The following is a 72,089-nucleotide window of genomic DNA, read 5'->3' on the forward strand; positions in this document are numbered from 1 at the left end:
TTATTAATTTTCCTTAGGCGACCACTTTTAGGTTCAAATTTCATCTAATTCCAAACATCCCAATTTTTAAACCTTGTTGTTGAAGGTACTTATCGAGCTTAGCATACCTAGCTCTTGGGTTTGTTTTAACCCATAAAGGTATTTTCTCAACCTGCAACCATAATCTTCATTTTATGAGAGAGAGAAGAGTTTTAGTTGTTCAACATATACTTCCTCTTCCAATTCATCATTGAGAAATGCATATTTGTCATCCATTTGATAAAATTTAAATCTCTTTAAGCTTGCAAGTGGAAAAAAAATCTAATGGCTTCTAATATTACTATTGGCGCAAATTTTTCCTCAAAATAAATACCTTCAACTTGATCATATAATTTGCAGACCATCCTTTCATTGTTTCTTACCATGTTCCCCTCATTTAATTTTCTTTGGAACACCCATTTTATTCCTATAATATCCTACTCCTTTCGGGTACCAGTAAGCTCCCAAGTGTTATTCTTTTCAATTTGGTCCAACTCATCATCAATTTCCTTCATCTAGTATTTGTATTCACTTTCTTGATCGAACTTATTGGGCCCGATTTAGCATAGCAAGATAATATTTTCATCTCTAGGGCTACTAAAGAATTTTTTTTCATGTACTTAGATGGTATCTTGTGCCTTTGAGTTATTTGTTTTTCTTCTTCTTATTCAGCTTCTCCTTCCTCTTTTTCTTCATATTTGAAGGTAAGGTCTTCTTTTTCATTTGATTTCTCATCTTCGTTATGCTTTACATAATGGTGAGCTCTATCCTCTTCTTGTTGTTGTAACATTTGTAGAATTTTCTGGTAAGCAAATATCCAGGATAAATGCTACCATTTACTGTAGAGTAGTTTTTACAGTGCCATGGATATTCAATATGAGAGTTCATGATAACATAATTGATAAAATTATACTTTAAAATTCCAAAATATATAGTATTATAGTTTTATATCTCTTTAGATTTATAGATATGTAGATTAATGTCAACAATATATGCATGTGAATTAAAAATTATGCAAAAAATAGAGATAGATAATATAAAATCCCATAAACACATTTAACACATGATAGCACCTTGGAAACCATTTTGAAATAAAATCCTGGTTGGAAGGCGAGGTTTCTCTGCTCTCTTTCTCTAAATGGAAACACAGTTGCGTGTAGAAAGATGTCTTGTGGCCGATGGGCTACTATAGTGCATAATTCTACTCTATTTTCTCTATCTCTTATCCATCTTGACTAGTTTTTCTCAGGTATGGAACAAATATACTCAAAACGATACAGCCCCTTTTCCTCCTAGTGGCTCGGTTAAAAGACAACTTGATAGCCAACTAGAGGTTAGGTTTGACTACAACTCTTAACTAAAGTTATAATATATACTATTATAGACTCTTCTCCATAATAATCACATAGATAGCCATTTTTCCATGAATTATGGTGGCCAACATTGCATCATCTCCAATTATGGTGGTGAAAATAAGAAGGTTAAATTCTGAGTTGCATAACTTTTGCATACTGACTCTCATGGACATGATTTTTGCACCATTGGAAAGGTTTGTATATGTAGAATACAAACAAAAGTGGGTAGAAAAAAATAAGGCAATTTTTACCCCTACAAAACACCATTTTATGACTAAAAACACTCATAGAAGGATTCAAACCCTACTTTTCCAAACTAGGTCACACCAGTAAAAATAGTCATGTTAGCTGATTCATCCATTCTTTGCAATATAAAGCCATTGAGATGGATGAAACAAAACTATAATGATCCATTATATATCACACCTCCCCATTTTGGAATAATTTTGTTCCCCATTGAATTCCACTAAATTAGGTGAGAAAACGTTTCCTGCAACCTCCCTCAGGTGTACCTTTTAGATTTTTCTAGAAGTTGTCCTTTCAAACCAATTCACTAAAGGTCATGCAACCCTTTCTTATAGTTTTGTACCTCTTTTATAATGTTGTGGTTTCTATCAACTCTTGCTCATTATATGGTGACAAATACTCAAAAGAAGGTAGGACTTCCTCCTCTTCCTAATCTAGCATGGAAGTCTCATAGAGTTTTAGATTCTCTATGTTTACAACTGATTAAATGTCCGTATAGTGTGGTAAAATAAGTTGATACATGTTATCACACACCTTTTCTACAATCTTGAAGGGACCATACCTTAGAGGCTTGATTTTTTTACTCTGAACTTGTAGCTTCTCCTTGTTCAACTTTAGCCCACCTTGAACGAGTTCTCTCTTCTATGTTGATCTTGTCTAGCATTATATGTGAAATTTTGAAGAATTTGTTGAAGGGAAAATTGGAATAAAATCTATGGATGAATAAATTGATGCTATAGAAAAAAGTAATAGTAAGGTTCATGTATATCTCCGTGAAGGTAAAAATAGTATAGGTTTTCAATAGATTTACACCTATAGATTTATTATACATTAACTAAATTGAACGTTAAATGTGAAATTGAGAAACATAAAGAAAGACTTGTAGCTTAAGGGATTACTCAACAATATGGTATTGATTATAATGAAGCTTTTTCACCTCTAGATAGATTTGACACAATATGGATGGTATTAACTATTGTAGCACAAAATAAATGGAAAATTTATCTAGTGGACTTTAAGTCTTTAGTTTTTTTTTTGAAGAATAAGTTTATGTGAAACAACCTCTAGGATATGAAACTGATGGACAAGATTATGAAGTTTACAATTTAAATAAAGCATTTTGGTATAACAAAAAAATAAAATTGGTGAAATAAATAAGTTGAAGAATGTTGACGAAACTAATTTTTTCACTGCATAAAGAACATCATCTAACTTTAGTCCAGCTCAAATCAAAAAACAAGTGCTTCCTCAACTCATTGAAATCCTAAGTGACTTCCATATCCACAACTTGTGGAAATATCAAGGGGGGGAATTAATTACTAATCCAAGTAGCCTACTTAAATTTTTATATAAATATGGATGATATAAAATATGCATAGAGATAGTATCTTCATGGAGTTTTATTTAGTTCTAGTTGTTAGTTTACGTAATTTTGTTGAAACTAAGTTGTAGAAACTTTGATGTTTCCTGTTATAGTGGTGGAAACTCTCCTACAAGCTGTGGCAGCACACAAGGAGCTTGTTGAATGTTAATTTTTCTTAGGGCTATATTGTGCTTTTCTTGGATAATTACAATTCATTATTTACACGTTAAATTCACCCATAAAATCATATCATTATACAAATTTACAACATTATTCAGCAACATGTGAAATTATATAGAAATAACGCCATTATCATCAACAAAATGTAACGTAAAGGAAAAATAGAAAAAAACCATTCACACATAGAGACACTAGAATTTGTCAAAGACTAGGGAAAATTCCAACTATGGGGAAAACCATTTCAAATTCTTCTTCTTATTAGATTAGCATTGAATGATTTAGAAAAAGAGAATATAGTGATCCATATCTTCAATCATAAATCTATCCACCAAAATCAACTAAACAACATCCACAAGATGAACCCAACAATGCTAATACTCAAAACCCTGATTCAAAATGATGTGATCAGCTGTTAGTGTCTGTGGTCAACTACTAAACACTATAGTCAACTGATGAAAACTTTGGTCGATTAAAAAAAAACCCTAGGTGCAAACCACGTGGATGGTGTGATGTGTGTGCATTTGAAACACTTCAGCCATGTAGATGAGTGATCCCATGTGCCTATCGTTTAGACCAAAAGACTTAGAAAAAAATGTGATGTTTGGACCTTGGAATTCCACTTTCATTTGAACCCATTCCTTGGCAAACCTTCCTTAGACCTATGCAATCCAAAAAAAAAAGGAAAATAGAAAAATGATCCAAGATGACTGTTCAAATGAGGTTGAGGTTACTCGTATCTATAGCCTTCTAAGGGTGTCCAATTTCTTTTAGGTCCAACCCAATCGAATATGAACATGTGGCATTTCAATTAAAAATTACACTTTCCCTTGTCCAATTTGAGCACTTAAATATTCAAAATTGGTCCTCTTGAAAATAGTAATCTTGTCCCATGCTTGGAATTATTCACAAGTTTTTCAAATTAACACTCCCTTTCAGCTAGGGAAAAGTTCCAATTACATCATATATTCATTGTAAGAATACTATCATTGAATCATATCCAATCTCCAGTATCTCTTTATCAAATGCCATCACTACTCATTTATGATCATCTCTTGATTTCTTATTGATGCTTATCTCTTAATTGTCCTTGCTCATATGTTGAACATTCTGGAATCTAAAATAAGAATGATTTGACATTGGAGGGGAGCATAACCTACCACCCTATATCGCATCAGAGAGCACATCTCAATCCAAAAAAATATTAAGCAACACATGTCAACCTTAAACTACATCAAGAATCACATCTCAAAAAAATCATTGCTAGCAGGAAGCCCCATGCTACCACCTGGGAAACATCAAAGAGATTATCATCAGCTCACACTTCTCAACTTGGAACCACATCGGAGATCACATCTCAACCCATATTATTTTGTACTGATCTTCCCAACAATGAATCTCAATATTCATCTGGTATAATACCTACATCATAATCGCAGGGGTTGTACACCACCAAGTACACTCTCAACTCATTGGTCATACAAGGAGGGTTATCCCAACAAGTCTTGCTTGTGGGTATGATTCCAACAAGGGTATACTCTTTAAAGACTAAGATAGGGGAGAATCATCTCCAACCAGATGGTTAAATGATTGGGGAGCATATCTATGACCCTATTGTCTAGAGATCCCTCAACCGAGTATCCCTCCATCTCAATTCCTCACAATAGGAGCTAAGATGGGGCGGACGAGTTGGCTTAGTGTTCTTGATCATTCCTTCTCTCCATAGATCATAAGCATATCATCGTGATCATATATGGCATCATCTTAATTATCATGTTAGAATAGTAGCAGTCTCATATTTATGCAAGACATAAAATCATATATTATGTCAGAACAAAAATATAAATCTCAAAAAAAGGATACCTTATTCATCCTTCCTCTCATGAACGCAGCAACCACAATCCTAATCTTGTTTCATACTGCAACACTTACTGATGACATCTTGGTAAAAACTATATATGATATTTTCTACCAATCGAATCCCATTAATTATTATCACAATGTATCCCTATCATATCCAGAGCATGCTCAAATAACTCTTCGAAGAGCTTCTTCAACCTTCCCCACAATTCGTCAACATCGTACATAACCTCATCTATGCTTGAAGATATAGAATTATCTTCCTAAAACATCATGAAAGATCTCATACTAAGGAAACACACAAATGTGCTCATCTTGTCAATAAAAATAAAAACACCAATCCATCCATGCAATCACATATCATAGGAAGACTATCCCAGACCACAAATTGATGGTCCCATGCAAAATATATCGAAGGGTGCTCAATGATAATCCAATGTGTATGAATTGGCTCAAGCATGAATTGACATAGAATGTATGGATGGGTGTTCATAGAGAACATCAATGCTTCAATAAACTATCAGTTCCCAAGTCACGTTCAACAATATCTCTTCATAACTTCTTGAAATACAATTGGAGTGTCCAAGGTTTCAAAATTCTACTTTCTTTAATAGTTTTAGCTTCATAACATAATCCATCATGCCATGATTCTTTATTTTGAACTTTAGAGGCCATGTCCCTCTTACTTTGATCATCATAGACGGATTACTTGTCAAGAATAGGCCATCAATATATAAAACCAAAATCAAAACCATACCTTGGACCACTTTTTAAGGTAGAGGTTTGGATGGGCAGATCTTCTTGGCTCCACCAAATTTCTATTAATGTTGATATACGAGTCTTAGGAAGCTTCCTTCATATAATATTTGTTCAAACATATGACTTGACCAAATCAATATGTCGAGCCTCACACAAATTAGCATTCTGTAATAATAAAAGACTAAGTCAGATTATCAGGTCTTAGATGGTAGTATCAAAATCATAAAAAAATAAGCTAATACATATGTGATAAGCTCTTTGAACCAATTATTATGTAGATCTCACATGTAAATACCAATTACAACAACATTTTATTTATAAAACACTATTAATAAAACTTTATCAAGCCATCCTTATGATCATACCATGAATACTTTCTATAACTAAATATCAATGCATACATCAAGGATAAGTGATATAAGTTCCATGCATTTATTGTGATATTATGTCATAGTAAATCAAAAAAATTTATACTTCAACCAATGTGCCAAAGCTAATGATTCCAATACAAAATTAATTTCAACATTAATCAGTAAAATTCACTATGCCCATATAGCATTGTCATAAAGGAAAATCATTAGTTGTCAAATAAAATCATTGATCCTCAAGTCAAAACCCAAATTTGCTATCACAATGACTTCAATCAGTCCATAACCCAAAACATATGTTAGCATCAAGTCCAATTTCTAAAGAATCTCTATGAATTATTAAGCATCATGTAAAAACTCCAAATAATTCTTATTTATACCAATCATCCAAATCTTATCAAACCCTTACAATTGTTATCAATTACTAGCTTCAATGATCAAATCAAAATTTCATATTGATATGCATATTCTAATCACCTACAAACACAATTTTAGTTAAAAAATTCACATTCTCTTTAGTAAGTCAAACATTCAAACTTCCCTCCTCATGGAACTTATGTTGTGTACTCCAAGTTTGAAGGACTATCATACTCTTGGTGCATTCCTGAGTTTATGCACAAATCTTTAGTTTTTGTGACCTACAGACATAACCGCATCCATAGATTTTCCTCAGTGTGTTTGGAGGCCTATAACCAAACTGATAAGATTGCTTACATTTAGTTGGGGCTTAGACTAAGGGAAACCTTTGCTTCTCAGACCAGAACCTGTTGTAGACCCACAAAATCATATATTTGTCTATTTATGTCAAAAAAATTAAACAATAAATAATATTCTATACATCTAATGCAAATGATAATAGGTCAAGGGATCTCGTGAACAGTTTCTCCCTCTTACTGATCAACCACTTCATTCATCATCATTCAAGTCATCAACTTGTCTATCATAATACTGTCAAGCATGATCATAATTATTACATCATAAAATCCAACTATATCACATTTTGAAACATATACCCATCATGGTCATAACATTCTAGATACTTCATCATCACATCACATGAAATTTTATTCAAGAGTTAGAATCGTATGATTGGTGTAGCTGACAGGTCTGTCATAGATATCATATTTACTACATCACTTCTTTATTATATTATTCAATCATCTGGATAGGGCATCTATATTTATCCAATTCACTAAGCTTATAAAAATCTAATAAACGTCAATGAGAAGATCCTGGATATCAATCTTATTGTTATAGTTCTATCATCATGGCTACCATTCTTGTTACAAACACTATTAAGAGGATCAAGCTACCTTATATAAGGATCAATGTGTTATCCTTCTTTATAATATTAGGAAATCCATCATCCAAGTCGATATTGTTGGGCACCCACGTATTCCAATTAGATCCCCACCAATATTTCTTTTAGTTTTTCAATATCCCTAATTGTAACACAATTTACTATTTTTGGTAGTTTCTTGGGTGATGAACTTCTGGAGCTGTTTTGAGGCCCTAAATGATGGTTTCTTGGATAATGGGAAAACATGAGTCTTTATTAAATGTTTTCTATAAAAATTTGTAGTCCTCAGATAAATCTTTATAACAAGGTATTGTGTGCGTCAAATGAAGAATGTATGCCAAAGTTATGACCCTTGGGAAGTTGATGTACCAATTTATCCAGAAGGGGCCCATTGTTTTGGCACTTCATCTCCTTGGGTTAGTTTTTTGGATGTTTAGGGTTTTCCATTGTTTCTCAATAATAAATAGGCCTTTGAGCCTCATTGTAACATTGTTCAAAGGCATGTAACCACCACATGTCTTCTTAGAGATAAGCTACCATTGCCCAAGCTAGTTTATTTCCATTATGTTTGTAAGTATATTTGAATTCTTTTATACTAATGAAATGAAGTGTTATTTTTGTTGCATCTCTGTATTTGTGGTTCTATCAGAGTGGTGTTCTCTTTCTCTATTTTTATCTGCATGTCCCTAATGAGGTCATTGTATAACGAGTTAGTGCGTCAGCTCGCTGAACCCTTACAAGACGAGCCTCGCAAACCCTGATGACGTCCCATTGTGAAAGAAAAGTAAGGTGAGGGAGCAAGATATCCTTTCAAAATATTTCTCGACGAAGCCCTCAAGTGACAAAGGAATGTGATAATTGACAAATTTGTTGAGATCCTTTGGGGACTACCCACATGCAACACATCTTCTTCTAGAAACCATTCTTGGAGTGCCACTCCCTTTAAGGTACAAGATAACTTTGACATCCCCATATTTAAAGGTCATATAGATGTTGATGTTGTAGATAAATGGATAAATTTTCTAGAAGGATATTTATTGGTTCATGACTTTTCCAATGGAAAAAATATTATTTTTTCACTCATCAAAGTCACCCCCCACATCAAGGACTCGTGGGAAACCTATTGCAAGAAGAGGGATGAGAGTGAACCCTAACTATATTTAGTTGCACCCAGCTTGAATTACTTCTAAGACACCACCAAGGAGAATTATTACCATGTAGGGAGCTATGTTGTAGTGGCTACAACCACACTCCAAATGTTTTCCTTCATTTCATTTTTGAGCCTCCATAATAAAATGTCAACATCTTTTCTTGCACTACCCAAGTACTTGTGCATTCATTTGAGTTTATATTTTACTTTACAACTTGTGTTTTCTTAATTTTCTTCCATATTAACCATAACCTAGCCTCCTTTGAATTGGTTGCAATCCGTTTCTTGCATTGACTTGGAAATATGCACAGTGTTAGAGGGTAGCCCACCTTGCTCTCAGGAGTTGCGAAAAACATCCCAACAGTTAGCCTTGCTCTCAAGAATTGTGTAGATCATCCCAGTAATGAGATTCAGCTCCAGAAATGCGTAGACCTAGCTAATAGCTTGTCTCCAACATGGAAAGTGAACAGAGCATGAAAGGCATCCAGAGCCACTCAACCCATGAATTGTACAGAAGCATTCCCTTGATTGTTGCCTGATGCATGTGTTGGTAGGTTGCTCGGTTCCCTCTACAATTATGAAATTTCTCCATGCTTGCATGACATCCCTTCCCAAAAAATAAAAAAGAAAAAAGCATCCCTAAAAAATAGGGATCTATTTTAAGCAATGGGAGTTACCCTTACATTAATTTTAGAAATTGCTGCCACTTGTCAGCTTTTTCCTAGAATTTTAGCCTTCACAGCATAAACCCTAAATCAAAAAAAATTGTTTAATGGATATCGCTAGAACTAATTTCCACATTTGATATTAGAGAACTGGCATTCTTGAGGCATCTAGGAACCTTCAACAAAGTCAACACAACTTTTCTGGCTAAGTTTTGCTTTTCTTGTCTTTTGTAGCTTTTTCTGTCACTTTTTCTTCCTTAGCTTGTGTGTTTGTTATTTTTCCTAATTTATTGAGTGACCACAAGAACTTAATTTTTTTTATCTTGTAGAAGTGATGTTTTATGTTTTGCATTTCCTTTAATTAGCATCGCATGCATAACCCAGTTTTTGCACTAACGGTGGTCGTTGCGGTGACTCTCCCCACAACCTTCGTTTCTCTTTATTAACTAATTCCTACATGTTTTCTTATTTCATGCATCACCATTCACTTAGATCTGCACCATCCTTCGCTCATGCATTTAGATATACTCATTTTCAAGTTTCACTTGGGAAAATCTAGGCTACCTTGGCTTGGATCTAGCTCTTGTTGGTATGGACTACACATTTCTAAATGTCAAGGCTCTGCCTTGGCTCCAGGATTTGCTGAGAGGCTAAGAGTGAATGACTACAGTTGCACACTATGCAGTTTCAAGAGACAGTCCCAAAGTCTTGCCACTGGGATTACGAAATGTGCAGTGCTAGCCAACATCAAAGTAAGACTAAACTATGCATTGCAATTCCACTCATCATCAATCCCATTGGATTGCACATTGCACAGTTCTAGTCATCACCACCTATCACTGGTAGTTGGGACTATGAAATGCGTAGATCCAACTGACAGTCCCTCATCTCTGAAAGTTAGAAATGCATAATATTACCCAACAGTTGCCCAATTTTCTTCATTATCACTTCTTGAAGTTATTTTTTATTTTAAGCTAACATTTGCATGCCATGAGTGTCTGCTTCATCTCTAGGTACAATAGTTGTTGAGAAGCTTCTCAGTAGTACAGATAACATGGCTTCCAAGAGATCTAGATCAAAGGATACTGTAGAGAGAAGAACTGGAGATGTAGTTTAACATGTGTCAATGAACTTGCCAGTCTATGCAAGGACATAGTTGTTCATAGAGAAGCACATGAAGATTAAATGGTAGGAAATTAAGGACATATTTGCAGGTATCTTGAAGGAAGATCTAGAAGATCGACAAGTCTATATCAACATCCATAAGTCAGTATTGTATGAGTTTGCATGGAAGTACCTCTCCTTCCCATCTGTTGACATCATTCACTGCATGGTCTCACATACCAATCTTGAGACAATGAGTGTCAATGGAGCACAACTTCCTACCTTCAGGATGGAAAATTGTCATCAGATGTATCACTTACCACAATTGGTGAACTGCATAGATGCATTATTATTTACTCCCAACAAGAGTGTGAACACTAGAGACATCATGAAGTGTTGGGTAAAAGAGCCATCGAAGTTCAGGTCGACACCCAACCATCTCTACGAGACTAAGTCACTCACGAAGGCCTACCAACTCTTGATCATCTTTTCATGCCGCTTATACGGTCAAGAGAGTATGGAGACCTTTTTGCAAAGTTGGGTGGTTGTGTTGGATTAGTTGGGAAATTAAGGAAGGCCATTCAACTAGTTGGACATGTTGGCTCTTTAGATGAAAGTGTATATGTCTAATGCCCAAAATCTGCCTAAGGACAAGCAAGAAAGATTATATATCTACATGTACCTACTTGATGCAATCTGTGTCGAACATCGGTTCCCTGGCATGGGTTTGACATGGACACCACTAAATGATGATGCAAAGATCTATTGCAATTTTCTCTTTGAATGGAGCTATTGAGGATTCATGGTGAGGCTATATAACCACTTCATCACCCCGGCGTACAAGATGGTATTCGAACATGATCCACCTTGCATGTCCCAAGAAAATATGCAGACATTGCTTAAGATTGCAGATTGGTATGCCTCACTTGGTGGCACCTTCCTTAGGATGTTTAGCGGAGAGAAGCCTCCACATGTTTTACCAAGTTTCACCATGGATAAGTTGGTAATGCGAGAGTTTGAATATCACATATTCGTAGGGTTATTAACAAGACTACATAGGAGGAATAAGGCACCATGGTCTACTCTTCCTTTACATATTAGATTGTACAAGATTTGGAGCTTGAAGGATGTGGATGCAGAGGCCAAGAAATTGAAGAAGTTTTAGTTTCACACCAAGCGTTTCAATCTGTGTGCTCCCTACTGCATATGAAAGAACAACTGGTCAAAGGTGTATTATCCATGGATCCACGGGACATGTCATTGGCCAAGAAGACCCTTGGAGGTATTATTACAACTCCTCTAGGATTAATGAACCGGTCAGCATGGCTATAGAATGGAAAGCAACCCTACAGGAAACAACACCACGGGAAGCAACAACAACAACAACAACAGTGAGCAACAAATTAGCATAGGACAAATGCGAGAGGAAGATTTTTGAGAGTGCAGAGGTTGAGCAAAGCTACAAGTTCAAAAAAGATGCTATTATCGAGAAATTAGCTTTCGATATAGGGATGTAGAGGCAACATTATGAAAGGAGAGTAGAATGAGAAAAGGTTTGAAAATGTAGAGAGGAAGTTGCAGGAAACATAAAAGAAGCCAAAAGAAGAGAAGCATAAATAGAAAAAGGAGGAAAGGAAACGCGCAATGACAAAGGAATCTATGCCTATATAAGTTGAGGAATCACAACAATCATTAGATGAAGAATAGGGTGAGAAGGCACAGATTAGGGAACTTGCTTAGCAGATTTAGAAGATGGTTGAAATAATGGATATGGAGTTGGAACAAGAGCCACAGGACAAAGACACTGGCCTTATTCGGAGAGCATCCAAGGTCGCCCCACATTCTGACATCTCTAGAATCAGAACCATTCACGAGAGATAAAGGAGAAGTTTTCCTCCTTGATGATGATCCAGAGATGGATGCGTACAATCTATCATTTGATGAGTCAAAACAAAGGATTGTAAAGTCACAAAAGAAGTAGCTCCCAAATAATCACGCGTCACCTACACACATCGAGGAAAGGGTATCTGTTGTATATGTTACAAGACATCCAGCTGTCATGGTCGATGCTTCTAAGGATGATGTAGAAGCCATGAGTTCAACAGTAAAGTTATTTATAGCAAAGAATGATTAGATGGCGAAGGACTTGCAAGAGTCCAGGAAGAGAACATAAAATTCCGTAGGGGCCACTATGGAAGAGATGAAAAAAGTGATTCTTGCTGAAGTATCAACTCTTGTGACCACCATGTGGAAAATATGTGGCAGATTTGTCACCGTGCAGAAGGTGGTTTTCAATCTATATGGTTCTCAGTAGTAGTGTGCGAAGATAGCCCAAACTCTCAAAGACATCCACGTTGATATCACACATCTAAAGGAATGGAAAATAAGGTACAAGGGAGCCCCCTTTACTTGCAGAAGATAATGAGGCCACAGGAAGAGCTAGACAAAGCACAGATTTAGATGCCAATATGGAATTATGAGCCGCTCCCTCCACTCATCACCAGCATTAAGGATTCCTATGCATGGGTGTTCAAGAGTTTGGATTTCATTGTCACGACACACATGATCCCTTTAATCATAACCCTTAATCAATCGATGATGAAGAACCAAGTCATGTTGGAGGTTGACAGGTGCATACAGTAGCTGATGCGAGTGGTCACCAACGATGACTACTAGTTGAGCACAAAAGACATGCAAAAGTACATTGGTGGTCTAGCCACACACATAATAATGTTCCACATATTTCAATATGATTTGGATAGAGGTTCCAAAACCATATACCTGGAAGCCATGGAGGAAAGAGTATCTATCAAGAAAGACATCACCAAATAGTATGGGGACACAACAGTGTAGTACCTAGCTTAGTATCAATTCATCACCCAAGACCCTAAAGAGGATGTTGTTGAGATGGTATATACCCAATACCTTCAGTGATGATATTTGTCTTGTTAGGCTCACTCAATCCTATTTTTTCCCACATGGTTATATGTGAAAATTGTATTATTACTTGTAAATATATTGTAAGTGAAATTCCAAGTGTCATTAGTGGAACATGAATAGTCACTATGCAATGCAAAGGATTATTTGTAAAGGAGTTAAAGCTTCATGAGGCTTTTCAAAAAGTCAAAGGGGAATGTCAAGGGTCACCCCACCCTTTGTTAATATAGAACCTCATAACTCATAGTTGGGGCTTTTTGGGAACCAAGTCTTGGCTACACATTGCTTAGAGAAGGCTTGGAGAGTATTTTGATGAGCCTTGGCTTCTCGATAGGGTAGAGCAAGTACATCTATTTGGAGGAATAGATGGTGTTGATTATAGTGTTGACTATTGGGGTTAATGGTTCTCAATTGTGTATGTATGTATGGAACTTTCACTTAATATATATAACTGAGCCAACATGTTTTCATGCATATGTTGTTATTGTAGTTCGACTATTCTAGTTACTTTAGAAATGTATTTCATTTAACTTCTGCATTTGTGTATGCACTATTTTGTATACGATTGTACTAATCTTGTTGAATATGTGTTGTTGTATTAATTCGTCACTTTGGATTGTGGACTATTCAACTTCTAGACTATGATGTCATTCAAATCATGTGTTCCTTTCAGGCTGCGTACTATTACATGCATCTAAGGGACACACTTCCTTTTCCCCTATATGTGTTAAAATCCCCATCCATCTCACTTGATTTGATGCAAGGTGACACACTTTCTTCTGACAAAGTTTTCATACTGACCTCTATGCATTACAAGAGTAAACACACTACTATACTACCCACTACTAGGAGTCCTACTCCTAACAGTCTAGTGACTAGGTGGGACTTCTTACCGAGGAGATCCTATGAGATGTTGGTGGGTCGAAAACCATCAATATTTCTAGCACTGGAAAGAGGGCCAAATGACAAGTAGAGCCCTCAAAGTCTATTTTGAATCTATGCACATCATTCATGACCTGCATTACAATATCAACTCTAACATGTTTTTCTCATGCACATGATTTTGAAGCACCAAAGGATGTCATTGATGCCTCGTCACAAATCAAGTACAACTGTGAAGGTCAAGTAGCTCTGTTGAGACACAAAGTTTCCTTCTTAGGCTTCTGTGAGAGGAATGAAGTCCCATCAGATGTTGTTTCTTGTGGGCTATTCTCTTACACGTTCAAAGGGAATGTTGAGAAATCATGTTGCACATTTCCTGCAGCCTCCATTCACTCATATGATCACATTATTGGAGAGTTAATCTGTTATTTCTATCGTTATGCCTATAAATCACTAAATAAAATAATTCTGAAATTACAGAAAGAAATCGATGAATCTATTGTGCAATTTTGGGATCGGTTTTGTAATCTTGCTTTTGAAATCCCTCAAGATGAAATTGGTTAGAATTTTCTTAAAGAAAGGTTTCAGTATCTTTTTCACGTATCTAAAAATCTACATGGGTTAGAATCATTCAAACCCCTTTCATCATATCTGAGTGTTAGATCTTTCAAATAATACGGAAAAGGTTACTATTACAAGTGACCCTCCTTGCGAACTCATCTGTTACAAGTAATCCTCCTTTCTCCACAGGAGGAGTTGGGAGAAGTTGCAAACCCATCTATTGAACTGTCACATCGTCCCACCCCACTCACTCTGAACATATACATAGATTTGTACTACAACCCTGATGGTTGTCACGAGGTCTTGTCTTCTCAGCCTCCATCCTCTCGTTCCTTTGATCCTCTGATTGTACTATGTTGTGTTCATCCAATCTAGACTCCACATGTGTTGTTCATGAGGATCAATTTGTTGATAGATTTGATGTTGAGCAGCCAACCTACAGTGTCATTTTTGATGAGTATGTGTTGGAATATAAAGAAGAAGTCCTAGTGAAGGATGAACTCATTCCACCGACACCTCATCTACTCTTTCTTGACAACTCAACCATTCCTGATTTTTCTTGTGAAAATTCATTCCCAAATTTTTCTAATTTTGATCATTGACAGGACACACAAGATGTTAGTCAATCATCTAATTTCAATGAGGACAAATATTTCTTTCTGAATCCACCCAATCTTCCATCTTTTATTTCTTGAAATTTAGAGGGTGAACAATTTTGTATCTCATCAACCCCTTTGTATGATTCGTCATATCATGAGCATTCGATGTACATCTTCAATTTTCTAATCATGGCTATCATGATCTCTTCACTCCTTCATTCAATCATGTTTCTGGTTCACTCACTATTGTTCTTTCCAAGCCACCGATCTTTTATGATCTACATTTTGATGAAGTGGAAACCCCTCAACCTATTTAGCAACTTCAGCTCGAGTTGATGGTTATGTCAGGTTCTCGCTGTCTTGAGGTCAGTTCCACTTCTGATCTGAAATATGTTGAAAGTTGCTAAGCTTCTCATCACTTTATTTCTTGCATTAAAAATCAATCTAATCTAACAATCTCACATCCTCCACTAGAATCTCACAATCCTATTGCTCATGTATTGGAGGAATCATACATAAAAGGTCATGTTGCCAAGAAAATATTTTCTTCTTTCTGCTTGTTTTCTCATATGTCAAGGTAAAAAGAGTGTGCATGTGTGTTGTTTGTGCATAGTGTGGTGCAACACCATGGTACGTCCACAGAGTGTCCGTTATTTTCTTTTACTCTTTTCTTTTATGTGGAAGCATTTAAACTTCGAGTGTATTGGTTTTCACTATTTTATCTTTCTTGCTTTCTCGCTTTCCTAGCTAGCTTTCTTATTAACTGTGCCTTCACCTACATGGGCCAACCAATGCACAAGTGGCTGAATTAGAAATATCACGTTTACAAAAGATTTTTCGGCGAAAATCACATGAAATATCATATGATATTTCATGTGATTTTCGCCGAAAAATCTTTTGTAAACTTGATATGGATCACAGAAGCCTAAACTCTATAATAGAAATATCACTTCAGATGAGAAGGCCCATGCTTTGTTTAGCTTAGGAGTAGGAGTAGTTTCTTTCTTGTTTTCTTTGCTTTATTGTTCTCTTTTCTTTCACGTTTTTCTTTTCTTTCATGATTTTATTCCGTTTTAATTTTGTCCTTTTCTTTCGTGTTTGTTTGCTTGTTTACATCCTCATAGGATTAGTTTCCCATGAAACCACGTTGGCTTCTCGAGACAAGAAGGGTGAAATACAAGAGGGCTTGTACAACTATCAACATTTGGATATTCTTTTTTTTCTCAAGAAAGAAATGGACCTTCATATCAAATTAATCAACAAGGGGATACATAGTGTACAAGAAGTCAACTGATGATAGACGCTCTAAGTGTGAGGACTAAGCAACATGCTCAAGAACACAACTTAGGGCCCACAAAACAAAAAAAAAACAAACCAATATAGTCCATGGGTGACCACAAAAGTGAAGTTAAGACCCTCTAGTCAACCTGATGGCGGAAAACATGCTTGACACACAAGAGCCATTGATCTGCCCCAACAAAATCTAGCGGCTAAGAGGAATATCAGGTGAAAGAAAAGCCCCAGGCTTACCTGTCTGATGAGGGCAGTAAACAAAACAAACTGGAGACACGTGTTACATGGTCAGTGGAATCGGAGGCATTTTTGAAAATCAACTTGTGGTAAAGCGACGCCCAAAAACCAGGGACACTGTAGCAAAACCGTCACAGTCCCACCAGCAAATCCTACACCAACTACCAAGCGCCATGTGCACCACCTTCTATGGTATCAGAGACATTACGAAAAAACCACTTTTGGTATAGCCAACACTTCGAAAACCCTGGTAACTGCTGTAAAACCACCCGATTCTGAAGAGAAGCTTCGAACTACTTTTAGGTTTGGGACTATTTCTCCTTTGCCTTCCTTTCCTCTGCAAGATCCTAATCTCGGGCTACCTATTACATGAGTCCTCGGCTTCCATCAACTTAGATATCGGCTAGATGTTTCCTCTTGGAGTGATGATAAAGAATCCTATCTTTGTGCGCCAGAGTGCTGCAGTCCTTTTTCCAGTTGTTCATCCTAAGTAGACTCCCACCTACATCACTTGTTTTCTCTGGCGCAAATCACCCCTTAATTGGCTAACCTGTCCACCACTTTGTTGGCATCTCTACACACGTGAACAAAGCTCAGATTCTTGAGAGTTCTGAGATGAGAATGAACTCATTGAAACACTTGCAAGAGTCTCCAGTGGTTTGAAAATTTGTCTGGTGCTGTGCCAGTGCTTATCCTTTTGACCGAGTCAATCATTAATTCTGAGTCTGCCTCTATGATAGTATTTTGTAAATTGTAGTCTTTCAAGATTTCTAGGCCTTACTGCATTTCCATGAGTTCAGCCATATTATTGGTAGCCCTCCCTAGATGGTTGTGAAAAATGATTTTGATATTGCCCTTTGCATCTCTAATGACTCCCCTGAAACCCGCGCCCCCTGGGTTCCCTTTTGAGGCTCCATCTATGTTGAGTTTTAGGAAGCCATGGGGAGGGGGATGCCAGAAACCTTTGCCATCTGATATGTGCCTTATTTTCTTAATGGTGTCCAAAGGGCAGTGATACTTAAGTCCCAACTTTTCAAGGATGTAGGTGTCTCTTTGACTCGGTCGTTTCTTTGGAGGATGCTTTAGAAAGACATTAACTGTTTCTTTAAGTTGTTTTAGGATCTGGGCCATGATGCCTTAAGTTGAACTAGATTTATTTTTGAAGATCCTGTTGTTGCATTCTTTCCAAACATCCCATATCAAAAATCCTAGAATCGGTGTCCAGGATACATTGACTATCTCATAGTCCAAAAAGTCTTTTCTCCAATTCTTTAAAGTGGTTATAATATCTTCATCCTTCCTGATTGTTTGGTTGAAGATAGAGGCTACCCAATTCCAAATACAGGAGGTGAACACACAAAGGTTGAGAATGTGATCCATGGTCTCCTCCTGCAGGTCACATAAATGAAATTTTGAAGGCCCTGCAAAACCTCCTTTCCTAATATTTTCCCATGTCAGAATCTTTTTATGTTGAACTAGCCATATGAACATTTTTATCTTCATCCAGTGAGGGTTGCTCCAAAGGTCTCACCAAGTCTTGTCAGGATTTGGTTGATCAAATCCAGTGATTATTATTTTGGCTTCCTTGAGGTTGAAGTTGCCCTCCTTTTTTCTACCCCACCTTAGCATGTCATCTGAGTTAGAAGTTAAAATCTGCCTTTTTTTCCAGGATCTCTTCGAGAACTTTAGCCTGGGCCTTCAAAGGGGTCTTTGCACTATAATCTGGTACCTTCTAGATTCTCCTTTTCCTTTCCTCTCTTGAATGATCCCGAAAGTCACAAACCCTTTTTATTCCTTTATTGACGGTGTCATTTTTTACGATATCTAGGTCTTCTCTGCTAAGATTTTGTTCCTGCTGCCAATTGTCCTCCCAGAACCAGGCAATATTCCCATTTCTTATCTACCAGAAACTATGATTTTGAACTAAGGCTCTATTTTCCCAAGCCTTGTTCCAAATATGAGAACCCCTGATGTGCCCTGACATCCTAATGTGGTCCTTTTCCTACCAGTCCCTCACATACTTTTGTTTCCATAGCTTGGTCCATGGATTGTTGATTTCCTTTAGCCATCTCCACCAAAGTTTTGCTCCCATGACTTTGCTTAGGGTGACCGGATCGTGGAGACCTAAACAACCATGGGTTTTGGGTTTGAAAAGCTTCTCCCACACTACCAAGGCCCATTTCTTTTTCTCTTTTCCCTTACCCTAAAGGAAGTTTATTTGAATATTTTTTATTTTCTGTAGTACTCCTTTTGGGGTAGGAAGGGATGAAAGCATATAAACTGGAATGTTTTGAAGAACAACCTTTGTTAGAATTAATCTTCCCACTAAATTCAAAGATCTGCTGGTCCAGTTATCGACTTTGTCCTTCAGTTTATTTGTAATTGACTCCCAAACTTCCTTCTTCATAGGTTTGTCAGTGAGAGGCATTCCCAAATATTTAGATGGAAGATTCTATCTTTCAAAACCCAGAATTTTGGAGACATGTCTTTGGATAAAAATATTCATATTGAAAAAGAAAACTTTAGATTTCATTAGGCTTACCTCCATGCCAACAGCCATTGCAAAGTCATTCAGGATTTGCTTGAAGGCTTTGGCTTCCTTGACTGTGGGTGTGCCCTGCAGCATAGTGTGATCCACAAACTGTTGATGTGTCAATGTGTCCTCATTCGGAGTGAGTTTTAGCCCCTTGATTCGTCCTTCTTCCTTGGCGGATTTTATCATTCTACCCAATCCTTCCATCATGAGAATGAAGAGGAATGGAGAAAGAGGATCCCCCTGCCTAAGGCCCCTTGAAGGTCTGAAGGTTCTTGATGGAGAGACATTGAGAAGGATAGAGCAACTTGCCATGGTGACGAGGGCCATGACCCACTTTATCCATTTGTAGTCAAATCCGTAGGTTTTAAGAATTTCCTTTATGTAAGAGAAACTTAGCTTATCATAAGCCTTTGCTATGTCCAGCTGCATTATCATCCCTAGCTACTTTTTGGTCTTGAGGGAGTGCACCACTTCATGAGCTTGGATGATGTTATTGAGAATTTTTCTTCCTTACACATATCCAGTTTTCTCCTCTAACACAAGCGATGGAAGTAGAGGTTTGAGTCTGTTGGCAATAACTTTGGAAATGATTTTGTACACCACATTGCATAAAGCTATGTGTCTGAATCTCTCACATGTCATGGATTTTTCTTTTTTAGGGATTAACGCTATGAAATATTCATTAATCGCTCTAAGAACAGTTCTAGATTTTCTTGAGTCCTCCACCACATCTAAAATGTCAAATTTGACAATTTCCCAACATGTTTTGAAGAAATCTACATTGAATCCATCCAGGCCTGGAGCTTTCCCATTGTGCATCTCTTTGATTACCACATTAACCTCTTCTTCCATTGCTGGCCTATTGAGATTATGGTTGTCTTCCCTGGTCACCAATTTTGTAATGTTCTTTGTGAAGCTCTTAATGAATTGAGATCTGTCTATAATGGTTTCCTCAGCTATGCTTTGAAAATGCTGCACCAAAACCCATTCCATATCCTTGTGAGTTTTTATCTCTTTCCCTCGTGGATCCAAGAGTTTAGTGATCCTGTTATGAGCCCTGTGTTTCATGGTGGAGCTGTGAAAGAATATAGTATTTCTCTCCCCTTCCTTTATCCATTTTATTCTAGATTTCTGTCTCCAAAAGATTTCTTCCTGTTCACATCTATGGTCCCATTATTGCTGCAGAGAATCCACATGTTCCTTCCTTTCCTCTGAGAATCCTTCTGTGATGATAATTTGATTAGCTTCTTGTAATTTCCTTTCTACCTCTCTTTTAGATTCAAAAATGTTGCCAAACTCCTTTCTGTTCCATACTTTAAGTCTTTGTTTGATGTGTTTGAGTCTTTGATGCAAGAGGAACATTTTTGAACCCTTGGTGGGCTTGTCTTCCTCCCACCAATTTCTAATATTAGTAATGAAGTTGGGGTGAGTGAGCCATGCATTTTCAAACCTCAACGGTCTATTTTTTGGGGTTCCAATAAAAGAAGCTTCCAACTGGACTAACCAGTTGTCCGAGCTTCCAAAAGGAAGGATCCATGATGTCATAGTGTGGCCAGAAAGAAGGATGTCCTCTGAGATCATGAATCTATCTAATATCGAGGCTACTTGAGCAATTCCCCCTCTCATGTTGTTCCAAGTGAAGGTGCCATTTGTTGCTTCCATACTCACCAATTGCATGTTGTCTTTGAAGTTCTGGAATGTAAGTGAGTCATGTCCTAACTTTCTGCTTCCCCATTTTTTCTCAAAGAGGGATTTGATCATGCTGAAGTCCCCTCTCTAAATCTAGGGGATCATAGAGTGTCTCCCTCTTAGCTCCTCCAGGGAGGTGAGGAGCTTTAGTTTCTCTTCTAGCATTTTGGGACCATATACATTTGTTATCAAGTAGCTCTCTTTGTCTCCCAAAGGTTGTATTACCATTCAAAGGTGATTTTTAGTAGCTTCTGCATCTATAATATCAAATTTTTGTGGATTCCATAAGGTAAGAATGCCCCCCACTGTATTTATTTCCCTGACTTCTAGGAACTCGTAGTTGGAGAGCTATTTACTGTGTAGATCTCTAATCTTTTCTACAGAGCATTTTGTTTCCTGTATAAACACCATGTCTAGTTTTTCTTCATTTATTCTATTACTGAGATTTCTTTGTTTTCTCCTACTACATAGCCCCCTAATGTTCTAGGTTGTGAGCTTCATAATGTTGTGTTTGTAAAAGAGTAGCTGGTAAGATCTTTCATCTTACCTGAATTAATCATGACTTTCCCACATTCTGATAGGAGTTTATTCTGTCTCCTTCTTCCTCTTTTCTTGCCTGGGTTTTTGGTGGAGTATCCTGATGTAATCTCCATTTGTCTAACCCCTTTATTCTCTTGGCTATCATAGTTCCTTTTGACTCCTGCAGCCTTTGTTTAAGACCTTTGAAGGAATAGTTGTTGTACTCTGTCAAACTCCTCTTGTGGTAGAGAGTCTATCCCTTTGTTGACTCCTTTTTCTAGGAAGTGTTCGAGTTCAAGGTTCTCTCTATCCAAAATATCCTGTAGGTCTTGGTCCTCTTTTCCTCCTTCACCTTAGGTCATCTTCTGACCCCTTCCAAGTCCTGTGGTGCTTAGTGGAATCTCCTTTAATTCATTTTTTCGCTGAGTGATATCCATGTTGTCCACTTTATCTTTTCTTGATGGAGCTTCCTTCGGCTCCTTGCTCTGTCCCTTTTATTCCCCCTCTTCCTCTAAAATCTCAAAACTATTATGACTTGGTATCTTGTTCTCACTCAATTTCTTTTGGTGCTTTTTCCCCCTCCTTTCCCCCAACCTGCCACTTTGGTGTATCCTTCAGGATCTCTTCCTATGTTGACCTTCAATTTGTCCTCTCTTTTGTTGAGAGGGCAATCTCTAAGGAGGGTCCCATGTTCATGACATTTGCGGCATCTGAATGGGTTGTGTTCATAGTCAACCACCTAAACCCATTCCTCATCATACACTTCCAGGATGACTTCATTCGGGAGTGCCCGAGATAAGTCCATTTCTACACAAATTCAGGCAAAGGAGGTATATTTTCCTCGTAGAGTCACCTCTGAGATCTTTATAAAGTGTCCTAACTTATTACCTATAGCTTTTAAGGATTCTAGAAGCCAATAATCTAAAGGTAAGGAATATAATATAATCCATAACAGGACCAATGCGAACATCTCTTGCTCTGGCACAAAGTTCATCATCCAAGGTTGCATATAGAGTCCTTCAGCTGCATAGAAGTATGGTCCTCCTTCGAAAATTCTATCTTTATCCTCCAGGTTCATGAATACCACTGTAAAAAAACCCTTAGACCCAAGATGTATGTTTAGTTCACCTTTTGGTTTCCATGTATTTTTTATCCAGGTGTATAGTGCTTTTTTTGTGGACCAAAAACCCATAAACTTGCATATAACCGTATAGGTAGCCATGTGATCCCTGTGTGCCTGCATAGCCGGATCATTCAGGACCACTCGTGGTTTGATATTGGACTTAGGTTTGCAGGGTCCTATTGTGTCTCTACCCTTCATCCTCTCAACATTGTCACTCTCTTTCGTATCCTGTCGATCCTCCTCGTGGGTCCCTTCATTGTCTTGGGGTTCTTTTCCCTCTGTCATGTGGGTTCCAGTAGTTTTTATATCATTCTCCGAAGGACTTTGGAGTTTGTTCTGACTCGTCCTTTTGCCTTTGTTTGAAACTAATTTTCTGTAGGAGGGAGTGGAGCTCCCTCCTCCTTGCCCCTTCATAGTTACCAGCTTACTTTTGTCGCCTCTATTTCAAACCCTAGTTTTTCCTCTCGCTCCTCCAACATTTGGATATTCATATATCCCCTATGTTTATAAATATATTTCATTATTTCAATCAATGATACCATGATGGAAAATACATTATTTTTAGAGTGAGTCCTAGTGAAAACACAACGCTTGCACTCTTAACTAGTACCTCTTACTCTAATCAGTTTTTTGTTTTTGGTTAACCATTGTCAACTCAGACACGTAGAGTAAGGTGGATGGGGAACCTTAAAAAGCATGTTAGAGTTTTATATAACATCCTTATCTTAAGGGACAACCTCTTCGGCTCTTAATAAGTCGGGATCCGTCTTCCAACTCATGAAAAATCAATAAGTGCCTATGAACATTTCTCTTAAAAAAATGAAAAAAATAAACTACAGGCGAATGAAGAGAAATGATTTTTACATAGAGAGGTGAAGTAAGAAACTCTATCGAGGTACTCTCTAGGCTCGCTGGTAGTGGAGTGATGCTTGTCTTCCTGAAGTGACTCCGTTGGGTTACTGTCCAGGCCTACTAGAAGAGGAGCAACAGGAGAGATGAAACTTAAACTCTCACAATCTATATTACTTATGCATCAATATACCCCTCAACCCTAATCGAAACAACTTTGCTAGCTTGGCTTGTTATGAATGTTGACTGATCAAGAGAATGGCAAGGAGTATATCTTCAACTCAAGCTAGTGAAGGAACCAGGACGATCAGTGAATCAAATGATACTTCTCGAGGAGTTAGACTCCCTTTACATGAGACAAGGTCTATACAGAGAGTTGGAGTTCTACTAGTCTATCGCCAATGTTGTGGTGGCTACAACCATCCTCCAAATTTTCTTCTTCACTTCATTTTCTAGCCTCCCTACTAAAATCTCCATAGCTTGTCTTCCACTGCCCAGTTACTTGTTCTTTCATTTGAATTTGTCTTTGACTTTACAAATTTTGTTTTCTTACTTCCTTTACATATTAAGCACACGCTGACCTCCTTTGACTTGGTTAGAATCTAGTTCTTGCACTCACTTTGTAATGTGGGCAGTCTTAGAGGGAATCAAACCTTGCTCTCAGTAATTGCGCAGAACAACCTAGTAGTGAGCCTTGCTCTCAAGAATTACGTAGATCTGCCCAGTAGTGACCTTGGACTCTAGAAATGTGTAGAACCAGCTGATAGATTTCCCTCAGCTTAGAAATTTCTCTGAGCATGAGAGGCAACTAGATCCACTCAACCTAGGAATTGTGTACAAGCATTCCCTCACCTATTGCTCAATCCATGTGCCGGTAAGTTTCCCATTTCCTTCGAGAACTATGCAATTTCTCGATGAATGCATGGCGTATCTTCTTGAAAAAAAAAAAAGAAATAAGAAAAAAGAAACCCTAAAAAATAGGGATCTAGTTTTAGTAGTGGGAGTTGCACTTGAGTTAATTTTAAAAAATGTTGCCACTTGTCGCTTTTTCCTAGATATTTCCTCCATGTCATAAACCCTAAATCAATAAAATATATTTAATTGATACTACCAGAGCTTGTTTTCACATTCAATATTGGAGCTCTGGAATTCTCGACGTACCTAGGAACCTTTAGCACAGTTGGCACAACTTTTCCAGGTAATTTTTGCTTTTATTGTGTTTTGCAGCTTTTTCTGATGCTTTTGTTTCCTTGGCTTATGTGAGCATTGTTTTTCTTGTTTTATTCAACAACCATTGGAATTTTATTTTTTTAGCTTTTAGAATTGTTATTTTAAGTTTTTCATTTCCTTTCCTTAGTGTCGCATGCATAACCCATTTTTTGCACTAACGGTTATCGTTGTGGTGACTCTCCCCACAAGATTTGTTGTTCTTTTGTTTCACTGGTTCCTACCTTTATTTTTATTAAATGCATCACCGTTAACTTAGATATACACCATCCTTCACTCATGCATTCAGATCTATTCATTTTCAAGTTTCCCTTGGGTAGATTGCAGTTGCCTTGGCCTGAATCCAGCTCTTCTTGGGATGGACTACACATTTCTGGATCTCAAGGCTTTGCGCTCGCTCAAGGAATTATGTATAGGCTATCATTGACTAGCTCCAGATGTGCACTATACAGTTTGAAGAGAGAGTCCTATGGTATTTTCACTAGGATTGTGCAATGCAGAGTCCTAGCCAGCATCAATTCCAGAATGAACTATGCATTGTGTAGTTCGAGTCATCGCGAAGACGAGTGGAGTGTGCATTATGAAGTTCCAGTCGTCAGCACCTCTCACTGGCAGTTGGGACTATGCAATGTGTCAAGCTAGCTAAGAGTCCCGCACCTCTAAAAGCCATAATTGCGTAATCGTTCCCAATAGTTACCCAATTTATTGCATGATTGGTGCTTGAAGTGATTTTTTTATTTTAAGCTGACATTTGCATGCCATGAGTGTCCTCTTTGTCTCCAGGTACAAGGGTTTTTTAGTAGCTTCTCAGCAGTATAGGCATCATGGCTTCCAGGAGATATGGATCAAAGGATACTATAGAGGTAAGCACTAGAAATGTAGTTGAATATGTGTCAATGAACTTGCTAGTCTATGTAGAGACATAACTGTTCATAGAGTAGGACATGAAGATTACATGGTAGGAAATTAAAGACATATTTGCGGGCAACTTCAAGGAATACCTGGAAGATCGATAGGTCTATGTCAACATCCACAAGTCAGGCTTGTACAGGGTTACATGTTGGTGCCCCGCCTTCCCATGTGTGGACATCATTCACTCCATTGTCTCACATACTGATCTTGAGATGATGAGTGTTAGGCCCCTACACTAGTAGTATAGGGGCCTAACATGTTAGTGGAACATAGATTTCTACATTGAGGATAGAAAATTACCATCATATGTATCACTTACCACAACCGGTGAACTGCATGGATGCACTCTTCTTTACTCCCAACACTAGTGTGTACACTAGAGACATCATGAAGCATTAGGTATAAGAGCCATCGAAGTTCATGTCGACACCCAACTAGGTCTACAAGACTAAGTAACTTAGGAAGGCCTACCAACTCTAGATCATCTTTTCATGTTGCTTGTATGGTCAAGAGTGCATGGAGACCTTTTTGTAGAGTTGGGTGATTGTGTTGGATCAATTGGCAAATGAAGGAAGGTCATTCAACTCTTAATACATGTTGGATCTTTGGTCGAAACTGCATATGTCCAATGCTCATAATCTACCTAAGGACGAGGAAGCGAGATTCTATATGTATGCATACCTGCTTAATGCAATCTGTGCCCAACAATAGTTTCTTGCCACGGGTTCAACATGGACACCATCAGACAATGATGTGAGCATCTACTTCAAGTTTCTCTTTAAGTGCAGCTATTGAGGGGTCATGGTGAGGATATCTGACCACTTTATTACCCCAGTGTACAAGATGATATTCAAACGTGATCCACCATGCATGTCCCAAGAAGTGATGAAGGCATTGCTTAACATTGCACATTGATATGCCTCACACGGTGGCGCCTTCCTCAAGATGTTTTATGGAGAGAAGCCTCTGCATGTGCTACAAAGGTTGTCTACAGATAATTTGGTCATGTAAGAGGTTTCACATCACATCTCCATAGGGTTATCAGCACGACTGCACAGGAGGAAGAAGGCACCATGGCCTACTCTTCCTTTGCAGATTGGATTGTATGAGATTTGAAGCTTGAAGGATGCGAATGTCGAGGATGTGTAAAGCTACAAGCTTAGATAAAATCCTCTTGTTGAGAAAGTACCTTTGGATATAGAGGCGAATAGGTGAAAATGAAAAAAGAGACTAGAATAGAGAAAGAGAAATAAACAAAGGTTGGAAGATGCAGAGATGAAGTTGCAAGAAACAGAAAAGAATCTAAAAGGAGAGCAGGAACTAAGGAGGAGAGAAATGGAAGAGAAGCATAAACAAGAACAGGAAAAAAGCCAAGGAACAATGATAGAGAAATATGTGCCTCTACAATTTTAGGAATCAGAGCATCCATCCAATGAAGAAGAGCATGAGCAAGTGCAGGTTCAGGAACTTCCTTAGCATATTGAGCAGATGGTTGAAGAAATGGATATGGAGTTGGACCATAAGCCATGGGAAAAATACAATGACCACATACTGAGAGAATCCGAGGTTGCTCGACAATCTTCTCCACCTCTAAAATTAGAACCAGTCCTAAGCAAGCAAGGAGAAGTTTTCCTCCTTGATGATAATCCAAAGATGGATGTGTACAATCTGTCATTTGACAAGTCACGAGAGAGGATTGTACAGGTGAAAATAAAGAAGATCCCAGATGATTACACATAACCTGCACACACAGATCAAAGGGTAAATTTTGTAGTTGTTATAAGACATCCAACTACCATGGTTGATTCTTCTAAGGCTTATGCAAAAGCCACGAGTTCAACGGTCAAGTTCTTGATAGTAGAAAATTATTAGATGGTGAAGTACTTGAAAGGGGTAAGGTAGAGAACAAAACAATCTCTAGGGTTCACTATGTCAGAGATGAGAAAATCAATGCTTGCTGAAGTATGGACTCTTGAGACAACCATGTGGAGACTATATGGTAGATTTGTCACCGTGCACAAGGTAGTTGTCCATCTATATGGTTCTCAGCAATAGTGCATGAAGATAGCGTAAAATCTCAAAGACATCCACACTTCTATCACGCATGTACAAGAATGGATAATGAGGTACAAGGGAGCCTCTCTTTACTTGTATAAGATAATGAAGCCACAGACAGAGGTAGACAAAGCAGAAATTCAAATGTTTATCTGGAATTATGAGGATCTCCCTCAGCTCATCACTAGCATTGAGGCTTCCTATGCACGGTTGTTCAAGAGCTTGGATGTCATAGTGAGGACACATAGGATCCCCTCAGTCAGAACCCTAGCTCAAGCCATGATGAAGAACCAATTCCTATTGCAGGTTGACCGATACATAGAGTAGTTGATGCAAGAGGCCACCAGCGATGACTCCGAGCTGAGTGCAAAAAACGTGCAGAAGTACATCAGTGGTCCAACCACACTCATAAACATGATGCGCATGCTTCAAGATGAGTTGGAAAAAGGTTCCATAACAATATAACTGGAAGCCATCAAGGAAAGAGTTTGTTTTGAGAAAGACATCACCAAATAGTGCGAGACACAATAGCGTAGTAGAAACCTTCATATCAATTCATTAGCTAAGACCATGAAGAGGATGTCCCTGAGTTGGTATTTCACCAAGACATTGTGTGATGATTTTTGTCTTGTTAGGATGACTGAATTCTATTTTGTCCCACATGGGTATATGTGAAAATTGTATTATTACTTGGAAGTATATTGTATGTGGAATTCCAAGTGTCATCGGTGGAATGTGAACAATCACTATGTAATGTAAAGGGTTATTTGTAAAGGAGTTTAAGAGTCATAACAGTAGTCCAAGAGTCAAAGGGGAATGTCAAGGGTCACCCAACCCTTTGTTATATATAGCACCTCATAACTCATATAGTGGCTTTTTTGGAGCCAAGATTTATCTAAGCATTGCTTAGAGAAGGATTGAAGAGTATTGTGATGAGCATTGGCTTCGCCACAATGTGCAGCGAGGACATGTCTTTGGAGGAGCAGGCGGTGTTGACTGTAATGTTCCACTGTTTGGGCTAGTGGTTGTCAATGGTGGATGTATGGATGGAACATTAAATTCATATATATAACTAAGCGAAAAGAATTTCATCCATATGTCTTTATTGTAGTTTGACTATTCTCGTTACTTTAGCAATGTATGTTATTTCACTTAGACATTTGTATATGAACTATTTTGTATACAATTGTATGAATCTTGTTGAAGACATGTTGTTGTATTATCCTGTCACTTTGGATTGTGGACTATTCTACTTCCAGCCTGTGATGTCATTCTACTCGTGTGTTCCTTTCAGGTTGCATACTATTACATCCTTCTAAGGGACACACTTCCTTTTCACCTCTTTGTGTTAGACCCCCCATGCATGTCACTTGATTCACTTCAAGGCCACACACTTGCTTCCAACAAAGTTACCATACTTAGAGTTACGTGCTACAATAGTCAAGGCGCTATTGTACTACCCACTATTGGGATTCCTACCCCAAATGGTTTGAGCTCTAGTTGGGATTTCTTACTATGGAGATCCCTATTCATGTTGGAGTGTCAAGCACCATCAAGAGAAGATAAATACATAAATGGTACCATGTTGCAGCAGTGAAGGGACCAAGATGTGCCAAAGTTATAAAATATTTTTCATAGCCTTCACACGTAATTGGATATCAAGGATTCTGAGCAGAATTTTGTATGAGAGTTCTTTGGTTGTCTACACATGTACATGTAGGATGAGATGGAATTCCTATAAATCTACTCACCCGTCATTACCTATCGATACACTTTGAATATCTAGTAGAAATTTGAATAGAAGAAGTGAGAATTTGGATCTCTGAATCTGAAGCAAGGGAAAGGCACCCCCAAGTTAGAGAAAAAATGACAAAGCCAAGGGAGGGTTACCTAAGACAACCCACCAAAGCCACAAGAAAATAACAACACAACAGAGACAAGGAAGGACATGAGGAAATGACGTGAGTTACATAAGAGCCCCACTTACAACACAAGTGAGTGTCGGGCCAAGCAATTATTGGTGGTCAAGCTGAAGGCTTATGAATCAGATGCACATCTTGACTCTGAGTCAGAACCCAAGAAGGCGAATGAAAAAGGCATGAGTATTATTGACATGGAGCTGAGTGCCACCATTGCCACCACCAAGTTCTAGAAGAATTATCACAAAGAAGAATTATCAAGTAGTGCATCTACTATTTTTGTCCCTTTCGAATGGATTTTCATGCCTTCCTGGTTGACGAATGTTCCCGCAACCTTCATGAGGCTAATGGAAAAAATCTTGGAACCCTTGACCAACTCATTGGCGGTGATGTATTTGGATGATATCCTAATCTTTGTCTACAATTGGGAAGAACAGCTTCGCCATATTTGATAGGTCCTCCAAACACTATCACAACACATGTTATGTTCCAATTTGGACAAATGAACTTTCGGTTGACCCAAGTTCAATATCAGGGGTACATCATTAATGAATGGGTTGTGCATGTGGACCCATCCAAGATTCAATTCATTCAGGATTGGCCATCCCCAACCACTCTAATGAAGCTCCACAACGTTCTCGGTCCTCCCAATTTCTACCATAGGTTTGTGTTGGGGTTCACTCATATCACTTGGCCTTTGAGTCAACTCACCAAGGGTTGATCGAAAGAATTTTTTTTTTTTTTTGAATCCTAAGAGAATGTGATTTCCGAGTTAAAGGATCACATTTTCTATTCCTCCAACTATGCGTTTGGTACATTTCTTACTCAATAGGGGCATCCAATGGCATATCATAGTGAGACACTTTTAGACACAGTGTGAAAGTATCCCACCTATGAAAAATATATGTTTTCCATGGTGCATGCTTACTGACAATGGAAGCATTACATTATGGGGAAGGAAACGGTCATCCACACACACCACCAACCCCTACAGTTCATACAGACACAAGGGAAGTTGCAGAACAATCGCCACCAAAAATAGTCCACATAGCTGCAACAATTCTATTTGAAAATTAAGTACAAGATGAGCAGCTCCAATAATGTTTCAAACTTGCTCAGAAGATTGTTGGTCATGGCACTGACCATTGTGCTTGACTCTTGTGGGCACTAAACTTTAAGGTGGCCACATCTATACAAGAGAAATCTAGAATTCAGAAACACATACGAGACACTCCTTGAAGGCAAGCAAGTTCCAAATTTTCACCTCTAGGATACATTGTTATGTGACTTAGGGCACCTTTGTGTTCCTTCAAGAGAACATTCCAAGATGATTTGGGAGGTGAACTATAGTCAGGTTGAGGGATAGTTTAGAGTAGAGAAAATAGTGGCAATGTTGTAGACGTATTTTTATTGGCTAAACCTTTGAGAGGATTTTGGGAAATACATTAGTTCTTGCACTGCCTTCGGTATTTCCAAACCAACCATCATGAAGCAAGGCCTATATACTCCTTTGCCTAATCCTAGTCAACCTTGGGAATCCATATCCATGGATTACATGTTGGGCCCCCCTTCTACTAAGCATGGAAATGACTTTTTTTCATGGTCATCAATAGATTCTCTAAGATGGACATTGTGGCACCTTGTAAGAAGAGTATCACAACAAACACCACTACAGAGCTCTTCTTTGAATGAGTATGGGTATAATTTGGGATCCCACTGTCCATTGTCTCAAATCAGGATAGTAGGTTCCTAAGTACATTTTGGTCAAGTCTCTAGTCGATGTTGGATATAAAGCTCACTAAGTCCACTGCTTTCCACCCCCAAGGTGATGGCCAAATAAAGGTCATCAAGAGGATGATCGTAAACATTTTACACATGTAGAAATTGAAGCATCCATGCACATGGGACGAAAGCCTCCACAATGTCAATCATAGCTACAATATAGCTCTCCATAGCTCAACTAGCCACAACACTTTTTAGATGGGGTTGGGATTCTAGCCTCCATGTCCCATTGATGTGGCCATACCATTTGCAACCACTCAGGTAGCTTCGGTCCATGTCAAGTGTGAAGCTGACAGGGCTAAAAAAATCATTGAGGGTATCCATCGCATGTTCCAGTAGGTCCGTGACATGTTGGAAATATCTAATGCTAAGTACAATCAGTGACATGATTAGCATTGGGTGCCACACAAGCTCGAGGAAGGTGACAAAGTTTGGCTACATTTGCAGAAGGAACGCCTCGCTAGGCCCCATGATAGGCTTTGGCTGCTATGATATGGGTCGTACACCATCACGAAGGTTGCAGGGGACAATTCTTTTAAGCTCAACATTCCACGATTCCTTGTCCTGGACCTAGTGTTCAATGTGGGCTGCCTTCGGCCATACATTCCACCATTACTAGACACATCCGACATTATTGAACAACTCACACCAGCATAGTTAAACTTGGACTAGGTGGAACAAACCACAAATGATGGGATAATGGACACACATATCAAGAATACTCACCAACAAAAGATCCAACTATATCGAGTTGTCAAAGTTGTCCAACTCTTGGACCAAGGCAAGTGGCTCTCCAAGGACCAAGTTTAGCAGAAGTTTCCCTATCTCATGGAGGCACTCAGCACAATGGGGACCATTTCTTCCTAAGGGGGGAGGATTAATCTAGGTGGATATCGGTGGCCACTCACATGTTCCACTTGACCCCCACAATTGTTTAATTCAGTTTTTCAATTTCCTTAATTCTAGCATAATTTACTATTTTTTGGCAGTTTTTGAGGTCCTAAATTTCCATAGCTATTTTGAGGTCCTAAATGCGGTTTTTTCGAAAATGGGCAAACATAGGATATTGACTCATTTTTGCAGCCAAACATTGTATTCATTGGATAGAAATTTCTAGCAAGTTATTGTATGCATCAAACAGAGTTTTTGATGCCAAAGTTACGACCCCAGGAAGTTGATGTACCAATAGACCCAAATAGGGCCCATAGTTTTGGTGCTTCATCTCCTAGCGTTAGATATTTTTTTACAGTTTTCCATTGTTTCTCAATTATAAATAGGCCTTCGAACCTCATTCTAACATAATTCCCCCTCTTAATGAGACCGTCCACTTCAGTCATCATCATTCAAGTCATCAACTTGTCTATCATAATATTGTTAAGCATCAACATAACTATTATACCACAAAATCAAACTATATCAAGTTCTGAAACATATATCTATCATGGTCATAAGATGTTAGATACTTCATCATCACATGACATGAAATTTTCATCAAGCGCTAGAATCTTATGATTAGTGTAACTCACAACTGTATCATAAATATAATAATTACTACATCACTTCTTTATTATATTATTCAATCACGAGGATAGGGCATCCTGAATTGTCCAAGTCGTTAAGCTTATGAAAGTCTAACTAAAGTCAACAAGAATATCTTGAATATAAATCTTATTGTTATAGTTCTATCATTATGGTTACCATGCTTGCTAGAAACATTATCAATAGTATCAGGATACCATATATAACAATCAATGTGCTATCCTTCTTTATAATATTAGGAAATACATTATGACTAAAATGAGACATTCTTTTCCAAACATCGAATATATAAATATCTTCAAAATATCAATGTTTCTAGGTTGCTTTTCCACGACTTAATAGAATGTAAGATATTTGTCCAATACCAAGTGCACCATCTCATCATGAGTACCATGAATCAAATCTACTTTCATGTATATGAATCATTCATGAAGGTGATATCTCCATCATAGCTTAGGTTTTACCTTGCCATCCAATATTATATTTGGAACATCACATTGAAAGATTACATCATACATATCTTGTGAACTTCCTTTTCATGGGAAATTATCTCTCTTCTCTTCCTACACTATCCATCCTTTCTTGCATCTCAGATGATCCTCAAGAAGGATCCACTTATTGCATGTCATGAAGAGGTTTGAAGTATCCAAATACTCAAATATACATGCAAGAATTATTAGTAATAATAAAAGCAATAAACCTAAACAGGAATACAATCACAAAGAGGTAACATAAGTATAAAAGGTACATATCTTTTTATGAGGAGATCAACTCCTTCTTGAACCAACCTTCAAGATTCATTACCACATCTTATCCATATGATAATGTTTCCTTCAATATTTCAATAAAATTCTTTAGCAATGAAGCCTAATAAAGACTATCCCATCTAGGGCTTCATCAAATTTGTCACAAGTGCTTGAACATCTTCACATTGATCATGCTAGGATTTCTAGATTGCATATCTCAAATCTCTACCATAAACCAAGGTTTCTCACAAACCCAAATCTCATAATACCTAGGGTTTCCTTGAAACCCTAGTATTCTTTAAGGTCCCCTCTATCATCACATGATTGCATCAAAGGTGTCTTCATAAGGGTGATATTTAATGACTTTTTTCAGCCCAACTCTAAAACCATGCTAATTTTTCTTAGGGCTATATTGTTCTCTCCTTTGATAATTGCAATTATTCATTTACACATTAATTTCACCCCATAACATCATATTATTATACGTATTTACAACATTATTCGGCAACATATGGAATTATATAGAAAAGAAAAATCATAATCAATGCAGCAAAACATAAAGGAACATTGGAATAAAGGCACTCATGAATAGAAAGACTAGGATTGGTGGGAGACAAGGGAAAAACTCACTATGGGTAAATTCAAGTTATTTTTCTTATTAGATTTTCATCGAAATATTTAGCAAAAGGCAATATAATGATCCATATCTTTAATCATTAACCTATCCAACAAAATCAATTAAAAAAATTCTTGAGATGAAACCAACAACATTAATACTCAAAAGTGTGATTGAGAATCCTTTAAAACAGTCGACTATTGCACACTGCACTCAACTAAAAAAACTTTGGTTAACTGAAAAAACTCACCTTAGGTCTCAATTTCATGGATGAGCTGACTTGCATGTAGTTGCAACTGAGATTTCTCTGTCACACGCTTGTGACTACAAAGAAAAAACACTAAAACAAAGATGAAAGCTTCTGACCCTGTAGTTTCACCTTCATGTGAACCCATTCCTCTGTGGACTTGCCTCAAACTTATGTGAGCCAAAAAGAAGAAACAAAATAGAAGAATGATCCAAGATGATTGTCCAAATGAGGTTGAGGTCACTTGTTTGATATCTTTCCAAGGGTTTCCAATTTGTTTTATGACCGACCTAATCAAATATACACATGTGGGCTTTTAATTCAAAAGTGCATTTTTCGTTGTCCAAATTGAGTGGCTTAATAGTCAAAATTGGTCCTGTAGAAAGGAGGAATCTCATCCCATGGTTGGAGTTTGTGAGTGAGCTACCAAATTAACATTGCTAAAATAGGGTATTGTATTTTTTGTTGAAATATGCATTTTACATGTTACAATTTTATCACTACTCCATAATTCTTGATATTTATTTACAAATTAGTAGGTGGAGCCACTTATTCAACTATTCCCTCTTTCTTTTAACAATGGTTATGATTCTTACCTAACAATGTTTAAAAACAAAATAAGCTCTAAAATAAAAATGGAACCTTACATACATGAAATTTTTTTTCCCAAAAATTAAAAGTTTTCCCAAAATATTGAAAGTGAAACATTGGATAAAACAACAAAGTCACACTGCACAATAATGAAACATCGCAGGAAATCTTAAAAAATTCTATAAATGATATGAGTAGCAAGTTTAGTGAAGTCTTATTTGATGCTGTAGTAACAAGTCTATATTCGTTGCTCTCAAGAATTGTTTTATTGTAGATTTACTTTTGAATATTCTCTTCACCTTTTTAATTGGGGTGGTTTAATAGAAGCTTAGGGTTTCCTATACATATAAAATAGTTAATAACATACCAGATACATATAAAACAATTAATAACATAGCGAATACATCAATAATGTTTTGGGTTGTTCTTCTCCTATATTGTCATTTTCTATATGAGTGATCTTAACATACTCAGGTTCATCAATGACATTTAGGTTTTCCAACTACATTTTCTGACAACCATTATGTTTCACTTGAGTATTCATGATTATTCCACTTATGCAATTTTCCTTGCAGGAAGAAATTGCTGGAGAATGGGTTATGGTTAATAATCGTATTTCCTATGCATACGATGGTAGAAGTATGATCATCTACCATAAAAATTTAACGAGTAAAGGCTATCGTGCATTAATTTACAGGTAATTTTTACTTTACCCACTTTGTTAATAGATACATATAAATTTTGAGATGAAAGATTTTAAAACCTCAAAACTTCTTTATTAGAAAAAAGACCTTCTAGTAAAAAACCTTTATTAGACTATGATTTTCTTAAATGCCATTATTAGATTATAAAACACCATTAGTTCCTCATACCTACTATCCTAACATAATCCTAAATTGGTTTTTTTATAATAAATAGGATTGTTTTTGTAATAAATTAGTTAGTTTTATAATTATTATATATTTTTTTTTAAATTAAAATTTATTAAATGTTTAAGATTAAAAATATCTATATAATATATAAAGTATAAATTTGAAACATATTTATATCAATTTCCTTTTATTCTATGGTTTCTTATATTTTCTTTTGTATTTCACTCCAATCTTTGTTAGTTAACAAAATCACTACTTAGACCATGTAGATTTCATAATGCTCTCATAATAAGCATGTCCAACCTCTAAACTATTCCTACTTGAATGAGATTTTAAAAAATCCTAAAATAGCACTTTCAAGAAACTATTTAATTTGTTTTGTTTTCCCGTGGTTCTTTATTGACTTTTCGTACCCTTCATTGCCTTGTATCTCCGTACTCTACCTGCTTATGAAATTTTAAAAAAACCTAATATATAACCTTCAACATATTATATTATGTTTAGCATTTTTTTTGCAGGGTATATAATGATTTTTTTATATATTTAAAATATTGTATATATTAATTTTCCTTTTTATTATTTAAATTTATAAACATAAATTAAAAAAATTAGTGTATATATATTTTTATAAGTTTTAATAATTAAATGATTACACACCAGAAATTTCTTATGCCATGCACAAAATACTTAATATTACCTTCCAAAAAGATTTCATTTGATGACAGTGGCAAGAATGATATACTATGATCTTCACATTTTCATTCACGGTTACAGTGGCGACCATGATGCAATAGTGCCTTTCACTGGAACACAGGCTTGGACAAGGTCCTTGGGTTATGCAATAATTGATCAATGGCACCCATGGATGGTGGATAATCAGGTTGCCGGGTAAGCACACATCACTGCTTCAACTTTGATACACCATATTAATTCAAACACATTTAAATGAATTATTGTGCTTTCTGAAATTTTTATGTGCACAGATATACTCAAGGATATGATCACAACTTGACCTTTGCAACTATAAAGGTGGGTTGCCTGTTTTTTTCCTTTCTTTATGATTTTGGGAAGAAGCAAGAATAAGGTAACATCACTTTTCATTGAAACTAAATAGAATGTTTTTTTTTAATTAAAACTAATTACGATGTATTCTTTGCAGGGATCTGGACATACGGTTCCACAATACAAACCTAAAGAAGCATTGGCTCTTTACATGCGTTGGTTAGCTAGAAAACCATTATGAAACACCACAAGTTTCCAAGTTTTCTATTTCCCTTAATTAATCCCAATTGCTTTTAGATTCTATTTAGATTTTATGTTTAAAAATTGTCTATGTTGCTGGTCATTGTCTCGATTTTCTCTAAAGAATCATTGGCTTTTTACATGCGTTGGTTAGCTAGAAAACCATTATGAAACACCACATGTTTCCAAGTTTTCTATTTCCCTTAATTAATCCCAATTGCTTTTAGATTTTATTTAGATTTTATGTTTGAAAATTGTCTATATTGCTGGCCATTGTCTCGATTTTCTCTTTCCTAGATAGAGGCTCCGCTATTCAAAAAAATTAGGCATTATCAGTTTTCTTCCTTTAGATTGGATTATTATTCTCTCGAATACATTGAACAACCATCTAAGAAATATGGAAATGATATAGAGAGAACCAAATGAAAAATTTACAGGTCTTCATTTGTTGGATATTTATGTACAATTAATCCATCTAGCGAGAAATTTTTCAGGTCTTCATTTGTTGGATATTTATGTACAGTTAATCCATCTCTAGTGAGATCCGTTGGAATTAGAATAATGAATTCCTATCTTATCTTATGTGCTAGGTTAGTGAGAGAACAAACATGATTGACCTTCTGTGAAAATGTTAGTTGATATTTTGGGAAAATATATTAGATTTTAAATATATTAATAATTTTTGAATATAAAAAATGATTTTTTTCTAATTATTTTTACATAATAAAAGTTTTGGAAATTATAAATCTTATAAATATAAAACATTTCTCACAAGGTTTTGGATTGATGGTGAATAAGTGCTTTTTTAGGGAATTTCATAAAGATATCTCATCAATTCAAATCCTTTGTGGGTGATTACATCACAAAAAATATATAGGAGAATAGATCCATCTTAAGTCTTATCTATCAACGGGTTAGAAAAATCAAATAATTCAGAATGCAAACCCATTTATTTGATTCCTATATTAGAATTTATGATGGATCTATATTAATTTTGAGAAACACACACTATTTATAACAAGCATATTATATATCCACAGAAAGAGTTTTATCATATATGTTTCCTACTTCCAAATATGACTACCACATTTTTTGACATTTTAACTTGTAAAATAGGAATCATAAATAAGATATTCCAATTCTCTCTTTCTTTATATATATATATATATATAATTCCTATTTTACAAGTTAAAATGTCAATACAATCATATTTGGAAGTAGAAAAAATATATCTAAAACTATCTCTCAATATATAATATTCTTGTTATAAATATTTTTAAAATGTTAGATGTTTATTTATTTATCTATGTGTATATATACACACACAATTACACACAGATGCACACATGTTAACAGGAGATGCCAATATCACCAATCTTTTGGTAGAGAGAGAGGGAGAGAGAGAGAGAGAGAGCATTGGAATATTTTATTTATTATTTGTATTTTACAAGTAAAAATGTCACTACATGTGGTTATCATATTTGGAAGTAGAAAACATATATTTGTAAAAATATTTCTCTCGATATATAATATTCTTATTATAAATGGATTTTAAATGTTACATGTTTGTTTATTTATCTATGTGGGTATATATACACACAATCACATACGGATGGAATCCTATTCACATCGATGTTAATATCACCAATCTAGTCCGTGCATATAACAATGGATTCAACCATTTACAATCTTCAATGCCAAACAATACAAAATACTCATACCTTTCACACACACATTGTAAAAAAAGGGATTCTCTTTTCCACTTAGCAAGCTTAACATAAATCCCAACATAATTTCATCCTCCAAACTAGCCAATATGAATGTTGGCCAAGTAGAGTCTTAAAAAGCAAACACACAATCGTCCAAGTTTTATGTGTTGTAGCTACGAAATGATTTGTATCACCTCTTTCCAAATTAATTGTTTGATTGCTATGAAATGATTTCATAGTGCACTTCCACAGAAGATGAAATAACTTGACTATCTTCCAAACAGACTCTCCATGCCCCTAGCTCACCCCTCAACATAATATACAAGTTGCCAACCTTTCTTCACATGAGGTTGCAACACTATTACAAATTCGACAATCAAAAAATATTCTAAGATGGTTCTTTTTCTTCCAACTCCAAACATGGTACTTTGCCTCTCTAACAACACTCAAATCATTGTAAATACCAAGGAACCATTGTTTGAGAACACAACAACACATTCCTTCTACAAAATTTAAGACTAATAGAAAAAGAGTCTCAAAAGACAAATAGATTATCACAATGATTCAAGCCACAATATTTGAATTTATTTTAATATAAATTGGTTGAGCAACATACAAGTTCTAAAAATGACCGATATTCTAATGAACAAATGCAAAAGAATATAAAACATGAGTTCACCAGTAGAAATCAAATTGGTTAATCACAAGAATTTGGTTCAATCTAAACCATTTATCAAGCACATAACTTGCAGTCCAAAACTTCTATTCATTTACATCACTGACACACAGAACTACAACTTACAACCCTATTGTTGTTTATTTACACCACTCAAGCATAGAAATATTGCGTGGGTCACACTGAATGGAGATTATAGGCAGGTATACAAACTCAAGACTATAGTTTCATAGAGAAACATCGAGTTCATATCTTCTCTCCCTCTCTCTTCTCCTCACTTGAGAGATTCTCCTCTTATGCTCTCCTCTTCAAAAACTATTTTCTTTTTGTTTCCCAATAGAAATCAATCATGATAATAAAGAGTCACAAAGGTTGAATTGTTTCCCCTTCCCCACAAAACAAAGGAAACTTAGAACTAAATTTTACATCAAAAATACCTTGTCCAAATTATTCTAAAAAATAAAAACTTACTTGCTAATGTAAATATTTACAATTTCTTACAAAAAAATTGAAATTTCCTGCTAGCATTACCATGTGGCCATCCCGTCACATTCATAATATCTTGTCCATACTTCGTCAATTTTTGTGCTGGCATAGGGGCCTATGCACGTGCATTAGAATCCTAAGCTCAAAAATATTCATGGTATCTTACCATGTGTTGGTGAAGTAAATATTCTTTAATTCCAAGCTTTATGTTGTAGTTTTTCCTTTCCCTTGTCATGTTGTTGTTGCACTATTTTCTCCTATTGTATTCTTCCTTCTTCTTTTTTGATGAAAAAATGTTCTACCCTATGCAATATGTCGTCATTTATTCTCCTTTCCCTTGATACCTATTCTGTTGAGGCTTCTACAACATCAAATTCATTATTTTCTCTATTTTCATATCAAACCTATCCTCTAGCTAGCACAAACAATCATTTACTAGTTGAGATTCACTATTTTGCCCCATTGACATATCAATATAGTAATGTTTTGGAGCTACTTTCATGACTCTCTGCACGTTTTGTTGGAACTTATCATTATTGTTGTCTCCTTGTAATAAGACCTTTCCTTGTAGAAGAATTGCAGTATTCTTCTCTTCTTCCTCTTCAATACACATCTCGGCACACATGCTTAAGACATTTGGATGTATTCTTCCTTTCTTTATCACAAAGAAAACTTTATTGTATCTATTAGATTTTCCATTCTTACTTTATCCTTCACCTCAACAATACTATGTTGTAGGAGATATTCTTCATATGGATGAAATTTTTTGTTGTTGTTGCCTACTACTTGTTTCGTTTCTTCTTGTTCTATACCACTACTATGTGGTACTTTAATCTTCTCCTTCTCTTCAAATGAGCCTAAAGACTTCCTATCATTTTTAACATGTGTCCTTGTGTATCCATTTATTTAAAAATTCCATTTCCTCCTCAAGATTTCTTCCTCAAGATCTTTTAACATTAAGTTTGAATATTTAGCACGTGTTTCTATCAATAGCTTAGACTTAGATTTCTCGAGCAATTTTTTAAGAAACAATATTTATTCATCAAATGCATTAATCATTACATACGAGTGCTCTTCTTCATTTCTCCTTTTTTTGTCTACACAAGTCAATTCCACTTTTCTTTCTCTAAAACAAGATGCTACAAATATCTCCTATAAATTACCTTTTGTACATTCTCATGAGCACACATAGTCCTTGGAATAAAAGTAAACATGTGGTCATTCTCATTCATCCTTGTAATAATCTTCAATGGTTTTTTTTTCTTTATGACTTGTGCAACGTACAAACACTCATAATTTGTCATTTTCTAAATCACAAGGCCTTGTAGCCTCATTTGGTGTTTCTTTCACTACTTCTTTATGTCAATACTTCAAATAGTCTATGAGACTCTCGGTAAATCCTTCATCAACATCATCTTCCTCCCTATCATCCCCTCCAAGGATGGGTCCTTGTTCTAGCGCAAAAACGTACAATATCCCTTGCACCCTTTCTCCAATTATGCAATACTAAATATTCCAAGTTTGGTATCAAATATACATATAATTAATCAACTATAACATATTTGATGTGTTGTTTAATGTTAGTTTTTCTTTGGTAATTTTGACTTCAAAATTAAAAAAAAATTCTTGTCAATTACTTCATGTGCATAGGTTCCGTTATGGTGTTTGTGAATGAAAACAAGTAAATTTTATCAAGTTTTATGTTTAGTTCATGAGAAAAATAACATGAAAATCAATTATTGAACAATAGCAAGTAAATGTATAGCAAACCATCAAAATGAACACTTAACATGGTGTTTCGGTGAAGGCATTCACCCCTATTAGGCTAACATCTCCTTGATCTAGGTTCCATGGTTTGGGTCTCTATATTAGCTCAATAATGGAAAATTTGTTGTTTACAATGGCCTACTACTCCTGAAACATGCTTCAATGTGCTCAAAATGTCCAAATCAGCAAGGAACACCTTTTCCTTATCCCAATTTGGTCAAATTTTGCAAAATATATGACAGAAATAGTTTTCCCTAGTAAACCTCCTCTAAAATTGGAGGAACTCGAGTTAGTCCTTCTAAAACTTGAGGAATCTCTGAAATTAGAGGGACCACAAAAGTCTGCCAAATTAATTACAAGTTTAATTAGTGGTTAAGCATGTTTAATTAAGCATTAATTGTGCTTAGTGCTAATACCATGCAATTAGACTAACCATTAGCATGGTGGTTAGTAGTAGTGGACACATGTCTACATTGAATGTTGTGGTTTGTGGTAACCTCCAAACTCTAGTTTATACGATAGTGTTGTCACATGTTGCAATAACCGTGAATGGTTATGGTTTGTTGGCCACTAGATGGATTAACCATTAGTCGTTACCTCCAGAGTTACGTTGTTGTGTTCACATGGGAGGGGGCTAGCCCATAGTCTAGCTTCCTCCTAACCCCCAACCGCAACCATATTAAAGTTTAAATATGTATGGAAATTATTATATGTTAATTGCGGACGTGGTGGTAGAAAAATATCTTGTGGATTTTCTTGAGGCGAGGTCATGAGTTTGACCCTGTCGACTAGCCCATTATTTTTCCACACTGCACAATGATAACCAGCCATTGGGGAGGGACACGTGGTAGCCTCCGGGCTTACCACTTGTCCCCTCCTGATTGGTCCACCATAAACCAATAAAAACATGCCACGTCACCACACCTACGTACTAATATAAATGCGACACTTGGCAAGTCCTGAGTAAATATTTACCACCATTGACCATACCTAGCCACCTACTACGTTAGCAGTACGGAACACTGATTGTGCAGTGTCCGTACATTTTTATCAAATTCCTTTGTTTGGAAAAGCGTACAGAATGCGATATCTTCCTCATACAAAATCAGTTTTTAGTGAAAAGAGTTGTGTTGGGATCATATCGTTGAGACGGATGTAGTTGTTTAGATTTTGAACAATTTTAAGAAATTTGATTTTTGAGCTAAATACCGAGCACCTAATCATTCCTCCCCACTAGAAGCCTTTTGGATGACAAAAGATACTATAAAATTTTCAAAAAGTGAGGGCTATAGCTCCCTCACCTTCTCGATCTACAACCATTTGGCTTTAGAAGGTTTTTGTCCCTTGAGTCCTACTCTAAGGGGTTCAAAATTGCCTCTATTTGAAGATCTTGTTCTTCTGTCAAGTATGAGATCTTGCTGAAGTTCATCAAGATATTCTGGTGAGAAATCAACTATTGATGGCAGCATAACATGATCTCCTTGATCATCAATCAAAGGAGGTTCAAACAATCTCAAATTCTCAACACTAACATCAAAGTATAATTTCATATAAAGAGGAAAATCTAGATTAAACACATTGCTACCAATCTTTTCCAAAATTTTAAAAGGACCATAACAGATTGGCTTAAGATTTTTACCTTCCCCATGAAGTCTCCCTTTGCTAATATATAACCAAACTTCGTCTCCAACTTGAAATTTATGCTCGACACGGTGTTTGTCATGCCTTGCCTTGTAGCTTCTTTGACCTCTTTCAAGTTCTTCCTGCACTATGTGATGTATCAACTGGATTTTGTCATCGAACTTCCTTGCCTTATGAATGTCACTGTAACCATTGATGGAAACATATTTCTCAAAGATGAAGTCTAATGGTGATCTTGGAAAGTACCCAAAATAAGCCGCAAAGAGCTATGTGTTTGTTGAAGAATGCTTTGCCTTGTTGTATGCATGATGTATGTAATGTAGTTGTTCATCCCACAACTTGGGATGTTTTATGCAATATCCTCTAAGAAGATGTATGACTATCCTATTAACCGCCTTAGTTTGTCCATATGTTTTTGGATGAAAGGTTGTACCCTTCTTCAACTTAGTGTTCATCATGTCCCACAAATTTAACCAAAAATTCCCAAAAAATCAAGAATCTTGATTACTTACAATGGAAGTAGGAAGACCAAAATGAACCCAAATATTTTTAAAGAAAAGATGAGTTGTTTATTCAACTATAATTTTTTTTTACGTGATGTTAGAATACACATCTTTCTAAACCTGTCTAAAACTACATATAGGTAATCCTAACCTTTCCTTGACAATGGAAGACCTCCTACCAAATCCATTGAGATACTCTCCTATGGACATGAAGGTACCAGAAGTGGAGTGTACAATCCAAGTTTCCTATTGCTAGGCTTACTTGTTTCACATAAAGAACATCCTCTAATGAAACAAGATATATTATCAAACATGTGTGGCCAATAACAATACCTTTGGAGATTTGCTATTGTTGTGCCCACAACAAAGTGTCCAGTAATCAACGAAGTGTGTGCCTCCCTTATGATACTGTTTCTTTCTCCCTGTGGAATACATAACTTTTCCAAGTGATACAAAAAAGTGTTATATACATGCTAATCTAACTCTTCAATTTTTTTTCCTTGACTCAAGCTTGCATACACATCTCAGAAGTCATTATCATATGCATATTTCTCAATGTAACTTTCATGCAAAACAAAATTGTGCTTGATTATAATAGATGAATTTACAATAGGTATAGAAGGCATATCAACTACCTTATTGTAGATACCCTTTTTTTTACTTGATAACCAAATGAAAATGTTGTAGAAAACCCATCCATCTAAAGTGTCCTGATTGCTACAACTTTGACTACGACTATAAGTATTGCAATTGTTTATGGTCGGTATTGATAATCGTCTCCTTCCCCATCAAGTACTGTTTCCATTTTTTGATAGTTGTACCAATGTGGAATGTTATTTGTCATAAGTGGTATAATTAATCACAGCTCCATTAAAAATTTTAGAATGAAATGAAATGGGCTTACCATGCTGCATAAGCACTGCTCCCATGGCGTAATCACTAGCATCCGTTTGAATTTCAAACGGTTGTCTAAGATCTGGAAGAGCCAATACTGCTGCCAAACTGATCCTTTTATTTAAAGAATCAAATGCTTTGTGATGTACATATACCCACTTGAAGACTTTCTTGACACTAGCCAATGCATGTAGTAGTGTTGTAATGGAAGAAAAATTAGCAATAAATTTCCTCCAATATTGTGCTGCCCCTACAAAGCTTCTTACCTATGTAACTGTACTGGGCTTGGGGAAATTCAGAATGAACTCAGCCTTAGAGGGCTCTATCTTCCGCTCACCTCCTCTAAAAACGTTTCCCGAATATGCTAAAGAAGTCTTCCCAAATTCATACTTTGACATCTTTAACAACAACTGTTCTTTTCTCAAGACATCAAGTACTTTCCTCACATGGATGACATGTTCATCTCTAGATTTGCTAAATATGAGAATATAATGTAAGTAAACAATGACAAATTCCTCTAGAAATGATATCTATACATCATTCATAACTCTCATGAAAGTAGCTGGAGCATTTGTAAGACCGAAAGTCATACCTAGCCACTCAAATAATCCTTGTTTAGTTTTAAATTTGGTTTTCCAAATGTCCTCTTCAGTTATTCTACCTTGATGATAACCACTTAGTAAGTATAACTTAGTGGAATACCTTTCATACCTCAATTGATCAAGAAAATCATCAATTATTGGGAGTGAATAACGACTCTTTATCATGATTTTGTTCAGTGCACGGAAATCCACACATATGTGCCATGTCCCATCCTTCTTTGGAACCAAGACAATGGGTGAGCCACATGGTGAAGTAGATGAGCGTATGATACCTTTGTTCAACAATTCTTGAATTTGCTTCTTGATTTCCATGCTTTCCATGATCGACATGTGATACATGTCAATGTTTGGAAGTGGAAAATCCTACTGCAGTTGTATCTCATGTCAAATTCCCCTTTTAGGAGGTAACCCCTTTGGTTCTTGAAACATATTGCCATGCTTTCTTACCACATCAAAAAAATAAGATTTTAATTTTTCATCACAACCTTCAAAATATTCATAATCAATATCATTCTTTTCCTTGATCGTGAGAAGCACAAGAAGCTTACTTGCATTTACTAGTCTCTTCATCTATCCTTCATTAACCAAACAAATGTTCAACTTTTTTGTGATGGGCTCTCACAATATACTCTGCCCCATCCTTGAGCAATAGATATTTTTTCTAATGGAAATAAAATATTTCTTTCCTATCATACAAAGAATGACTTCACAAAATATTTCCTGAGATGTCAATTGGAACTACATCTAACTCAACTTCATCAATGAATTTTTTAATAATGGCAAACCCGAATAAGGATTTCCTTGTAATTTGTAAATTTGCATTATTGACTATCCAACCCAATGGACATGGCTTATGATGAGGTATAGTTTCAAGGTTAATAATTTTGACTAAGTCTTCTAAAATTAAGTTTGACTGTGACCCACAATCAAATAATGCATCAATCCTTGTATGATTTCAAATTACCCTTACATGGAACAATTCTATTTTTTATTCTACATTTGGAGTGTTTTTGTGACTATGTGAGGAACTAGTGCTTGCAACAACTTCTTTTCCGTTTCTAACCATGGATAAAATCCTGGGCTCATCACCAGAATCTAATCCACGATCATGTTTTGTGGTAGAAACCATCTTTTGTTTTCCCTTATTGTTTGGTTTCTTATGCCTTAATTCGGGATGTAATTTCCAACAATGGGTTTCATCATGCCCAACTTTGGAACAATGTTGGCATATAGTTTTGTCCCCTTCTTTCTTTAGACTTGAATTCTTCTTTCCCTTCCATTACCCCCCTTCTCTTTCTCCTTACCCTTGAATGGCTTCTTCTTACTACCCTCTTCCTAAATGTTCTTTCCCCTTGCTTCAAGGTGCATGGATTGCACACATACCTCATCCAAATTGCTTGGATTGAGCATAAGAATAGTATGTTTTAAGTAAAAATGTAAGCCCCCAATATATTTCAACAATGTATCTTGGGAATTCAAGTTTACTGCGAACAAAAAAGCCCTGTTCCTAAACTCTCAGGTATAGTCTTGAACTATTTGGCCGTCGAGTTGCCTAAATTTTTTCCAAATCATAGCATATTTTTGCATATAGGATAAAGGATAAAACTATATTTTAATTGAAGAATCAAATTTAACCCAAGAAATGGATATCTTACCATGAACTCACATTTCCTCTTGATTCCTTTTTTCCCACCAGGCTAGTGTTGCTCCTTCTATCCTCGATGAAGCCAACTAGATTTTTATATCATCTTCTTGAAGGTTCTGAATTCCACAATAAAACTCCAATTGTCATGTCCAATTTTCTAACTTTTCTACATTTACCTCACCATTACACATGGGATGTTAAAACTTAATGTCCAATTTGAGTAAGGGAGTATTTTCCTTTGGGGTTTTTGAATGAGTATGAATTTTTTTTGTGGTGGATGTGGAAGATGATGTTGTTTGAGATGCTGATGATGATGAAGATGATGAGGAAGATGAAGATGGTGTAGATGGAGGAGTCTTTCCTCCATTACCCTTTGAATCCTTCTTTTCATATTTTTGATCTCCCGAGCTTCCCTCTCCATGGGGGGGCTTAGAACTCTCTCCATCCATTCTAGTGTTCCTCTCTTCATAGAGGACTTTAACCATGTCAGCTAAGTCATAGAAAACCTTCTTGAATGCTTCCGCTTCTGAAAGACCTTCAGTCTCTCTTTCTCCAGACATTATGGCTTTGGATTCAAGCTAAGGTTCTCATACTACTTGTGCCTTCTCAATATCAATTGAAGGTAAAACTTGAGGTCTTTCAAGTGTAGCTCAGATTGGAATTTTATGTGGACATTATTTCCTTGTGGCTCTCCTTCTTCTGGGAATTACCTCAGGATTTGCAACAAATAATTTTACTTCTCCTCTCTACAACTTTAACCTTGTAAGCATCACAAATTTGCAACCATTAAAACCATACTTGCACAGAACTCAAGAAATCAAGAAAATATCCTTGTTAGGGTTCAAGAGAAATAAATATCACAATCAAGAAACACACATTAAAACCATGTACATCATGATTGTCTGGAAAACCCCAATTGGGGGAAAAACCAACCAATAATAGATCTATTATTGTCCTTGGCTAAAACACAACCAAGCCAGCCAACAAACTGAGCTTTCACTGCTCAACCATGGCTACCTACAATGGAGAATACACAAGCCTTTTAAGAGCTTCAACTACATGTAATACCATGGGCTCAATACCATGAGTCACCAATACTAGGTGCCCAAAACCACAACTATTAACCATAATTGTTGACATAACCTCAACTCCACCATAGGGTCAAGTTTATCTAACAATCCCCCCTTTAAACTTGACATTGGGTTTTCCTTGGCCAAAGCTAGCCAAATATGCCAAGTGAGCTAGCCACCACTCACCTCCAGGCCTTACCTAGTCAAGGTCAGGGTATTTGATAATCTCACAAGTTGTGCTAGTTCAACATGCTTCATCATACCACCACATGCATCCCCATATCACCCAAGTGGACATTCAGATTTTACCAGTGATTTACTAGGGTACGCATGCCTTACCAGGTCTTATAGTCGTATACCCATTTACATGAAAATTTCCATTTTATTTTTATTTTTTTGCTATCTTGACCCACACACAACTTGAACTGCTGCAAGTTTAACCATGCATTTCACCCTGTAAGACTCCTATCCCACTATTTAACCCTTCTCTTATAAATGAATTTTTATTTAAAATTTCTGTTACTTATTTCAGAATAGAAATTTTTCTTTAACTATAAAAGCCCTTCAAAAAATTTCTCTAAAAAAAATAATTACCCGACTTTCTTGATTTTTTAAATTTCCAAAAAATATTCCGAGGGCTTGCATTTTCTTCTTGCTCCTTATCGAATGAGGCCTTGGCAAAGCCTTCAAACTTCATTTTCTTCACGCTCCTCATCAAACCATCACTCAACGGACGATGTGGGTTTGTGCAACGATCTATTTCTTCAACAAGCGCCACCACTTCGTGGATGGGAACATTTTGAACAATTATCCAAGGCCCTTGCCAACTAGAGCTCTGATACCACTTGTTAGGGTTCAAGAGAAATAAATATCACAATCAAGAAACACACATTCAAACCATGTCCACCATGATTGTCTAGAAAACCCTAATTGGGGGAAAAACCAACCAACAATAGATCTGTTATTGTCCTTGGCTAAAACACAGCCAAGCCAGCCAACAACCTGAGCTTTCACCACTCAACCATGGCTACCTACAATGGAGAATACACAAGCCTTTTAAGGGATTCAACTACATGTAATACCATGGGCTCAATACCATGAGTCACCAATACTAGGTTCCCAAAACCACAACTGTTAACCATAACTGTTGACATAACCTCAACTCCACCATAGGGTCAAGTTTATCTACCAATCCCCCCTTTAAACTTGAATTTGGGTTTTCCTTGGCCAAATCTAGCCAAATATGCCAAGTGAGCGAGCCACCACTGTTGTGGGGGAAAATTCCTATGCAGGACGATCCTATCCACCTAAGGTGTGACAGTGCCTTAGCAACAAACAAAGACAACTATTCTGGTTTCTTCCTTTATGAAATGTTAAAGAGGAGAGATCAATGGACTTACCGGTGTCTTCCGTTTGTCCCTCGATCCAGATCCTCTTCTCTTTGGGTGTTCACAGCTACTTGCCTCCTCGCTTGCCCAGCTTCAACAGGTCTCTGCAAGATCACAAGAGAACAGCTACTTGCGACAAGAGAACAGCTACTTGCGACAAGAGAAGAACACAACACAAAGACAGATATTCACATTCATAATTGATTCAGGATTAGAAGTAAACCAAATACACTAATGCAATCATACATCAAAGATACATCAGTATATAGGAGAAAACCAAGATAGATTTATTGATTAATAACAAGGTTCAGGAAGAGATACAACCCAGAGGGTTCCAATCCAGCATCTCCTTCCCAGCAGAATGGAATTCCTATCTTCACCTCCCTTCAAAGCATTAAGCACCCAATGATTCCAGTCTCAAACCAACAGTAATTCTTTGCAATAACAAAATTCCAGCCTCTAGATCTCAGGGAGGAGAGATCTATATATAGATGTTTTGGAGAGAGGATGAGTCAGCTTGAGATCTGACTAGTGTCCTCTCCCTCTATCAGTTCTTGATTCCACTTGGAGGTTCTTGTTTCCACTTGGAGATTTGGAACCTCTTACTCATCTCCAGTCGAATTCCCTGAGGCAAGTGTCATTTTCGAAGCTTCCTGGGTTCTGACACCTTGAGGAATGAGTCTGTCACATGTCCAAACTCGCTCAGCGCAGGTAGCTAGTGTTGGAGTTGACATTCAACCGAGGTAGACAGTGGAGCCACTGACATTTAGCGCAGATGGTCAGTGGAGCAGTTGACATGATCCTGAATTGACTTGTTTTTGAGCAGTTTCAGGTGGAGAACTTCTGTGAATTGCTGTGGTTTGTTAGCCTTGTTCCTCTAGGGGTAGGAACAACATGTTTAGGGACTTTGGATCCCTTAGATTATGGACATTTCATGCTCCATGCTGTAAGGCACAAAAATGTCTATAACAGTTGCCCCTAAAGTATGAGGCCGTTTATCGGGTGAAATGCTTTATCCAGGAGGGTCCGAAGTTCATCTATTTGCTGGGAGGAGACCTGTAATAAGATACAATACAATACATTATTTTTCATACTGCTTTCATGATCTAGGTGAGGCAGGCATTCCCATGCTCAGCTTTATAAATTCATTTCTGTACATAGAACAGACAATCGTCTGATGGTAGACTGATAATTTTGTTGAAATTATCATCCTTTGAGTAGGATGATCATCTGCTGCAATGATGTACATGTCAAATGTCTTCATATTTCCTGAATATATATTGCAGCCCAGATGGATGAAACTAGATCTGGGGTCTTCAAACTCGTTCGATCTTCACTCTAAGTACAAGTCGATCCATGTGAGAATTGTTCTGAAGTTGAACATGGAAAGACATCGCTTGATTACTGGTCAATGATGTAAACTGTTAACAAGCGCGAGAGGAACCACCGATAATGATAATGACCCTCAAGGTACTGCAGTACAATTCATGTGGTGTGAATAAAGGACTTGGCGTCGAACACCATGCAAAATATTCTGGTCGAAGGTCATTGATGTATACCTGTCGCCGGAAGTGAGAAACTTGCCATTGAGGCATGCAAGCTTCAAAGTACTGAAGGGGTTGTCCCTAGATCAACTTCTTGGATAATGAGCTGATGTCGACAAGAAGCGATCCGTCAAAGGAGGGCCTTAATGAATCCCACATCAGTGACACGGAACGGAGCTAATGATTTTAATGGAGGTGAAAACGATCTGTGACATATGATTCAGGGTGGCGGTCATGAATGGATGAAGGATAATGTATGGCAGTGGATGGGACCCGGTTGACTCTTTCTGAACGACTTCTCTTGAACATATGGCGACACTGATCCGATGGATCGGTAGCATTACCCAAAATATGGATGGTATGGCGAGACCATGGTGATGTGACCGGTGAATTAAACAACCCAACCCGATTGTGGTACGGAGGAAAAGTGTCATGTTCAAGAGCGACTTGCTACCATCAAAGTTTTCTTTAGTTTCTCCCAATTTTTTCCCCAGTTATTGCTGACCAGTACCTCTTTATTTTTGTCAAGCTTGAGGAGGATAACATATGCTTGTTCTATAACCTGCCCTTCGGGCAAGCCCATCGCTATGTTTTAACGAGCCTAGCGATAGTGAAACTCGTTCTCATCTAAAGACAAGTTTGTTGCTATTTAGTGATTTTAATGAGTCTAACGACAAAGACAACTTGGTCCCTTTTCATTTTTAGAGAGTCTGAAAAGGTACGTAAAGTTAACTCCAAAATTCCTTTTTCGTCATCTAATCCCTTAAGTCTGAAAAAGTATAAAACAATACAGAAGGGATGAGTTTTCGATCGTTTTAACGAGCCGAACAAAACAAGCGCTCGATCTTTTTGTGCAATAATCCCTCAGGTCCAAAAAGATTAAAATCTAGAGGAGGGATAGCACTTCCGGTCGCTTTAACGAGCTGGAAGGCCAAAACTCGGCAATCTTTTCATATTTTACGAGTCAGTTGAAAAGAGCTTAAAGAAGACTCGTCTTTTGATGAACAAGTGATAGACAAGGTTAGCAGCTGATTCCAGGTACAGGTTGGAATTTTCCAATCACGGCAGTGTCACAAGGATGGCTAGGTGAAATCACTCTTCGCAGCTGTTCCTCAAAATGGGTAAACAATCATATGGAGGTGAACGATCGTCCAAATGAAAAGTGGAGGTGACGGTGCAAACACGACCAAGGCTTTAATGGCTGATAAGGTTACATTCACAGTGGTTATTTACCGGGTGGTGCTTATGTTTATTTTTTAACGAGCATGAATTCCGCGTTAAAACTGCTCGGACCTTGCGTTTATTTTTTAACGAGCATGAACTTTATGCTAAAACTGCTCGTATCTTTGCATGCCCCCAGCATAACGCAAATCGAGGTGCATGCCCCCCAAGCTTCATTGCATTCAACTCGGTGGTTGGAATGAAGGTTTACCTTTGAGACTCAGAAAGGGGATTTGTTTCATTTTTTAATGAGTTCGGCACAGTAAAAGAACTATCCTCATGACTCCTTGTTTCATTTTTTAACGAGGTTGACACGAGATAAGAACCGTCCTCGGAGCCCACTGTATTTACAATATTTCTATTAGGGCGATGATCCACGCTGACAAAATGTTTAGGAATCTTCTGAATCCATTAGATATAGAAGATTTCATATTGTAGGTTTCCAGTGTGGCCACTTCTGCCAGATTACTTGCAAGCGGTAGGGCAAAAGTACCCATTAAGGTAGGGTCTTTTAGGAGACCTACTCCAATATTTTGAAGCGAATGGTTGCTTCCATGGATCATTGGAATGCTTCCTGTAACTTGCGAACTGTCGGGGAGGAAAGTTTGTTGGTCGACGACTGTAATTCCTCCTTGAAAGGGAAATGCGATCTTCCTGAAGTAGGTCGACACCACTGCGGCCATGGCATATATAAAGGGCCTTCCCAGTAGGATGTTGTAATCGAGGTTTCCATCAATTACTTCAAAATCAACTTTTACTGTTTTCCCCCCCAGTTCAACTTGCAAGTTACTTAAAATCCCGTATGGAGTGTATGATCGTCCATCAAATGCTTTTAACGTTGTTGACGATTTCGACAAGGGTGGTCAGCCTAAATTTTTCCAGCAACTCATCGACATAAGACATGTAGATGCCCCCTCATCAATAATTGTTCGATGAACAGTTTTGTTTAGGGCTTTCACTTGAATAAGGAAAGCTAGTTGAGCTGGTAACTGAGGGTCATATTCTTTATGATCAAAGGCCACAAGATTGGAATCCATTGGGCCAATCCCACCTATTGCTGATAATAAAGCTTGCTCTTGGGAGGGGCAATTTTGCGGTACCTCAAGTGTCGACATAGCGGACGGTGATTGGGCCAGGTCCTCTACTATATTATAATTCTGTGCTACTTTGGCATGAGGATTAAATGTCGATTTGTGTACTACTCCCTCTGGCGACTTTATCATTGGTTCGGGAATGATGAGTGGCACAACTTTGGTTAAAGTTGTCGTCGAACTATTAGGTTGTTCATTAGCCTTGTTATTCGACAGCCGTGGATTCCCGTAATATTTATTCCTTGTCAAAGCATCATTTTGCTACTTGGAGATTGACAACATTAGCACTTGCAACGGGGAAGCATTACCACTTTCAACCAAATTTTGACTTTGATTGGGAAACATATCAGTTAACACAGCTGAGGTGTGTGAACTTTTGAAGAACCTTTTGAGCTCAACTTTGTATGGACAATTTTGTGTCCAATGATCCTCATCACATATAAAACATGGACTTTTTGGTTTCCCTTTCTTAGGAGGGCTTGAAGAAGTTTTTTCAGGGGATGACTCACCCTGTTTCTTCTTCTTCCCTTTGTTTTGCTTCTTCTTGCTTCCTGGTTGATTGGGTTCTTTGCCTTTATCTGCTGATACGGCATTTACTTCCGAAGCAAGAATTTCTTGATTTGCATTTTGATCCGAAGTCTTACGGGCTTTCTTAGATGAAGCCTTTGTCGACTTTGCGTTTGCTGTGCCAATTACACCGTCGCCGGCATGAGAGTCACTATTTGATTTAGGAGGAGGAGGAATTGAGAATTCCGGTCTAGGGGCGTCAGGTATTTTGTCGTAGAGCGTGCCAGACTGAGTGTATACTAAGTCTAGATACTGTGCACGAGCAATAACTTGCTCCTCTGTTACGACTCCCCCCTTGGCCACATCTTCCGTTATGGCAGGAAGTAACGACTTTATAAACCATTCAGCTAATAGCTGATCGGGAACGTAAGTCTTCACCATTCTGCGACGACGACGCCACTCATGTATATGATCGGATATATGTGTGGCCGTCGTCTGCTTGAAGTTGGTTAAGATTTCTGTTCCAGTTTCATACCTTATCAGTAATTGAAAATGGGTTAAGAAAGTCGTGGCTAGGGAACTGAAATTGTCGAAAGCGGCTCTAGGTAATTCAATATACCATTTAGCCGCTAGACTTGTCAATGTCCTCTGAAAAAGGCGAAGCCTTATCGAATCATCGTTCAGGGTGTTCGACGAACACCACAGATGAAAAGTCATCACGTGATTCGACGGGTCTTCGCCTGGATTTCCATTGAATTTAGGAATGTCCGATGGAAGTTTGTGAGGAATCGCTGGCCACCAAGGGGCGTAAGCAATTGGATCGTTCGTTAATCGGTGTAAATCCGGTAATTCTAAAGTTGCCACGAATGGTAACTGTTGATTCAGGTTAGGTGAGGCGTACCCAGGATACGATGGAATCGCCTGCGCAGTAGGCCTTTGCATACCAGCATAGTGTAATTGATGTTGGTATGACTGATATGGTTGGTGGACTTGACCACTGTAAAGCGGTTGGTTTTGACCGTTTTGAATATACGGTTGTCCACTGTTCGCAAAGATCTGCTGCTTAGAACCTTGGTACACTTGCTGGAATTGTGGTTGTTTGTATTGCACCAGCCACGGTTGTGAAGCCATGCTCTGCTGTGCTATACTAACCGACAGACCAAGATGTGGGGTAATTGTACCCGTTTGGACTTGTGTCGCCCCACCAGTTGGCGATTGTGGTTGTGTCACAGGGTCAAGGGGCTGTTGCACTACAACCTGAGAAATCTGAGGTTGACACATGACAGGCATCGTTTGAACTTGCGACACTGTTACAATAGCTGGCGTTGTCGGGATGTTCGACAGAGGTACACATTGTTGCATAGAATACACAACTCTTGGCTGTTGGGGTAGCATAGGTACCCAACCACTTGTCGTAACTCCAGTATAACCTAAATACTGTTGAGAACTGCCGTATGGATATCCTCCTGGAGGGGGTAATGAAAGGGCATACTGCCCCCCATACGGTAGCAATCCAGAACTCAAGGGGATTGTTTGCCCTTGGGGACTAGATGGCCCAAATTGACCTCCATAGGGATCAATTTGTCGAGTCTCAACATAAGAGTTACCGGATATTACTCCGGAGGAACAAACTGGAACAGACCACACTGTCGAAATAGTCCCTGGGTGGACTCCTTCTAGCGGTTGCGAGCTAGTTGGGACAGATGGTACACCGGCAAACATCGTCGGAGTGACGGCAGGGAGTTCTGCTGTCGCTGTGTCATTTGACACAGTCCTAGATGTCGACGGTTGCTCAGACATTTTGAGTCTATCCAATAGATTGCCTAGTGATTCTACAGGAACTTCCACTGGTGATGGACTAACTTCTGATGTAGAAGGAAATAGAGTGACCCCTACTCCAAAATGGGTTGGAGTACTTGCTTGCGGATCCTCTACAATTTCCTCTATCGCAATCAGACCAGGTGGAAGAGGAAGACCGTCAGGTCCGTAAAATATTTCTGGTGCCGAAGAAGTGGTTGAATCGACAGCGACAGTTGTTTGAGGAACAAGACTCTCTGGACCGGTTACAGATGGAACTGGTTCAGTAACACAAGTATTTGTTCTCAGACTAGGATCAGTATCACTGTCCCTCTGTGGCTGTTGAACTTCTTCAATAGAGGCAGGGTTTCCAGAAATGTTTGGAGTAACCGGAATCTCAGATGTTGTCGGAACACTTGTTCTGACTTTGATAGGAGATTTCGAACTGGTTAAACGAGTTCGCTTTGTCCGTACTGTTTTCGATTCCGGAGACAAAGACGGTTGACTCGTAAGTCTCCGCGAACGACGGGGTTTCAATTGACTTTCTTCCACGATTGCAGATTACTTGATCAACTAAAATACAAAAGGGTAAATTGTGTTTCCGAATTGAATGAATTTTATTAGACGCTTTAGACACAACTTGCTTTTTCAATTTTAAAGAGTCGAGAAAAAGCTAAAGATGACTCTAGTCTCCTTCAATGTTTTAACGAGCCCGAAGTGACAAATGCTCGGATGGACTTTTTCTGTTATACAGTCTGAAAAAGGCCAAAAGAAACTGCTCTAGAGTTCTAGGCAGAGGGTGTGCCAAACTTTTCGCAAAACCGCAGAATACTTTTTAGGGTACGGGTGGTTGATCTTCCTGAATGCTGTGTTCAGTGCATTGCGATCAGTAGGGCGGCCGACACGACTTCCTAAGGATAAAGGATATATGCCTATAGGGGTCTCCCAATATATATGCGACGATACGTGGGAGCACAATCCGTACTAGCGCTATCGTCCCTCAGGAGGAATCACCCACCTTCCACGAGATCGACAGTCACTAGGCTTAACGACGCCGGAACACGTCTCTAGCCTAGACCTCTATGTTGTGTGTTATGTTGCAAAGCATTGTTAGGTTCATTCAGTTTATTTTAAGTTGATCTTTTTTACAAGTTTACCTTTCAGGATCACCACGAGATGTATGGTACAATTCCTAAATGCAGTATAAGATGATAAGCAAGCTTTATTATCTTTTCAACTTTGAAAATCCTAGCTACTAAGGGAAAAGAAAGACACCATCTTTTCTCAAAGAGAAATCAACACACTCTAATGCACTTTTTCCTAAATCAAGCATGCAAACTATCAAAATGCAAATGCACAATGCAGGTGTTTGTTTTCTACTTTCTTAGTATTGATTCCTACAAAGAAAGCTTTTTGTACAACTTTGAATTTGCTTTTAAATGACAAATGCAAACAAGTTTACTTTTTCGAAATCAACAAGGGTAGAAGAGATTACAATCACTTTGCGACTTTCCAAATGAATACTTTTTTCGACACTTAAAAGAGACAAACTCAAACCAATAAGCAAAAGCAAATGTATAATCAACTGTAAACAGCCAATGAACTCTCTCCTAAGATCACAGTCAATCTGATCTGAATCAAGGGTTACAGGATGACTATTTCACTCATGCAAAGGAAAACTGTAAATGACGCCACAAACACATAAAAACACTCACAATATTTTTGTACAAAAGGAGGTGGAATTCAAGTAAAGAAAAGGAGTTATCAGACTGGTACCTATGCTGGTTACAGGCTGCAAAAAACAGAGATCAAAACAGGGCAACAGAGAGCAGAGAACCCCAGCTGCACAAGGCAAGACTGGTTCAACGCAACCTCACCACTGTGGATTTGACATTCAGTGCAGGTAGCCTTCACGGGACCTGCGTTGAAATGCAGAATGCCTTCACAACAGTCGCGCTGAAGGAGAAACTCTTGTTTCTCACTGGGTTCTGGGTCACAGATTGCTCAATAATCAACGGTTTCAGGCGAAATCAGAAACACAAGCAAGTTACAATCAAAGGGATGCTTTGAGGGGGTAATAAGATCTATCACAAAGGATAATCAAATCATTTGTGAGTCCATTGTTTAGATCATAGACAAAATCCAGTGAAGGATCAAGGCAGCAACTGTCTACTTTGCAGAAGCAGTTCGATCATTGCCATTGAGTCTATGAAACAAACAATGATGTAAACACAAATAAAATGACTAAAACAAATCTCCCAAGTGGAGTCACCAATTTGTTGTGGGGAAAAATGCCTATGCAGGAAGATCCTATCCACCTAAGGTGTGACAGTGCCTTAGCAACAAACAAAGATAGCTATTCTAGTTTCTTCCTTTATGAAATGTTAAAGAGGAGAGATCAATGGACTTACCGGTGTCTTCCGTTTGTCCCTCGATCCAGATCCTCTTCTCTTTGGGTGTTCACAACTACTTGCCTCCTCGCTTGCCCAGCTTCAACAGGTCTCTGCAAGATCACAAGAGAACAGCTACTTGCGACAAGAGAAGAACACAACACAAAGACAGATATTCACATTCATAATTGATTCAGGATTAGAAGTAAACCAAATACACTAATGCAATCATACATCAAAGATACATCAGTATATAGGGGAAAACCAAGATAGCTTTATTGATTAATAACAAGGTTCAGGAAGAGATACAACCCAGAGGTTTCCATTCCAGCATCTCCTTCCCAGCAAAATGGAATTCCTATTTTCACCTCCCTTCAAAGCATTAAGCACCCAATGATTCCAGTCTCAAACCAACAGCAATTCTTTGCAATAACAAAATTGCAGCCTCTAGATCTCAGGGAGGAGAGATCTATATATAGATGTTTTGGAGAGAGGATGAGTCAGCTTGAGATCTGACTAGTGTCCTCTCCCTCTATCAGTTATCGATTCCACTTGGAGGTTCTTGTTTCCACTTGGAGATTTGGAACCTCTTACTCATCACCAGTCGAATTCCCTGAGGCAAGTGTCATTTTGGAAGCTTCCTGGGTTCTGACACCTTGAGGAATGAGTCTGCCACATGTCCAAACTCGCTCAGCGCAGGTAGCTAGTGTTGGAGTTGACATTCAACGCAGTTAGACAGTGGAGCCACTGACATTCAGCGCAGATGGTCAGTGGAGCAGTTGACATGATCCTGAATTGACTTGTTTTTGAGCAGTTTCAGGTGGAGAACTTCTGTGAATTGCTGTGGTTTGTTATCCTTGTTCCTCTAGGGGTAGGAACAACATGTTTAGGGACTTTGGATCCCTTAGATTATGGACATTTCATGCTCCATGCTGTAAGGCACAAAAATGTCTATAACAACCACTCACCTCCAGGCCTTACCGAGTCAATGTTAGGGTATTTGATAATCTCACAAACTATCCTAGTTCAGCATGCTTCATCATACCACCACATGCATCGCCATATCACCCAAGTGGACATTCAAACTTTACCAGTGATTTACTGGGGTACGCATGCCTTACTAGGTCTTGCAGTCATATACCCATTTACATGAAAATTTACATTTTATTTTTTATTTTGTTGCTATCTTGACCCACACACAACTTGAACTGCTCCAAGTTTAACCATGCATTTCAGCCTAGGCTATGTCCACCCCGAACAACGAGTCATTCCTTTCTATTATCCAACAAAATGAAGAGACAAAACCTACAGCAGATCCGCTGTAATATCCTCTATTTTCTCTCACTGTCTCACCTCTCTATTTCTCACTCAGGGAGTACACATCTATTACACAACCTCAAATTCAATGCCCTCATACAAAGAGAGGGGTTTCCTTCTAGGGAAAAAAACCCTAAACTAAACATAAGTTCTACCGCCAGATCATCTGCTTAATGAATGGCCCAGATTGACTACAAATTGCTATACTTTTACAAGGCAATTTTACATCTGTTTTTAGCTTCGGGGGCACTGCCCCTAGACCCCCCAGCCGAGGGGGATCAGCCCCCCCGGCACCCCCCCCGCATGGAGGGGTGTACAAAACTTCCTGGGGTATACATCTGGCTGAAACAAAGACCTCTAACCAATCATGCTCCATACTCAACAATCCTTCTCTATGATACCAACTTGATTTTTGTTGAATGTTTGTTTTTCTTTGTTAATTTCAACTTTAAAATTAAAAACAAATGCTTTTCAATTCCTTCATGTGCATAGGTTCCCTTATGTTATTTGTGAATGAAAACAGGTAAATTTTATCAAGTTCTATGTTTAGTTGACGAGAAAAATAACATGAAAATAAAGTTCTCAACAACAACACGTAAATGTACAACAAACCATGAAAATGAACACTTAACACAATATTTTGATGAAGGAGTTCATCTCTCCTAGGCTACATCTCCTTGGTCCAATTTCCATGGCTTCGACCTCTCTATTAGCTCAGTAATGGAGAAAGTGTTGTTTATAATGCTTTATTGCTGCTAAAATCTACTTCAATGTGCCAAGAATATCCAAATCATCTAGCAATACCTTTTTCTAATCCCAATTTGGTCGAATTTTACAAAATTTATGACAAAGACAATTTTCCCTTGTAAACCTCCTTTAAAATTGGTGGAACTCCAGTTAGTCCTACTAAAACTGGAGGAATCTGCGAAATTGGAGGCAGTGCCAAAAGTTTGTTGAATTAACTGCAAGCTTAATTAATGGTTAAGTGCATTTAATTAAGCACTAATCGTGCTCAGCGCAATACCAAGCAGTTAGACGAACCGTCAGCTCGGCAGTTAGTAGTAGTGGACATATGTCGGCATTCAATCTCAACGTTTGTGGTAACCTCAAAAATATAGTTTATACGATAGTGTGGTCACATTTTTCAATAACCATGAATAGTTATGGTTTGCTGGCCACCAGATGGATTAACTGTTAGTCATTACCGTCATAGTTATGTTGTTGTGTTCACATGGGAGGCAGCTATCCCATAGGCTAGCTCCCTCCTAACCCCCAATCATAACCATATTGAATTTTAAATACATATGGAAACTGTTATATGTTAAGTCCTGATGCACTGGTAGAATGGTATGTCGTGGAGTTTCTTGGGCTGAGGTTGTGGGTTTTACCTCGCCGACCTGCCCATTCTTTTTCTATAATATGGGATGATAATCATCCTTTGTGGAGGGACACGTGGCGGCCTCTGGGCTTGCCACTTGTCCCCCCTTGATTGGTCCACCATAAAGCAATAAAAACATGCCACATCACCACCCTACAGACTAGTAGAAATGCAACACTTGGCGAGTATTGATTGAACATTGACCACCATTGACCCTGCCAAGTCACCTGCCACGTCAGCAGTACGGACTGCTGACTATGCACTGACTATACATTTTTTTTCAAAAATTCATATGTTTGGCAAAGTAGACAGAACATGATATCTTCCTCATACGAACTCAGTTTTCAATGACATAAGTTGCATTGGGATCCTATCGTCCAGACGGACATAGTTGTTTATGTTTCAAGTGATTCTGAGAATTTTGATTTTTGAGCTAAATACTAAGCACCTGATCAATCTTCCTAAATAATATCCACACACATGTGTTCATCACCCTTAAGTTTTTCTTCCATGGCTATCTTTTCCCATGGCACATAGTCTTCATCTTGATTTTGATTCTCCCTCTTCCATCTAGCCGATATAATAGTACTTAGTGATTGTTCCTCCATTTTGTAGAGAACAAAATCAATGCTCTTTCGTTCATATGGAACAACTCCTGCATTCATACATCAATTTCTAAAACGAAAATCATCATGGTTTGTATCCTCCATTAACATCTCAGCCATCATATACCGATTCCCCACACACCATTTGAGACTCTCAAAAGGTCTCATCCTAGCATTTTCATCACTATCTCTAAGAATTGATCCTTATTCTAGTTCACAACTAATATCTTCAGTAATTTTATTGTGTTGTTTCTCCATTTCTATTCCCAAATGATCTTGTAACATTTTTTCAAACTCCTTGAATTTCTCCATCAACTGAGAATTTGATCTTTGTCTTACTTTCCTTCAGATATTCCATCTTTAACCCTAGTCTACCTCATATTTCTATAGAAACCCTCTCATCATCTCTAAATGTAATTTTATTTAAACTACTTCTCTGTCAAGTTTGTCCTAACTTGATCTACTATGGCTTCTATCTAAATATTTATTGTGACTCTTAGTAGTAACAAATCTCCTTCTTTTATGACCTTCTCCCTACTCACTGTGAGCTACACAAAAGCCACTACAAGAAGCTGACTCCATCAAGTTGTTTGTACATACCATACGAAGCTCTTACATTCCTAGTATTCTCTTGGTAAATATGTTGACTCCTTCTCTTGGAATCTTCATCTAAGCACTCTCTACTCTTCTAGCTTGTGCATGTAATTTAGTCACCTTCTTCCTCTCAAAATTTTTCTTCTTCTCCTTCTCTATTACAAGGTTCTTTTCCATCTTCATCAATAAGTCTCTATTCTATATATTACATTTATCAATTGCAAACATCATCACTACTACTTGTAAACAGTAACTAATTAACAAAATACCATTTCCTCATTATCCAAATCTCTCTTGAAAATACATCACTATTCTTGCAATCTTCTCTCTTACTTCTACCTTCAAAGTTATAGTATGGTAATGTCCTTAACTAAGAAATTTCTATTTTCTTAAAAACAAATATGACCTACTGCCTCCCAAAGTATATTTCCTTCCATATACTATCTTCTTCAAACATGCAATTCTCAATTTCCGAAATTCATTAAAAATTTAAACCAAAACCACATTTACCTCAATCATATTTTCAAATTGGATTCTGCTCCATGCTTATACTGTGAAATTTGAACTTTATTGGATTCCTTTCTTTCATATTTCCATTCTACAGTCATTCAATCAGATTTACTATATTTGATTCTGCTAAATACTCTTAACTTCTCCAAATCATTGCTTTCTTCATAAGTTGCTCTAATATCATCACGAGAGAACATTCATTCTCTTTTCAGGCTTTGATACAACTTGATGCAGTCCAACTCACACATGATTCCAATATCACCAATCCATTCAATTAATATAAAAATCGATTTGACCCTTTAACATCTTCAATGCCAAACAATACAAAATACCCATACCTTTCACACAGATTATTAAAAAGGGGAATCTCTTTTCCACTTAGAAATATTAACACAAATCCTAGCACAATTTGATCCTCCAAACTAGGCAATATGAAGGTTGGCCAAGAAGTGACTTGAAAATTGAACACACAATCCTCAAAATTTTCTATGCAGTCACTACAGAATGATTTTGTAATGCCATTTTTCAAATGAAATGTTTTTCTCTACGAAATAATTTTGCAACACCCATTAAAATTTTGTATTGTGGTTATAAGGAAGATGAGATGACTCCACTATCTTCCAAACTGAGTCTCCATGCCCCTGGTTTATCGCAAACATAATATACAATTTACCTACCTTCCTTCACTTGACTTTGCAACAATATTACAAACTTGGAAATTAAAAATCAGTCTGAGGGTTTTTTTTTAGAACTCCAAATAGGGTACTTTGTCTTTGTAACAATTCTCAAATCATTGTAAATACCAGGGAGCCATTATTCCATAACACAGTTGTTGATGGTACTGCACCCACCAACATGTCACGGGATCTCCCTGGTAAGAAGTTTCAATTATAGCTTAGACCGTTTGATGTGGGAGTCCCAATAGTGGATCACACAGTAATTCCTTGACTGTGATTTCACACAGAGACAAGTAAGATAACTCTCTTGGTAGTAAGGTTGTGATAGTTGTAGTGAGTCAAGGAAGTTGAATAAGAGGTTCTAACACATGGGGGTTGAGATTAGTGCACCCCTTGGAAACCTATGATGGCACTCGTCTTGGAAGGGAACACACGAGCAAAGATACATCACAACATGAAAGGAAAGTTAGCAAGAAATCCAAATTGATGGTTAAACCAACAAGAAATTTTAGAAAGATTCATACATACTTATGTATAATTGTCTATACATGCATGCATAAGAAAGAAAATACATATATCATTTAGAGTAAACCAGATAGCATAGAATATAATACAACATATGCATGAAACATGCTGGCTCTTGTTATATTAATAAGTGTAAGTTCCAATCATACAATACATCCATGTCCAACCACTAGTTCCAATAGTGGAACTTTACAGCCACAACCACCTACTCCTCCAAATAGATGTGCTAGCTCTGTGTAGTGGACAAGCCAAGGCTTGTTACAATACTCTGCAAGCTCTCTCCAAGATAGTCCTATCGGAGGTTTGGCTGACCAAAAGATTATACAATTAGTTATGAGGGACTATTTATAACAAAGGGTGGAGTGACCCCTGACATTACCCTTTGTGACAGTTCAACTACCCTCATGACACTTCATCTACTCTATGATTGTTACATCCAACTATTGACACTTGACTTACACTTGACAAGACATTACATTACAATGCACATGTATCCATGTGAGAGAAATGGCTTGAGCAAGCCTTGCTAAACATCACTATGACTTAGACAACTATCGAAGTACAACTCCTCAGCATCCTCATGTTGATCAAAAGTAAGATATTGATGCCAACATCAGTAGTCCTTGACAGTGTCCATGTACTCTGTTGTGACATTGGTTTGGAATCTCACTCTTGCCTCAATAGCATCTGGGTACACTGCTCGGGCTGCTCCGTCCAACTTGTGTAAAAGCATGTGCATCATTGTCTTCAATGCGGCCAGACCAACAACATACTTATGCATGATTTCTGCACTGACGAGAAAGTCTGGGCTAGTGGCAATGTGCATCAACTTGGTGAAGTATGAGTTAAGCTCTAGTTAAACCTACACCTTTCTCATCACCTCAGTGAGAGTCCCAATATATGGGATTGCATGTGCACATACCACAACATCCATACTTTTGAATTCTCTTGCATGGGAAGCCTATTTGCTAGTGATGAGATACAAGAGCTCTTCATAGTTCCAGATCTGGCTTTGGATACGTGCCTTCATCTCGATCACACTAGTCCTCATCATATTAAGCAAGTGAAGTAGGGCTCCCTTGTATTTCATCATCCATGTTTGCATGTCATAAACAACAACATGTAAGTTCTCTAAGATACGTGTTCTTATAGCACATTGTTGTTTCCATACATGGAAACGGATGGCTACCTTGTGCATAGTTACCAAACTTGGAGTACAATGATCACATAATTGTGTCAAGGGATAATAATTCATATAGTATTTCCTTCTTCAGTTTAGCTTGGGTTGATGCTATCACCAACTCTCCTCCTTGCTTGGTTGTCTATAGTTCCTTTGACATTCACTCATTCTCAGGTAACAGAAGAGAACACTTGAGCTAGTGGCTTTAGCATAAACTCTAGTTACATCGGCCAAGGTTGTTGGATGTTTGCGCACATTAGTCACAATCACTCGTTCTTCAACTTGCGCAGGAGATGTTAGATCCTCGAGAGTTAACACTCTACGAGACTACAGAAATCTATGTTGATACTCATCGAATGAGATGTTGTGCATCTCTCCTTCCAACTAATCTCCAAGGATCTTAGTGCCTCCATTGCTTACTTTGACACGAAGGGTGGATCTTGTTCGAATATCATCTTGTAAACTAGGGTGAAAAAATGATTAGAAAGTAGTGTGATTACTCCTCTAAAGCTTCATTTGGACAACAATTTGAAATATGTGTTCACTATAGTGTCTGCTGGTGACCATGCCAACTCCAAGCATGGGAGCTCTTATCGGGCACAAATTGTATCTAAGATGTAGGCGAACATGTCAATCTCTACATGCATACCTTTGAGTGACTATCGAGCATTCATTACTTGTTCCTTTAGTTGATGAGCCAACATGTCAGACGAGTTATATGGTTTTCCTTCTCTTGCCAGTTGGTCCAACGTGATCACCCAACTCTATGAGAAGGTTTCCATGCTTTCTTGGCCATACAGTCGACATGAAAATATGACCAAGTATTGAGATGCCTTCCATAGTAGCTTTGTCTTGTAGACCTGGTTGGGTTTCAACCTGAATCGGGCTAGATCCGTTACCAAGTTCTTCAAAATGTCTCTAGAGTAACACAATTGTTAGGTAAGCTAAAGGGAGTCTTCATGATAGTCGCAGGGTCTGACATTTGATACATATCATTATAATCTTGTGCCCAAAAGGCTGAAAGCTTTGTCCCATTGGCACTGCTCAAGGTCATCATCTCGGGATCAGTGTGAGAGATGATCCAGTGTATCATGTCCGCACATGGGAACACGAGGTATCTACATGAAATCTGGTAAACGTTGGACTTGTGAATGTTGACATACACCTGACGGTCTTTGAGGTCTTCCTCAAAAGATCCTACAAATGCTTCATTGACCTCTTGTCATTTTTGCTTGATGTCCTTATCTAGAAACAACTTTTTATCTTCATAGATCGATAAACATGCGGACACCCATTCAACTGTTGCTCCAGTTGCACTTCCATTAGTGGCTTTTGATCCCACTCTCTTGGAAGCCATTGATCATGTACTTCTCAGAGGAGGGTGAACTCCTGAAAGATTTGGAGACAAAGCAACATGGATGGCAAGAAATTTGTCAGCAAAAACCAAAGAAAATTTGGGCAATCACATAGCATATACCTGGGAAACTCATAAGAAATATTGCATAATTTCTTCTAGGAGGCTGGGTGACTGGGTGCCAAAACTACAAAAAAGGAAGTCTGGGTTATCTGGGAGGAAAGACTCGCTTCTAGATTTGCATAATGCCCAATCGAGATTGGCTTTTGATTGTTGGGATTGCATAATGTGTAATTCCAACTCAGAGTGACTGTAGGCTCAGGGATTGCATTGCACAATTTTCTGGGACAACAGTCACTATCTCTCAGAAATTTGCAAAACAATATTGGAGGATAGTGTCTAGGTAGAAATGAACATTTCTCGACAGGAAGATAGGGCCTTCCTTCCCCATATTGCACAATGTTGTCTCAGTGAAGGCAGGGTTCAGGGCAAGGTTGGCTAGACTTGTCGACAGTCAATTGAAAGCAAATAAGAAAGTTAATGCATGGAAACACTAATTGAAAGTAGAAGTGATTGATAGTGCATACAAACATGAATGAAAGATTCAGTAGACAGGTCAACATGCATGTGGGTGAAGCGAGTCGCCGAATCGGCGATGTTCGTGCAAAATAGTTTCATGCATGAGACATTAGTGAGGTAGAAACAAAAACTGAAACAATGCTAGGAGAAGCTAGTATACATGTAAATGAAAGCAAGCGTTGAAATAAATCAAGGAAACAACACTCACACAAGCAAAAAAACACAACAGAAATGTTGAAAAATAGAAGTTGAAGCCACTTACCGTGAATAATTGAGTTGAATGTGTCGAAGAGTCTTGGATGTGCTTTGGGATGTGAGAGCTTTAGGACCAATGTGAATGTATGATCTTTGATGCATCAAATAAATAATTTTTGAGCTCATGATGCGCATGCCACAAATCTAGGAAAGGCGATACTTGGAGGAAAGTTCCTCAATGAAATCTGCATGCAACCTCCAGTTACTAAAAATAGCTCCCTAAGTCATGGGATGCCTTTTGCATGTTGCTTTCTGCTACTCCAGGAGAAAAAATCCATGCATGCAGGTCAAGTTTCCTTGGTCTCGGGTGGAACTGGTCAACCCAACTACTCATGCATGAGGCTACTTAATTGCTGGAAGGAAATGTGCATTTCTAGTTGGGAGCTCGATTGGCTACCTAGATGATTTGCACAATTTCTTGGTAAAGCAGCTGACTACTGCCCATATTTGTACAAATTCTGCACTGAGTAGCCCTGTTGGGGAAAATTGCACAATTTTCACTGTGAGGGTTGACTGGTAGAATTAAGCAACTCTGGAGCCTAGCATGCTGCCAGACAGGATTGCGTAATTTCTGGAGGGAAGGTTGGTTTCCCTTCAAAATTGTGTAATTTCTTTGGGGAGCTTCTCAGCTTGTATCTAGACCAAGTACAGATGAACAATGTGTGAGGGGAATGCATCAAGTTGTGATTGACAGGCTTCCTTTGTGCTGGAAGAACACTAAATCTTGTGTATTTGACAAAGTAAGACAAGGTGATGTAAAAGGTTGGTAGGGAGGCTCGAAAATGAAGCTAAGGAAAACATTTTGAGGTTGGTTGTAGCCACTACAACACTTGGCGACATACTGGTAGAACTCTAGCTCTCTGAATGGATGTTGTTCATGAAAAGCAAGTCCAACACCTCCGGAAGTATTGTTTAGTTCTCAAATCATCTTGGTTTCACACTAGCATGATTGTAAGATGTAGCATCTGCCAAGTTCTTGGCCAATTGACACACATTCCAAGCCAAGGAAACACAGTTGTTTTGATTGGGGTTGAGGGGTATATGGGTGCATAGGCAGTATAGTCGTCAGAGTCTTAGTTTCTTCTCTAGTGTTGCTCCTTTGCCATCAGGCCTAGATAGTACCCCAGCAGAGTCACATAGGAACACAAGCATGGATTCGCTGCCAACGTGCATGGTTAGTACCCTAGCAGACTTACTTCCATCACCTCCCTAAACAGAAGCCTTTCTCTTCTTTCACCTTATTCATTTTTCGTTTTTCATTTTTCTTACTTTTCATTTTTTCGATTTTTATTTTTTCAACTGTGCATAACACTTATTCATTTCAGAGGTGGAAGATGGATTCTGACTTATTAAGATTAGAAGAGGTTGTTCCAGTAGAGAAGTAGTTTATTATATCTCTGACATGCCTATTAGGGTTTCCCCCTTCACCTTACTCTACTTGACTGAGCTGACAAGGGTGATCCAAAATGGATCCATTTACCCTCTAAGTCTTCAAAAATCCTCTAAAAGATCAAAAGTATCACATAATCAAACCTTCAAAAAACAACACAAAATGATATCGGGAGCCAAATACACCAGGGAAACATTGAAAAGCAGAGTAGCAGAGGCTTGAACAGGGAATGCATAGTAGCCATCAGATTTGGTTGATCGACAGTCTAGATTCGATCGGTGAATCGCAATCGACAGTGGCAATTGGCAGAGACTATACAAATGTTGCGATAGCGATCTGTGGGGTCAACAGGGACCATTGATCAAGCACACAAATCAATGACCCATATTGTATCATAGGATCGCTATAAAAAATACAAAGAGTGCTTACAATGGCCCAGGGCATGAGCGATATGAAATTGCAATTAATCGCATCGCGATATCACAATCAGAGAAACACCATGGAGCGGGGATTATACACATGTATATGTGAGATGCGATTAGTTGGACCCGATGGCTATATAAGCGTTGTTGCATAAGACTTGAGATCTGTAGAAAGGCATTTTGTAATGTATTTTCGTATATCTCGAAACACTGTCGATGCGATAAAGCCCAGACCCGAAGGGGTTTGGTAATGAAATGTATATTGTTTCAAGTTTGGAGGAAGCCATTTTTACGTTATTTTTAGTGTTTTTATGTATTTCCAAAATATAAAGGGAAACCTTGGAACAAGGCCAAAGCGACTTGCTATGGTGATTGAGGACGGATCCGATAGGAGAATAGACTGGATTTAAGGACTTTTGAAGTCCGAAAGACTGTGTTGTGGTGGATTTTCATAGTTTCAAATACATTTCTCTGTGTTAGCAGAAAGTGGATGTTTTAGGGATTTCAAAGGACCAATGCACTCATCTATTGTAGAATAGGTGGCCACCTCCCCTTAATGCGTTATGCAATGATTGTTTAACACTAGAAGAGGGATTCGAGTGGATAGAGGCCGGCAGATAGAAAGCCAAGAAGAGGAAATGAACAAGTAGAGAAGATTGGCTTTAAAGCCACAGAAGACAGAAACAAAGACAAGTAGTATTGGAGGCAGTGCCAAGATAGAGAGCAGAGACAGAGACAGAGAGTGATTGAGAGAGTTTGTGTACTGAGAGAGGCTTGAGAGGTTCAAGAAAAACTCTGTTGTTGATTTGTTGTGTGTTGAGACTCAAGTTGAGCTCATACTTTTGTAAAACTCTGTCATGAATACATAATAGAAAGGTCACCATTAAAGGCTAGACTAGGAGATGTAGCCCACGAGTATTGAGTGAAATCCTCATTAAGCTTCTTGTGTTTATATGTGTTTGTCTATTACGATCTTTTACTACTTCATTGTTTATGTATTTCTCAATCTTATCGATCCATTGCATAAAGTAAAATAGGCATATACATGCACATGAGTTTGTAATACCTTAATAAATGTCTTAGATATCATTATTAGATCAAAGGGTTAACCCAAAAACAACCATGTAGAGTAGGTGACACTTGTTAGCATCCAAACATTGTGTTTTCACCAAGGTTCACTTTGAACATTACGTATTTTCCTTTGACATATCTTCATGTAGAGACAATATGATAGATAACCAAGTAGTGATAGATGTACAGGCCCTCTTGTACTTTACACAGCTTGTTTCAAGATTCATACATGGTTTCATGTGAAACTAACCTATGAACAAAACAAGAAAAATAACCAACAACAAAACAAAGCAAGAGCAAAAGAAAAAGCGAAAGCAATGTGAGTAAGAAAACAAGCAAGAAAGTAAACAAGCAAAGCAAGTAAGAAAACAAGCGTGCAAGAAAACTTACTAAAAACCAAACACTACTCCTACTCCTGAGCTAATGGTGCATGGGCCTGATCACGTGAAGTGATATTTCCAATGTAGCCACTGGTGCATTGGTTGACCCATCTTGGTGAAGGCTTGGTCTGCTAGCAACCTAGTTGTGTGAACTAGCAAGCAAGAAAGATATAACATCTAAGACAACCATGCTTCATGTTTCAAAGTGCCCACATAACATAAGTGAGTGCAAGTGTATGACGATAAGTCCATGGACTTATCATGGTGTTGTGTGACACCACATGTAGATTTGAAGCATAAGCACACTCTTGACCGTGACATGCAAGCAAACGAAAGAAAGATAGATAATTTGTGTCGTGCACGTTTGCTTCCCATGTAAGGTTCCTCCAATGTATGATTGATAGGATTGTGGAGTTCAAGTGGAGGAAGCATGATCTGTGTGTGAGATTGATCTTCAATGCATACAAATGAGTGATAAGGAGCCTCGCGTGATTACATAATTTCCTGATTGGAAGTGAGACTAATCCCAGGAGAGCGAGGGCCTGACATAACCATGAGCTAGGGCTGAAGTGCCTCGACGAAATTGGGTCTTTCAACTTCATCATTAGGTAGATCATCATAAACTAGTGTCTTCAAAATAAGAATTGCGATAGATTCATGATCATGATCAAATATGGAGGTAAATGGATCACGACCACCACAATCAGAAAAATCAATGAGCTCATCGGCATCCTCATGATTGGATGAATCAACAAGAGGGGTAGATGAAAAGAAAATAGACTCATCCTCTATGTTTTTGGAAAAGGTAGATGAAAGATCAAGTGTATTTTCAATGAATAACTTATCCTCTCCATTGTCGAATGATGGATCAACATTCGGTGTGTCCTATGAGTGATAAACAATGGGTGTATCTGTGGATGGAGATAAACACACAAAATCATGGATGGTGGGTTCACCAAAGATGTCAAGAAATAATGGAGGTGGCTCGAACAGAAGGGAGTCAACCTTTGCTAAATGTTGATGCTTAAGCTCCCACTCATACTATTCATGAATGACAGTGCATGTTGGTTGTGCAACACCAACTCCATCAGCGGCTTGTTCCTCATTCACAACAAGTGTACAGTTCGAATTGGAAGAACACAAGACTGTATCATTCTAAGGAACAACTGAGTGGGAAGATGGATGTTGTAGAATAGAATGCATATGAAAACTCGATTGACTCACAACCAAATCTACATGAAAATTGGGCGAAGTGATGTTGGGAGGGTGTGAAAGTTGAACAAGTGTGTGAGAATGATCCTCAACATCATTCGGCGGTGGTGGAGTTGTTTGATGAGGGGATGGGGGACAGTCACCCATGACAGTGACCACATTCGGCTCAGATTGTGCAACTCCCTCACTGAAGAATGTCGAGCAAGGCTTGATTTCAAACTTCTTCTTCTGATGAGTAGATTTATTAATGAAACACTCGAATGGGTCCCAAAGATAGAGAAATTTCATCTCGCTCCTTTGAGATTAAAACTGCAAGTCACGGAAGCACTACCAAAAAACCAAAATAAATTCATGTGGAGCCTTTCATTGTT

At 37.8% G+C, this 72,089-nt stretch overlaps 1 protein-coding gene across 1 annotated transcript; it reads left to right on the top strand.

Annotated features, from left to right (window-relative positions):
• The first annotated feature begins 27,217 nt into the window (after positions 1–27,217).
• LOC149172612 (serine carboxypeptidase 1-like) lies at positions 27,218–37,339 on the top strand. The gene is made up of 5 exons (XM_089426396.1): positions 27,218–27,433; positions 35,800–35,921; positions 36,871–36,984; positions 37,080–37,125; positions 37,256–37,339. The coding sequence occupies exons 1-5, from the start codon at positions 27,218–27,220 to the stop codon at positions 37,337–37,339; spliced, it is 582 nt and encodes a 193-aa protein (XP_089282522.1).
• Positions 37,340–72,089: the final 34,750 nt, after the last annotated feature.

This window comes from Pinus tabuliformis, chromosome 4_2 (assembly GCF_031772625.1).
Source record: "Pinus tabuliformis cultivar Carrire ecotype Pingquan chromosome 4_2, CPIR1, whole genome shotgun sequence".
Lineage (NCBI taxonomy): Eukaryota > Viridiplantae > Streptophyta > Pinopsida > Pinales > Pinaceae > Pinus > Pinus tabuliformis.

What these genes read in the sequence shown, in the direction of transcription:
- LOC149172612 (XM_089426396.1), top strand. Translation starts at nt 27,218, where the DNA reads ATGGTTGAAGAAATGGATATGGAGTTGGACCATAAGCCATGGGAAAAA. An exon ending in CACGAGAGAGGATTGTACAG is followed by an intron (nt 27,434 to 35,799) that starts GTGAAAATAAAG and finishes TTTTCCTTGCAG; the next exon opens with GAAGAAATTGCTGGAGAATG. An exon ending in GTGGATAATCAGGTTGCCGG is followed by an intron (nt 36,985 to 37,079) that starts GTAAGCACACAT and finishes TTATGTGCACAG; the next exon opens with ATATACTCAAGGATATGATC.